The sequence below is a fragment of the Stigmatopora argus genome, chromosome 15 (assembly GCF_051989625.1).
Source record: "Stigmatopora argus isolate UIUO_Sarg chromosome 15, RoL_Sarg_1.0, whole genome shotgun sequence".
Lineage (NCBI taxonomy): Eukaryota > Metazoa > Chordata > Actinopteri > Syngnathiformes > Syngnathidae > Stigmatopora > Stigmatopora argus.
In genome coordinates this window covers 10,567,246-10,621,881 of record NC_135401.1, presented here as the reverse complement: position 1 = coordinate 10,621,881, position 54,636 = coordinate 10,567,246, and the positions used below count along the sequence as shown (strand labels likewise).

The 54,636-nt window shown below is 38.8% G+C and overlaps 1 protein-coding gene and 1 long non-coding RNA gene across 10 annotated transcripts; both read left to right on the top strand.

Moving 5' to 3' along the window:
- The first annotated feature begins 2,200 nt into the window (after window positions 1-2,200).
- LOC144089899 (uncharacterized) lies at window positions 2,201-44,002 on the top strand. Of its 9 annotated transcripts, none has more exons than XR_013305224.1 (7): window positions 2,201-2,376; window positions 22,902-23,002; window positions 30,035-30,113; window positions 38,971-39,124; window positions 39,275-39,329; window positions 43,579-43,642; window positions 43,921-44,002. XR_013305224.1 is itself a non-coding variant. In XM_077621140.1 (4 exons), exons 1-4 carry the CDS (start codon window positions 2,357-2,359, stop codon window positions 39,092-39,094), a joined length of 345 nt encoding a protein of 114 aa, XP_077477266.1. In that variant the 5' UTR covers window positions 2,202-2,356; the 3' UTR covers window positions 39,095-39,250. The 9 variants fall into 9 exon arrangements, 2 of the variants coding, with proteins under 2 accessions (XP_077477266.1, XP_077477267.1); XR_013305223.1 differs by having other exon boundaries at window positions 2,202-2,376; window positions 22,902-23,023; XR_013305227.1 differs by lacking the exon at window positions 38,971-39,124 and having other exon boundaries at window positions 2,202-2,376; window positions 22,902-23,023.
- LOC144089901 (uncharacterized) lies at window positions 44,000-49,349 on the top strand. Its single transcript, XR_013305230.1, has 3 exons — window positions 44,000-44,069; window positions 47,404-47,444; window positions 49,010-49,349. It is a non-coding gene; the product is annotated as an uncharacterized LOC144089901 (long non-coding RNA).
- The last annotated feature ends 5,287 nt before the right edge of the window (window positions 49,350-54,636 follow it).

The window sequence follows — 54,636 nt, the reverse complement described above, 5'->3', positions numbered from 1 at the left end:
AAGTCATGAGGGATGTGACAGCGTGACAATGGCAAGCAAGAGAATGTCAAAAGACCAATGTCTCTGGATTGAGGGTTGGACTCATGGCCTCGGGCTAGGTGCCACAGATTAAAACATTTTGCCCACCGGCTCTGGAAAACTCACAGTCAAACCCAGGACCCAGAGACTTGCATTAGAATAATAGCAAAAGGTTGTCATGCATATAATTCATTGGTATTCCAGTTCGATGTCTTTCAATTTTCCAACTGTTCTAATGTCAGTGCTGGAAATGTAAGGAAAAAACAAATGTGGACTGACTTGTCAGACAAATATCCCTGGTGTATTTTTTTTATACATTTCAATCAATAAAAAGGGGGGTCAATAAAAAGAATTCTGATTCCGACACACAGCACATGATACTTCTTTTTTCTTTCAATCGCACAATCATGGAAGGGATTGACTGCTGTGGTTAACACACAGAGAAAGGAAAGAAAAGAGGAAAAAAAGTCCTTTGATGAAAGAACTGCAGCCAGACCCCCACCCACACTCTCCTACTCTCTTTGCGTCCTTGCCCTCTGGAGTTAATCTGGCAAAGAGGAGGCAGCCTCAACCAATTTACACAATACTATTCCCCCTTCTTTTTGTACCGTACCTCTCCCTGTTGCTTCCCTTGCTTTTATCGACACTCTCGGTCACCATACTGTTTTTTCCGCACACCTATATTTGTGTTTTTTGTTGTGCATTGGATTTTGGGAATAAAGCGATTGTACATAAAGGTGGAAACACCTGGCATGTATACCTTAAATGTCATGACTTCCTATCTGTGTATTGTGTGCATTGTCTATCCTGCTTCAAATCCACGCCATCTTTATTTCATTCATTCATTTTCTGAACTGGTTATCCTCAGAAGGGTCGTGGGCAGTGCTGGAGCCTATCCCAGCTAACTATGGGCACCAGGAGGGGGACACCCTGAATTAGTGGCCAGCCAATCGCAGAGTACAAGGAGATGGAAAACCATTCATGCTCACACTCAATTTAAAGTGTTCAACCAGGCTATCCTGCATGTTTTATGGATGTGGGAGGAAACCGGAGTACCCGGAGAAAGCCCATGCAAGCCCAGGGAGAACATGCAAACTCTACACAGTGGTGGACCAACCTGGACTCGAACCCTCGACCCCAGATCCCTGAAACTCACACGCTAACCACTCTTCCACCAGGCTGCCACGCCATGTTTTAAACAAAAAAAAAATCCTGGGCGAGAGTCATTGAGTGTAACATATTTTCCAAGCATTCCTTTTTGACCTGCAATCTGTGGTCACACCTTAAAAAGAACCAGATAGAACATGTTTTATTTGCTTATGGGGCTTGGATGGCAGTGGAAGGACTTGCTTGAATTGGTGGCGTGTGTGCTCCCCACATGATGGAGAATGAGCAGTGTTTACCCTGTTCATCACTGTGTCTGAGCAGTAATTGGCCAAACACAAACAGGGTTTTTTGTTTTGTGATGGTATTAGTCATGCTGGTGGAAGACGATTGGTAATGCCTGCTGCTGTAATGTGTTCGATAAATCCTTAGCATGCACTGATTCTCTTGAATGTCTTGAAGCAAATCCAAACATTGTGCACCATCAGTTTTCTCTCCTTCTGGCTTGCCGGGATCAATTAAATCAAAGTTCAGCTCAGCCGGACTTTAATTATTAAATGAACATCATCTTCATCTAAAGACTAATTTTACATGTTATGCAGGCAAATAATTGTGTTGGATTATTAAATGTCAGAATGTCAGATTATTAAATGTTGTTGAATTGTGAAGCTTCCTGACTTGTAAAGGGAAAAAAAGTGTTGCTTGATAAGCTCTCTGTCGTGATATTATATTTTATCTGCTATTGGCACCTAAACGTATTGTCATAATATTTATTTTAGATGTATGCCAGAAGTCTTTTTTTTAAACTTTATTAACCTTTTAAATTTAGCAAAAGGGAACCCTCAGTCTCAGACTAAGCACCTACTGATAAGTTAAAGATGTGTTTGGACTTCTAACAGCATTTGTGAAGCTACTCATCAGCCTCGCCGAACAGTGCCATTTATTTTTGACTCAAGGTAGTGTTTTCAGGGCCTCTGCACCTTCCTCCTTCTGCCAGTTTCAAGTGAGGCAGGTGGATGTAGTTTTGTTTGATTGCAAGTCATAGGGGGTGGAGCAGCCACAGCTTGAAAGAATGATCATCAACCACCTTTATAGACACAGTCGACGTACCACCTTATCAACTTGGATTTGTACGCTCTCCATTGTTTTGGACATTTGAAAGCAATCAGCTTGGCGTTGACACCCGTCTTTGTCACAATCTGAGCATTCGTGACTGATTCAAATCCAGTGTGCCATGTGGCAGGCAGCTATGAGGTATGTTTCTTGTTAAGTCATTAATATGAGACATCATTACTCTGATCAGTGCATGAACATGGTTGAATATCATAAAATATTAATAGCAACACATAAAAGCAATTTGAACAAGTTATCATTAGGCTGTTTTTAAACAGTCCATATCCAAACTATTGCCTTTTACATTAATCAGCACCTAAAAGCAGTGTTCACTTTAAAACTCATACAATAGATGATGATGATGATAAACAATGATCCCATATACTTTGCTTTGCTTTGTACTTCCTGCTTTTTGCTTTGTTGTTCTGCGGCCTTTGCGACTTGGCCACACCCGTTGCTTGGTTTCTTTCTATCTATTTATGTCTAAAATGCCTTTCCTGTATCTGCATTCTCACCCTCTTGCTACTGTGACAATGAAATTTCCCAAATATGGGATGAATTAAGTTATCCAATCCAATAGGCAAACATTGCTGCACATGCACTTGTTGCAGTGCACATTGTCTGAACAGTCTCAAATATTTAAAACCAGACAAACAACGGTGAGAGCACAAAAATATTCTTACATTTTATTTTATTGTCAGATGTCGTACGTCTTTGAGGTGTATGGTGTCTTAAATCAGGGTTATTGTGTCGTGGTGGCTTCACAGGCCCTAAGACCTTTTTCATGCCAATTTACACAATGATGCATCAGCACTTTGGGCGCCCTCGGTCAATGTAGGTCTGCCAGCCCCTCCTGCAGCCCGTCACACTCAATAGACTGGCTGACATGACATGTCCTGCACCAGTGATTGAATTACTAGCCATTTGTCTGCCATGATTGTCTTCCAATCTTATCAGCATTAATCACATTGTGGGTGTTGTCATCGTCCATTACAAAAGAATCAAGAAATTTTCTACTGCTATCATGTTTGCTTTTGCTGTCCCATCCCCCTAAACAGAATGTTATGTCTTATTTAGTTTCAAGATGATAAATATTTGGTTTCAAACTAAACCTCCAAAACAAACGCCAAATCAAAATTGTTTTTTATTTATTTATTGTACATAGAGTAGAATCATGCTCATTATAAAAAGCTCACTCAGTTTATGTAAACAATTTACAGTATGTGATGAGCTCTGCATGTTCATATGTTCTCTGCTGCTCAACCACATTTGCAGTGAATTAATTAGCAGCAGTGTGCACTGTGCTGCGTGGAATAATCATGCTGGTGCAGGCGCTGTCTGAATTACGATTAGTATGTGAATAAATCTTTGCTGGGGATGTTTAGTTGGGGAAAATGCTTGTAGTAAACTGGGATGTATCCTACTGATAAACAAGGGTTTTCTTGTATTGAAAATATGTTCTCTCCTCTTGGAATAAATGTTCTGCAAAGTGCAGCTTCAACACTTCAGTTTACTGCAGGGGTCCTCAATTCAGAACAGCATAACATATTAGAATGAATTTGTCTCACAAATTGGTTTTAAAAAGATAATTTGTGGAATTTCAAGAGATATTTGTTAAATTTTGCATGGACTGTGAAGGTCAACTAAAACGGTTTTCTAGTAGGCTGTTAAACATGATAAGCTATTTATATGTTAGACTTCAAATAAGCTTATATAAGACATGGTCCATGGATAGCTAGCTGATTGGCACATCTACCTCACAGTTCTGAGGTGGAGGGTTAAATGGATGCACTGATTGTCCTGTGTCCTCTATTATGAGTCTGTAGTTTCCAAGTATTCCAGTTCCATGTAACTGTTTTATGCATGCTACCAAAAAAAATAGCAGATAGTAAGAAAGAATACTACATAGAAATCCTTCCATGAATCGTTAGCTAAAATAAACTAACAATTGATGTGGGACTATATAAAAAAAGTAGCTAAATTTTATCAATATATTTTGACTTTTTTTCAACAATTTTAACTTTTGCCCTTTGTTATTTATAAGGAAAAATCTAAAACAGTGAATTATTCAAATGATACCAGAATATTTGTACTTTTCTCATGAACTGTTAAAATGCAGGAATGAAAATTAGTTGGACAAACTTTTTTTAATTCAGCATTTATAATTGTGTTGAAAGAAAAGAGCATCACATTTAGAATAATGTGATATATTGGCAGTGGAAATTATATTTTTGGGGGGTTAGGCATTGTTTGGTAATTTACATAGTGGTATATTTTGTTGCTTCCTGTAATATACAAACACATAAATTCACTTAGCAGGAATGTCAAGCATCACACTAATCTATCTACACAAATGGCCTTGCACGTGTAAATTTTTTTTTACAGCCTGTCAGGCTTTTGCGATGCACCCAGTGACACAACTTCAGTGACTCACTGATGGCCATAATTCATTGGTTCCAGTGTTCAAAACCTCATAGTTCACCTTGCTGCTGTGATATGGACTTGGACCACCACATATATATTTAACAGGAAGATAAATGGGAGGTCAGGCGCTGCTCATGTGTCATGGCATGAGCCACAATAAATAACAAGTGCCGATTGACGGGACATGGGACAGTAAAGAGTTGAGATATCAACATCAACACAGCCTCAGCCGACTGGAGTGTAAATTTCCAAGTCATTAAATCACCAACAAAGAAATATGAGCCCAAGGTTCTTGAATACATCAAGATTGATAGCGGCTCAGAGAGTGGTCTGCAAGGCTCCTGTTTATACGGAAATTTGATTTAACACTGTCATTCCCATTAGGCAAGGGGATTGTTAGTAACTTTAAAAACACTACATCTGTTGATCATGTGCAGTTCATTTTTCAAGGCAGGGCAACATTTCCACGCCCTCTACTTTACAATGAATAGTGATTGAAGGTTTGGATTGATTAGAATGGAATATGTGATATAAAAGGAGGTGGGAGTATGCAGTGTACACCATCCCAATTGGTGATAGACCAGATGCTGTCCCCTCAAGCAAAGAATTTTGCCCCAAACGACACCTGTAAAAATCTCCATCTGTTGCAGTGGGCCATGGAATATGTCAGCACTGGCTGAAGGCTCTCTTACTGAGCCGAGTCTGGCTGTCTGGCACTGAGGCGCTCGACTCGTTAGCCGCACCTCGTCGGTTGGTTGAGGGAGAGAGATGCTGCTGTGGCAGTCTGACAGCAGCATTGTGCCAGCACCGACTGTGTCACCTCTCTGGGTGGAGTGGAGTAGAGTGAGAAACAGATTCTGTCGTAACACTGGAGCTTGTGTTGAATGTCATTGCAGTGGCAATATTGAAACTAGCCTCATCTACGAAATGTCACAATAGGTGCTCTTTGCTTAAACCTGCTGTATTTGTTCCCTTGGTTAAAAAATATAAATATTGATAATCGTGCTGAGGAACAGATGTTAGCTAAAAGTCTGGTTGTTGTTTTTGAGTGTTGTGATGTAAAAGGAAAAATAACCAATTAAGGTGCTCACGAACCAACACTAATATCCTTTGTAAAATGGCTGGTAGACTGTTTTCTGCCCAGATAAGATGGCACTGAATATTCAACAGGCTCTAGTATGTATTTGACATAATTAAACTCCAGTGCACTTGTCTCTGAGCTTTAGTTGCTCAACTGAAGAAGTGTTTACTGTTGTAAAGGAACAAGAAAACAGTGTTTGCGCATACTGTAAGTAGTCTACATTGTAAGTAAACAGCACTTTATATGCAAATACAACAGGATGCAAAAAAAACCCTCCAGAAACAATTAGGAGTGATATGTTTAAACCAAATGGATTTTAACAAATCCCAAACAATGAGGAACATAAGGGATGTACAGTATATCCTCCCTCATTTGACTTTGATGGCCAACCAAAGCAAGCAAGCAAGCAAGCTAAAGCATATGGTGGACGTTTTCAAGTCCCTAATACCGACCATCATCATGCTTCATTTAAACCCAAGTGGATGTTGCTGAACATAAATACAACATAAAATTGGAGTGTGGAGTGGCCTATAATTCCCCACAGAAAAACAGTAGCTAATCGCCATTCATGTGCACTTGCCGTGTAAATCCAACTCGAGACCAGTAATTTGCACATCTGAGCATTTATAATGCAAATAACACTTAAATTTTTTCTGACTCACACGTGCATAAAATGATGCCCGATGCAAAAGATTGGAATTCAGTCGGAGTACTATTGAACCACGGTGTCCATGGCGTTATAAATTAGAACAGTGCATCTGATATAGCCGTATCTCGTGCTTCTGGTGAAATTCGGATGTTCTTCCTTAATGAGACACTCGGAAAGCTGGAGGGCATGACAGTGACACTATAGAAGTCACTTTCGCGGCTATGGAAATGTTTAAAACATGATGGGAAGACTCCATTTCCCAAGTGTGGACTGACAGGCTACCAGCACCAATGAACTATTGAGGAAATTAAAGTGCATACGTACACGTTTTTTATTGAATTGCACATTTAAAAGTTCAAATTTAGTGTCCTGCATTTCAAGTTGAAACAATTTATTTTCCAGTTTTCCAAGGTAAAGAAGAAAGTCTAAAAGGTTGTACAAACTGGAAAAAGAATAGCAATCGTTTAGATTTAAACAATATTTGAGTAAGGTCAATTTTCCAGCGGTCTGTTGCTCATTTAATTCTGGCATACACAGAAAAACTGGACAAAAACTTTCTTAATCAGATGATACAGTAGTATAAATGTTAACAATCAAGTTAGATCGCAGAAAGACACATTTTTGGACAGTTTCTTCAGAATATGAAAATGTGCCACAGAGAATTAAATATGAGCCTTTAAGTGTATCAGCTGTAATAAAATGTGTGTTTTGATTGATGGTGATTGATTGTCAAGCACCAAGTCTACTCTATTTAATGTGGCCATGGCTCATGAATACATTACTTTATTCCTGACTACTGTATATTCAGCATAATGGTGACATTTTTTTCTAAATAATGTGCGTTCATCTTTTTTTATGCCGATGTGTCAAAATATGGCTCTAATGGCAACCAGTTGATGATGCAGAAAAGGCTGAGGAACCTTATTTAGAATATAAACTAGGCAAGAGTTGTCATTGTTTCAGCTGGTTGGAACTCAGCACAGCATTTTGCCTCAATTTCTTTGTTTTAAAATGAAAAAAAAAACTTTTTACTAATTTTCCGCAGTTTTTTTATTGGTATTCAAACAAACCTGACATTGTCTAAATTTTAGAGTTGTAATCAATTGTGATCTGCCAAGAGCTTGAATCCAGTAGTTTCTTCTTAAAAAGTTATGATGAGATATTGATGGCTGCATATTTTGATTTATATGAGAAAAAAGGAACAGTGGATATCTGTGCATGCTTAGTGCAAATTTCTCTATCTTTTGGCATCAAGTAATCAACAGCTAGACAATATCTGTCCCTCTCGATGTCCATTGCACTTCCTTTCAGTCCCGCCAGGTTAATTGCTTCACATGGGCCTAACCTGATCTTTTAATGAAAGTGGCACACACGATACAGTCCTGGAATGTTTAATTAAACAACCATCTTAAGCCTTGTGAGGGATGAAGATGGGAAGTATTTTCCCCTACCAGCACAAAGCCAGAAGGAAGTCTATATGGGGTCTTTTAGTGCCAATTACTATGAAGAGCACAATGTGGCATTGGTGACCTCATATGATAGATAATACTGATGTACTTAATGGAATGTTTGAGACTGTCCTTCACTATTTTAGACACCATCCATTCTTAAGCCTTGCTCAGATGATGAAATGCTGAGGTTTAATGCTCTACCAAAATGCTCAGGAAAAGAGACATTAATGTACCGTATTTTCCGCACCATAAGGTGCACCTTCAATGACTGGCCTGCCTTAGAATTTGTTTCATATATGAGGTGCAACTCATTATAAAATGCAGTAGTAGTGGTGGCTGTGGTAGTAGTAGTAGTAGTAGTATTACTAGGGTATTGTGTTATGTATCCACTAGATGGAGCTGTAGTAGTAGTAGTAGTAGTAGTAGTAATTGTGGTAGTGGTTAGGAGTATTAGATTGAAATATATGTTGTGGGCACATTCCCTGTTCAATCAACATTTTGATCAAGTTGGGTCTCCCATGCAAAAATCTTCATTTGAGTTGACAGGTTTTCTATTCCCTTTTTTTAAATGAAATTAAATATTAATATGACCTTTTTGTGAATTTAATGTTGTCCATACAGTGTAAAATTTGTGATTATAGTCGTTTTCTTGCCACCGTTTTAAAACCTATAGAGTGGGATGATCTCATTGTTTATTCATGAGATTTTTAAATGAATAATAGATTATGTCCTTTGAGCCTTGTGCCCTTGCGCTTATTCTTGTTATTAAGAGAATTCCAGATCATATCAAGCTGCCCCGTTTCCTTTGGTGTCCTTTTGGAAAAAGTCTTTTTGCACCCCAGCCACCAATCCATCATGCGACCTAGCTTTTGCACATCTCGTACATCATCATGTGCGAGATACAATATTGTGTGTGGTCTACTGCTCTGTGACACATAATGTATTTCTATAACACCGCCTTCATGAAAAATATCAAACCCTGTTCTCTTCCTTCCTATGTAGCCCAACCTTGAGAAACATTCCACTACTGTTCCATTCATTAAAACTAAAATTATTACCTGCACTGCAAGAATGAATGTGCAATAATCATTCAACTTAATGTTGGACAGATAGACTCTTCATTATTGTTAGCTGTGTTTTGAAATTGCAATAATTAAACATCTGGCAGATTTCAATTATTTCTTCTTGTGAGGAAGAACAGCCCCGAGCAAATGCGATGTTGTGCCCTGTGCATCTTTGGTATGAGACTAATGAATAATTGAGATAATTATCTCCCTCAGCAACAGGATTTTTCCAAAGGAATTACCATAAAACATTGCTAATTTTAATAGGAGAACTAATTTAACTCAAATAATTTGAGCGCGGCAGGAGGCGTGAATTTTTCACCTCCACTCAAGGGAAGAAAAGATCATTGTTGTATTTTCCACATCAAAATGTTGCATGTAATTGATTTGCTGCACTGCAGTTATTCCAGGTCAGCAAGCTTGATCTGATAATCGTTAATGATTCTATTTGGAATCTCAAATGGCTATATTATTGCTTTCTTGTATTTGTCTTTTTCCCCACTGCTTGCGCGTGCCCATAAAGGTCATTCAATTAATCCAAACATAAACCACAATAAATTGAAATGCCCTGTTTTACAGAATAATCCATAACAATATCATTGCATTGTTTTGCACGCTGCAAAGCTGTAAAATCGGAGGCGCAAGACTTGAGGCTCCAAAATCAAATGTGAAGGAATGGAATTCTCAGTTCTCTCTGTTGGTTTCTTATCGTCAGTTAGCCTTACATTGACTGACATGTATTGCTAGCTAAGTCCCTTTTGTTTTTCCTTTGTCTGCTTTGAGTGAATTGTTCTGGAGGCGATGATGAAGAGTGTCAGCGTTACTGCAATTGGGATCTTCTCACCCCAAACAAAACTTGCACCATAACTTGTAAGTTTCTGTCAGCCTTCTAAGGATAGTTATTTTTGAGTCATCCACTCCCGATGCGCTTTGACGCATCATCTCGTGCTTTCACAATAGCAGGCGTTCATTGTATTCGATCAAAAGTCTTCAGAGAGGTGTATTAACACAGCCGCTCAACGCTGACAGAGCTGATCTTCAGTGAATGGGAGTCTCCCCCCCCGAAGCCGCCAGCTCTCGAGTTTCGACGCGCAATATCAGCTTATCCTCTTAATGAAGGAGCTGTAATCACACTGGCACAGGATGGTTGTCTCTCATTAGGACGCCAGTTGGGGAAGCGCTCTGCCACGCTTTGATGCCGTCAATGATTCCACCGGCGCTCAGAACAAAGAATTTCTTCCTGCAGAAAAAAGGGGAGGATGCATCCGTCAGTCGGGAAACTTTTGGAATTTCTGGGAAATCCTTTGTTTGGCTTTCACAACAAACGGACTGCTTTAATTAACTTTTTTTATTTTTTATTTATTGTTTGAAGGAACAATTTAGTACAGAGGGATGCAGAGAAAGGGAATCAAGTTTTAAAAAGCCCGAGGTTAGTTGGTGACTTGTGCAGTGTTTTCTTTCTGCTACTTTTACTCAGTGTTTGCTTGTTTTATGGTCAAGTGGACTCCACTATGAAGAATTAATGGAGTTCACGATGAAAGAACCCCTCCTCCCACATGTCCAAAGGCAAACCCATTAAAACCCATTTTAAGCAGCCTTCAACCAGTACCAATATGAAATTGTGCATTTGCCACATCGTGCATGGCTCACTCTCAGCCAGTATGAACCTGATGAGAGAAAACCACAAAAACCAGTAAGCGTAGCTATTGTGAGAGACTAATACCTATTTTTCTTGACTCATTTGAGTTTGTCTGGGAGGGGTTTGGTCACACAAGGGAGCATCCAACATTCAAGCTGATTAAAAAGAAGAAAAAAATCACTCTCTCCTGCTCAGCAGTTTACCCCCAGGCTATAATAGCAAACACTGAGGCTCTCCTAATTGTCTGCATACCTATAGGGCAGTGGAAGTTAGTCTGCTAACTACATACTCTTCAGCCACCATGTCAGACGAGAAAAAAAAATGTCACTTGTGCTGAAATTCAAACGTTTTGCTCAATTTGGAAACATTTTGCCTTCATTTAATTGAATCTGCATATTGATTACTTAATTAAATCACTGTTGATCTAGCAGTAGACTCATGATTTTTAGATATGCAATATACATTTGGTTCAGTTCCAGTGACATGGCAAGTGTGCCATACACACACAATTTTCTTAGAATGTGTCCTGTGATTGCTTGTCACTCACTCTGGGATAGAGTGTTGCATTTTCCCGCTGGGATAGGCTAATTTCTTTCCACAATCCTGAACAAGATAAGCGATATAGAAAACGGACGCTGGGACAGCCTTAGTAAAATTCTCTTCTGGTAGCCAGAAATGCAATTTTTAAAGGCTATTTCACTCTTGCATGATAAATAATCGTGATTTCTTCGGAAAAGAAAAGAAAGAAGAAATTCACAAATGCCAATGGTGAATGTTTATAGTAAGATTGGACATATTTGTTAAGGGGTTAGGGACATGATTGTGTGGTAGCAAGAAAGTTGGCGTAAGTGTGGCCGAGCAGGGAACCAAATCAACAGGCACACAATTGCAGATGAAAAAAATAAAATAAAATAAATTAAATGTCAACATTACAAACTAAATGTGAGGGGAAAAATACAAAGCAAGTAAAAAAGATGCAACTGTAACAATGAATACTACAAAAAGCAACAAATGAAACATTTCATTAAGTAAAAAACTGAGAATTTCACCGCTCCATTAGAATATGACCTATTTTGACAATTAAATTCTCCCATGATAAGGATTAACATCTATAAGTCCAATTTCAATTAAATTCGAATACGCTGACGTTTTTAGCCCCTTGCGGCGGGTGTATAAGACATATAATGCTGTAATTTGACAAAGTGAATGAATGTGCTTGGCTGTGACGGTCAAGGATCAATGCGTCCAGATAGATCATCTGCCAGTGACCAACACACCGGTGTAATTGTACCAGAAGGAAATCAACTCTCAGCTGAGGGAAATCAGGGTTTTAATTTAATTAAAGATAAGACTGCACACAAAGGACGACAATGAGCAGCTTTCTGGCTCTACAAGCTGGTGACCCTGGATCGTGAGCTCTCTGGAGAACCATTTAATAGCTCAGTGCTCGATTGTTAACATGGAAATCTATGACGGAACAGGATGATCACGCGCGAAGGCACTCTAACTATGTCCTCGCATTATCTGAAGAAATGGACTTCGCATAAACTCAGTTCCATGCACATTCTTTTTATTTGCACCAGTATTAAACCTAGTCGTCTACATTTATATCAGAGCCCTCAAAATTTCAAATCTATTCAAATGCCACTACGACAATCGAAAGGAAACCATCTTGGAGATGTCAGCAGCTCGATGCACGATTTTATTTTTTATTTTTTGCCGCTCAAGCACACCATAAGAAGCCGAATGGCGCGGTGGATTTTACGACTCAGTAGATAAGCACGTTATCGACAGAGGGAGACACACCTCTGAATCCTGATTACAGCCACTTTGTGACACCTGGGGGACTGAGAAAGATGTCTTTAAACCTGCCATAAATATTCACTGGAACTTAATTGTGCATGAGGAAGCGGTATTAAGATCCCGCAGCAGCGGATTTTGCAGCAATTTATGCAGCAGATCTGCATACTTTGGCACTTGGCCCCGTCTACACTAAACTCAGGAACATTTGCTAGCGAATATTTCATATAAAAAAAGCACATTGTACCTCTGTGCAATCAAAACTTCCACTGCTCACCTTCTGCCATAGTTCCTCCTTTATGGATCCCAGCCCCTGGTTTTTATTGACCATCCCACTAATTGCAACCTGCATAAACAAAGCATGTATGGGCCTGGGCAGTATAAAATGCTCAGATAATTAGTTTTGCAGGGGGAGGACTATGTCTGTGAACATTGATCTGATGCTTTTCTCTATTGAATGGTGAAGGGAGGGACGCATGTGACGGTGACAGGTAGCTTGTGTCATGGATCACAGCCTCCTGTCAATATCTCTCCCGCTGACTGGCCGACTGGTTGTGGAGCATTGCTTGAATGACACAAGTGCCAATTGATTTGGGATAAAGCCAGGGAGGAATAATTTAAAACATTATGAATCTGTATTTTAATTGCACTTACATGTTGCTCTTCTTTTTTCCCCTACTTTGCATTGCTACCTTTTAAGTAAGCGTACATTTCGGTTGGCTTTAGCTTTCAAAACTGATGTCAAAACAGCAGTTTCTGCAATTTCCGTCTGGAATGCTGTTTTATTGACGGTTATTCAACAATAAACTGTCAAAACACAGCTAGGCCTTGAATATTTCTGATTATATATTTATCTTCTGTGGTGTACTTTGTTCAGACAGGATAGCTTGCATTCATTGAATTGCCTTGTTACACCAGTAGAATTTTAAAATGGTATGTTTTGTCCTTCTGCTTGTGTTGGGGGAGGTTTAACGCTGTTGAATGTGCTAGGTACTGTATAGGAATAAAGATTATAGTGGGGCATTGGGGTGCAGGTGCACAGAGCCGTTTGGGGGAAGCGAGGTGACCTTGGCCATGGTGGCGGAGAGGCAGCCATCTGTCTTGGGCCACGAAGAAGTGACCCTACATCATTGTTTAGTCTGACGGGGTACACTGGGGTCACTGGGAGGGACAGGCCTCCTGGGTAGAGAACAGAAAAGGGTGTATGAGTCTTATGTTCACTGGTGATAAAAAACTATCAACATGTGTACCAGGGACAAAATGTGAAGTCTACCTACATTTTTTGTGGATAATATTAGAAGAACTTCTGACAACATTGAAAGACATCTCAAGGATGTCTTTCAACGCCCGAAATAGGCAATATAATAATCATTGTCTTTTTGATATCACCATCTCGTATAGCCTCCTACCAATTTGTGAGACATTCTATCAAAAACATGAAAAAGAAAAGCGATTCAGAGTTAATGTGATCCATGACTCAATTTAAAATGGGCTTTTAATGTCGCTCTTTAGGAACATTTTAGCAGGAAGTGCCCTTTTGTGTGTGTGTGTGCCCTCTATTCTGCCTACAATTTTTAATTCACCCAACCCTATATGAGAATAAAGTCAGAAATGTTCCTATTTAACTCTTTGGCTACCATTGACAGTCCTAGAAATCCAATCCATTTTGACTGGGGAGGGTGAATGAATGATTGAACTCATTTTTACTGCCAGTGTACTGAATTAAGGGGAGACAGAATTAAGTTATACTGCTACATGTAGTACAATCTTTACAACAACAATCAAACAGACAACAACATTGTCTTAACTCTTAGGGATCAATTATTGTGTATCTTTTTTTCCCCAGTACTTCTAAGAAGTTATATGAACACCAAATCACACAACACATTAGTGAATTGAGTCTTTTTTATGGCAAAAGTCTGAAAGGCTTCAACAGTCATCAACTGTGATGTTCTTTCTTTTCTCCTGTGGTCTCTAGAGTAGAGTGCCCGAGCAAAAATGAGCTCCTCTCAGGAGACAAAGACCTCTGAAGTAGCAATCAGACATCTGGGGGCCATGGTAGACAAGGTGTTAAATGATAGAGGGCCCACGTCTGTCCCTTTAGCGTTAATCACAACCTCATAGCTCAAATTTCCCTTGGCAGTTTCAAACACTGTTCTTTCTTTTCACCCTGGACTTGACCTGCTCAACTTGCACCCAGCGACTACTTTGATCTAATAGTTCGTTTCACTTCTCACCTCATGCTCATTAGTCACATTTGTGAGCAATAACATCTTTTTTTGCAAGGTCTATAAATTCACAGGACAGCAGCCACATTAATGAGTTGCCTTTTTTTCAGTCAAGTGAAACCATCTCGATGTGTGCTGTAGTTCAGTTACTTTACCCAGTTGGGTTGAGGTGCGTTTTTTTTTCCTTTCAAAGGAGAGGACAAATGTGATATTATGTGTTAATCACAGCCGACATCAAAGCCATTCTAAGCTTCCTGAACTTCCTGCCTTCCATCTGGACATCCATGCGAGAGCGAGTGAGATCAGAGGTCGTGCAGGAGCTGTTCTCTGTCTGCTACTGAGTGGATAAAGAGTGCTAGAGAGACAGACAGCTCATGAAAGTCTCTATAAAATTGGGTTTATAGCTATGCATAGTAAAAGTGACCTCTTCACATCTCAGTCTAACGTCTAATAGAGTACCGCTAATGCAACATGTGTTAGGAATGGTGCATGGTTGGCTAAAGGGGGATTGCTGTTCATGTGAATCATTATTAACTAATTCATTATCTCAACGCAAGTCATTTTGTGGACAACATCTGGATTTTGGACTACACCGTTATCAGAATGAGAGGACACATTGCAACTCGCGTACACAATAGTAGTTGTACAAGACTGCCACTTTATTACACCACCAAGACTAAACTGCTGTATCGCAGTGTAAAACACCAGCTGTGCTATGAACCGTTCTGAAGGTTACAATGTTTTTAGTTGAGGGAAACATCAATCCAATGAAATCAAGCGTACATAAACTTTAAAACATGCTGCTCGTGAGCTTGTGGAGTGTTTACTGCCTCCAACATGACCATTGGAGAAAGTCAATATCGCCCTTAGATTGAATAAACCATTTTTCCTGCTGAGTTCTATATTGCCGTAATTCTAAAAGTGTATATAGTTTCTTGTATCAGTGTGTTTTGCAGGTTAAAAAAAGTTAATGTGGATTTATCAGTATTGAGTACAATACAAAGGAGCTGGATAACAATTTATACAGCATATCAATGTATTGGTATACATTCTAATGATTCAAGCAGGATAGCGTTCTGGTCTAAAATGTATTTAAAATTATTCCCAAAAATGAATCTATTGTTAGTATGAAATAACTGATGAATTAAAACACTTTGGTCATTCTGGTCAGATGACAACAAGCTGAATTTTTGGAATGTCAGCATGTGGGTGGTATAGACATCTTCTTTGCCATGTTGCATATGCTCACATTGAGGTTAACTGAAATTGTAACCCCAGGTGTGTGTAGCACTATTGGTTCCTTTGAGCAAACATGTCTTTGAAATGGTTCATTTCATGGATGGGTCGCAACACTATCCCCCTCCCCATTGAGTGAAGGTTGAGCCTGTATAAAAGCATGGCTTTGCGAGTGCACATACAACCTTTTTGACATTTCCCCACTGCTTCGAGCCACTGTATGTGTGTGGGAAATGATGTGTGGTGAATCTCACTTTATTATTTTTGCACTGCTAGCACCTTTCCCATGCGCCAGGCTCCATTACTCTTCAATCTAGACCCGGTTTTATGGCAAAAAAGTGGTGGATAGCTGCCACAAATTTACAAATGTGACTTCGCAAAGATCGTGATGGTATTATGCCTAAGGAAAAGAAAATGTTTTGGACACTACTGAATTAACAGAGGGCAAAAGGAGAGTTATTAATGGTATTTACATGTACTTCAATGGACAGTTTTATGTTTAAGATCGAATTTATGTGTTGAAACAGTTCATTGTGAGTCGTTGCTTGAGGGAAAACAGTCTTGTTCATGACCCTTATGGCCAATTTACAGATGGCGTGCTATCTAAAGCACATGCTGCCCTGTTAGTGGAATCATGACTTTTGACCATGGTCATTTACAGAGACAAGTTCATGACCTTGTTGAAGATGAACTATAGAGAGCATAAGGCTTCTCTGGCCTAGGCTTTTAGAGCAAGTGAATTTGATATGCCCACTGCCAGATGCTGACAAGTGCTTCCTTTTGTTTTGGAACACACAAAGAGTAACCCATAACCGGATAAAAATATTTCCATTGGTGATAGTGTAGACAGACAGGCATTTGAAACATGCTAGCATAGGAGGTCCAATGTTTATGATGATATCAACGTTGTGAAGCTATGACCAGTGCAATTTTATTTTATCCTTCATTATGTAACTTTATTTATACAGCTAATGCAGTGTTGAACACATTCTTATTTTGGAAGACTAGATCAAAGCAAAAATAAAACCTAATACAATATATACATTTACGTATAATACACATCATTTCATTAAAGCGCCAAAACAGCTGCAGAAATCATATTTGGAGGAATGAGCTGAGCTTTATTATTTGATGTATAGTGTTCTAATCATTTAGTACAGAAAATTTTAAAGAAAAAAATAGTAGATTTAAGGAGTAGGAGCCTTGGCTGCAGTAGATAAATCAGACTCTTTCCTTTACCTTCACGATCAAGCCCACTTTTTGTGCCTGTTGGAAGGCTATGTAAATAGCTGGATGTGCGAATAACACATTTGATAAAGGGCTGTCAAAATGTCTATCGCACAATCTTGACAATCCCAGAACGCTACATAAATGAAGGCCAGAATGCAGGAATAAAACACGCGCTGACAAGATGGGAGAATGAAGGAGAGGCCGAGGGAAAGAAATCACTTTCATCTAGGACATTCCGAATTCACATCTAGTACATTCCAAAAACGGAAAGTGGAGGTGGTTCTATACAGTTATACTATGCTTATATAGACATCACTCTCTGTATGCGTAATCTCTGAGGATTAATGGAGGACAATTATGGCATAGATACTAATTAGTAGCCGTAGTAATCAATAAATCAACATGTTTTAATTCATTCATTTTCCGTACCGCTCATCCTTGTGAGGGTTGCAGGGGTTTACTGGAGTTTATCGCAGCTGACTTCATGCGAAAGGCAGACTACACCCTAGACTGGTCGCCAGTCAGTCATAGAGAACGCAGAGAGACAGACGACCCTCTGCACCTACAATCATACTGCCACCAGTGGGAATCGCCACCTCGAGCACACTGGTTTTGTTCAATTTCATGTCTTACAAATGTGTGAATCTGGACACCAGATTTATTCTTTGTTTCCCTATAAAATTGTACATTTTTCCCCATCATTACATCTTGTGTTAGCTTGGGTCAGGTGTCAGTCTCTGATCTAAAAACCATGGAGGGGTGTGTGTATGGTGGAGGGGCTAGTGACATTTATAAACAGGATTGCAGGTGTTAAATTATGTCTCGCAGTCGAGGTGTGCATTGACAAATTCACGTGCTTCATGGCATTTTGATAATATGCTTTTCTGATGCATTTGAACCGAAAAGGCATTTACAGGAGCAATCCCTTAAGGCTTCACTCGTAGTGTCTTCTCTTTGATTATTGTTATTTCTATTTGGGGCCAACTAGTAAGTAGCCCAGTTTGAAGTGGGAACCGAAAAATTAGTTATAAGCAACAGTAAAAATAAATACAACTCCTTTGTCTGTGAATATGGTATTACATTGTATAATAGGGTGTCTCCACCTGGCATTCTGTTTAGTATGCTATATCTAAACCACTTCAACATTATACTAAGATTGACATGCGGTCTATGCGTTTCTAGAATGTGGAAGGGCAAACAATCGTTCAGCTCCTGAACATCTGTACATATAGGAGCACATGGGTTGAAATGCCACCTGTTTGTCTGAAGGAATGTTAGAGGAATATTGCTGGATTCACAGTGAAGACAGCACTCTACCTGCATGCCAATTATATTGTCACACTAATCTCTTCCAACAACATGCACACTCACACTCCATCCCTTTCAATGGGTGGGCTTCCATTTGAGTAAGGGCATAACATCAGTAAATGAACTGACAGCTCTTTAAAAGCAACCATTAATTGCCTTTGCTGTATTTTGCAGTTGTTATTATTGGAGATTTGGGTATTCTGATGAACAAATAATCTTCCATGGGTGCACATTTTTTCATTACGGACACATTTTAGGTGGTTATCCACCACTAGGAAATTGCATCCAATCCTAGTGAATTGAAGTTGTACTGTTTCTACTTGCATTTTGGGCTTTAACAATGCATTAATTTTGGGTAAATTTTCCTCAGGCCTGAATTTGTCCGTAAAAGTTGGAAGTGCTTGAAAGGTGAATCAGTGTTTTGGATATTTTTTTCCCCGAACAGTGTAAACTTTACTTATTTTCTCTGATGACTATGTCCTTTTCACAAACTGACTTTTGTCAGTAGTTTCAAAAATACCACAAAGGTACGTACAAGTAAGCAAAAATAGATTACCCTAAAACAAGCTGATTTTTTTTTCAGTTGGAAAACTAGGAACTGAGCAATAGAATGCCTAGCAATATTGATTCCACCCCACAGCAGTTGATGCTTTAAAACACACATACTTGTTTTTGAACAGCTTCAAAACGTAGTTTTAAAGCAATCGATTCTCACAATAACAGAAATATAAAGATAACTTTGCCTAAGGCTTGGAATCATTCGTCGTGTGACTACAGAGATCTCTCAATGTGTAAGCAATACTGCACATGTTACTGTTTGTAAGACAGGAAAATACTATCTTCTTTTCCCATCCACTTGTCCTGTTATTAGTCGATTTCAGCATGTCACCATTGACGAACTCAAGTATTAGGTTTGGAAAAGCATTGATACTACTGTATAATTATAGTCAGTCCACGCACATTTGATTCTCTGAATTTCCTCTTGTCATATTGAAGAACTAACAAGCATTATAGCTGAGTGGAAAAACATCCCAATGTTGTCTTCTGCTTATCTTGAAATATTTATCTACCGTTAAGCACTCGTAGTAGAATGTCAGGATATTTGGCACCCAGAAAAAAGCTCTATCATGCCCCTACACAGAGCCAAGTTGTCTAGCTCGGAAACATTGCCAACATCGTACCCATACTGAGTGGCTTGGAAGAGCAGAAGGTCAAGATATCCCATAACACTACATAATACTCGTAGCAGTAACAGTTCAGTCATATCAGAGTATGTCATGTTTTTTTTTCGCCTCGATTTGACATTTCATGTCACAGTTTTGGCTTCACAGTTTTTATTGAAACTCCTTATACCTAATTGGATTCTACATCCAAAATGAGATTCAAGGTCAAACAGCGGACACAAATCACACTTTCCCACCTGTATTAACACTTGTTTTTATGAGGTTTTGAAAATAAGTTCACTAGATTTAATTCAAATTGTGCGCAGCATAAATAATTAAGCCTTAACTCTTTCCTTTTTCAAAGGCTGTAAAGCAGCAGTGTACCTGCTGGTTAAATACAATGGGATTAATTTGCTCTTTTGGGCCATTTAACACATGAAGGGTCTTCTTTATATGATGTGTCTGACCCCACGAGCTACATGTAATCACAGTGTTAATTAATTGAACTGTTTAGTTGGCACAGTTAATAAAAAACGTATCTCTGGTCAAGTCACATACATGAAATGTAAACCAGATGCTAATGTTATTATGTTGTAGACCAGGGGTGTCAGACTCTGGTTGGTTCGCGGGCTGCGTTAACGTCAACTCGATTTCATGTGGGCTGGACCATTTTAGATATAATATTTAGATTTTTTTAAATAAATGGATTAAAAGAACTGTATTAAAATCCCTGAATATTCCGTTTTTTTATAGATCTAAAACAATGTTTATTTTAGCTTTTTTATAAATTTTTTAGATTTTACAAAATGATTTTTGAACTAAAAACACAGAACAAATTGATTAAAAAAATTACAATTATTGATTTAAAAGGGGGAAAATCAGGAAATTTAATATACATCTATACTCTTCATTTTAACTTGATCCTAAACAGAAAGTCGACACCCATGATTTACTTTCTCGGGCCACACAAAATGATGCGGCGGGCCAGATTTGGCCCCCGGGCCGTCACTTTGACACATGTTGTAGACTAATAAAATACTGAAAGCAAATTCTACCGGGCTAATATCACCATCGAGTACAATGAATGAGAGGAGGCTCTAAAATGGCATTGAAGGATTAAAAATCCATTATGCCAAGATTCATGGAATCCATCCTGGACAAAACGAACACATACCTTTTTTTGAGAGTGTGTTGATTTTACAAAAGGACTCCAAGTTTCTAACTAATTTTGAGAAGAAAAAAATCTGGATAAGATGTGCTTTTTCTTCTCTCCTGCATTCCTTGTTGTGGTGATCAATAAACAATCTGCATATCTTCCCTGCATCAATATTAAATGTGGCAGCTAAAGGTCTCTTCACCTGCAGGTTGCATCCAATCTGCTTTTGATGTTTACTACTTTGAAATTCACCACACGTCCAAACTGTCCCGGGAGAGTGTGTTTGTGTGGGAAAGAGTGTGTTTGCATTCAAGGCATGTATCAGGGTTAGTATATTTTACAAGTCTGCATGCAAGTGGCTTGTGACCAGCCGAAGTGGCGATTCTCACCTATGAGTGCAAGCACAATAGAACTTGGATTGACAGAAGTCTGCCTTTGTTTGCGGGTGTTTCTGTCGCAGAGGCACTCACAATTGCTCCCAACCAATCTGTCAGCAGGGTGGGGAGAATTATAGTGATTTTACCCCCCCTTTATTCCTTTTTAATGAGGAAAACAAATGAGCCGACATGAGCGCACAATTAGCTGGAAGTCGTGGCTAGTGTCGTCTCTAGATGAGCGACATGATGGCCTCTTTAGCCCTGGCGGGAGGAAAGCCCTGCCCTAGGAGATGGCTCATTAGGGCAGAGAAGGGGAGGGTGATGCGGATAGTCAACACGGAGGGCGTGGTACAAGGCTTGGGTGGAGAGCTGCTGCCAGTCAGGCACAAGAGAGGTTTTAGCCTTTGACAATATAAGTACCATTTTGGCCTTTTACAGTAGATATTAGCTCATGGTGACTTACTGAGTACTATTTCACACCTTGTTATCACAAACCACATGTTGCCTCATCACATTGTATTTTTCCCTCCACAAAAAAGAAATGACAATTATGAAAGAGCAATCATTCATCTTAGATGAATGGGCATGAAAATGCAAATTCTAAAAGTACCCCAGTGTAAACTAGGAACCTTGCATAGATTAATCACCTGACGATTAGGATGAGATCACTGAGTTTGCTCGCCTTTGTTCAATGGGCATGGCAGAGCTTGGTCCCATTGGGGGAAACGTCCACCGTGCAGGAAAAAACTGGAAGAGTGCCACCACATGGTTCAGAGTGGAACTGGGTTTTCCAATTTCTTTGCCCATTGCACCACTTTGCCCTCAGGTTGCAGAAGAAAACAATATTTTTTTAAAAATGATTTCAATGGCCGTGTAGTATATTTCTTTTATGTTGATACAGATAATGTTTCAATCTCCCTGTTTTAGTTATTCTCCCTCCCGCACACCATGCCAGAATCCTAGTAATGATGCTAGATCACAGTCGGTGCTCAATTAATTGACCTGTCTTTTTGAAAATGGATGCGGCATGCATCGATGACAGACACTGTGAATCAAATCTTTATGCCCTTTTTCTCTGCTCCTAATGAAATGCAAACATAAAACCCTTAATGGCTTTTTTTATTTTAACATCATGGCTGTTTTAATACAAGATATGACTAAAAGAGGCTGCTACTAGAGAATGCTGACATATTAGTGGTCCTTTTATGTACTGTGTTCTTGACCGTTGCCAAACACTGTCTCAACTAAGGTATAATTTATTAATAGCAATCATCTTATTGATTTTATTTAATTGCTTCGTCTTGTAAGTCATGTGAGTCTGCTATAGTTGGACAGCACAGTAATATTTAGCTGAAATTAGGAATGTTTTCATTGCTTGTCATGTTTAATGTTTATTTACACCACTGATGCACAATTAGTACTAGTTGGAGAATTAATTGGCAATTTGTTAAAATAAAATGATGATTTATTCAACAAATTGGATATGCATGTATAGTGATTCTAATTAGCCATATCAGAATCATAAATTCACCAGGATCTTTCATTCATTAGGGGCTTTTTAACGTGTTCAACTTTTGTTACCACCAATAAAACTACTCTGATAGTTTAAATTGATTTTATAAATTACTCCTCCCTTGAAAATTATTATTTTTATATTAGTAGGCAAAGTTTGATTCATCCAAATGTTTGTTTAGATCCACTATAAACTTTTGCTGTATAAACAGATTTATGTACTTGTCTGTATTTGAAGTAAGAAACTTCACTAAAGTATCTAAAATTTTCAGTGCTTCATATTTAAAAAATGTTTCAGTCCTACAATAAAAGAATTAAACCCAATCCATTTCTACCTTTTGATTTTAGATTCACTAGACCAGGGCCAAGTCCGGTCTTCGAGAGCCCCTATCCAGTCTGTTTTCCATGTCTCCCTCCACCAACACACCTGAATCAAATCATCGGGATCGGTATGAAGCTTCTGGACATACGTATGTAACAACGTCTTTCTATTTTGTAACATTACAACACTCATTACATATCCCGATGTGTAAACTAATAATAGTTTCGTTCAAATTGCTATCATGCTTCAAAACCATTTTTTATATTTAACACTAGAAAAAAAAAATTAAAACGCGTAGTTTCTTGTCTTTGTCACTCCTGCCAAGACAGATTCAACAATTAACATGTCAGAAAACACCACGTTTTAATTAACTATTGATCACCGTACAAGCCCTCTATACATTGGCCATCTCTGTTTTACCACGTGTTTGTCTGGCCGAGCACGACCCACCCGTGTCCCCACGGGACCACCATGTCACACAATTTATCATACGCTAGCGAGAATCGCTCCACCATGCTTTCACCTCTTAGTGTCCCCACACGGCTTTCCTGCCCTCCCGTCACCCTACGAACTCTTTTAGGGGACATTTCAATTAAAGAGGCAAATATTTGGTAAGTTTTTAATCTGCCTTTCACCTTGTTTATCTTTGTAGCCAAACCACCAGCACCCAATTAGTGCAGCCATGAATAACACCATCTGACTGTTCTCCTTTATGCGGATATTAGAAATGCCATGTGTATGGGATTAGTCTCCTTGAGCCTATTCCGAGGCCATGAAGTGAGTCTCACGAGACCGCAACGTGACTGCATATCATCAAGCTGCAACAGAGTGAAACAAGTGGATTAAATTAAAAAGGAGTAAACTTTGTCAAAAGGACGAACTCTAATAAGGAGTGGATTATCCGCATAACTATCTATCTCCTACGAATAATTCACCTGGCACACATGCTTTGTTGCACATGACTTTTGGGGGGGGATGTTAGCATGTAATAACAGCCAAGATTTGTGCATTGGTTGAGCATTTTCCGACTGTTTGCATCTCGCACATAACCGACTTCACGTTTTCATCACTTCTCAGTGACTATCTTTGGCCAGCAATTTGCTTAGAAACAGCTTGTTAATGGTCAATTGATTAGGGCTTAATGGGAGTATCGATCTGGGGGTTCCAGAATGTGATTTCTTTATTTATTTTTGGTCCAGTGTTGTGTGCTTAATTTGAAATGCAGCCGTGTTTCTCTGCTGGTTTAGCGCAAAGTGCGTATCATTAGTGTTCTTCCATTTCTTCACCTAATGCACCTGAGCAGATAAGGGAAATTAACTTGAGGGATTGTCTAGGTGTTCATTTATTTCCACTGTGCTTCACTTTTGAAGGCTGGTAACCAGATCTGTCTTTAACATGAAGCTTTAATGAAACATGTTTCATTGTTTTTGATGGAAGTTTAAAAGTACCCTTGCTCCCTTCAAATCAGGGTGAAAGTCCCCCACCGCTCCTAAATCAATACAGAGATGCTTATTTGCACTCTTCTAGTCACAGTCTGGTGCACTCTCTGTAAATAAGAGCTACAGTACCAGGCTCAACGTGTTTAGATCAGTAGCTAATCCCAAAATGATTTAGCCTGATCACTGGTAATATGCATTTAGAACCTTGAGAACGTGTATCATTAGGTGTATTTCAAAATGAATGTACAATACTGTCCATTAGTCTTTTCCAGGGGAAAAAGTGGCCACAGGCAATAAAGATGTCGAGGTAAAAGATGAGTGTTCCGTTTCCAGAGCTTCATTATTCATCAAATACTGTTAGGGAAATTTAGGATCTTAATTCTTTCTTTGCAGTCCGATGACAGAGCTGTGATTCCAACAATGTTGAAGTGGAGGTTGACGTGTCTTTCATAACTAATGTGCACATGGGAAATAATCCTTCATGGAGAAGGATGTTCTCTCCTGCTAGACTTTGGGAAGCCATGCCAGTGGGAGATTTCACCTCATCCTTTCTTTCTTTCACTACACGTGGGAGTGCCAAATGTTTCAAATTGATTGCTAAGAAATCTATAGATTTATTTTTTGCTTGCCTCTGCAAACAGGCAGATTGTCATTTAACTCGTTCACTACCATTGATGATTTCAGTCGTCCATTCAGGCTCTTTCTATCAATCTTCTGTGAATTCATTTGAATTAACATTACATATTAGACAAATACATTTGAAGTCAGAGTGGCAGGGAATAAACAGCTCTCACAGCGCAAATGGATTACATGTTTGTCTGTAAAGTAGGTCTCCATTTTTGTACCTTTTAATGAAGTCTTTTTTAATCTCCTCTTGCTTCTATAGTTTAAATAATGCCACCACATTGTTTAGTGGGTTATGGGATCCTGGAAATTTGCATCTGAAAGTTATTGTGGTATTGGTCCTTGTTTAATAGGAAATCAACTGACATACATATAGTGGTAGGGGTGGACTATAAAGCAATGACGACGCTGGGCTTTGGCTCATGGCGATATTAGTTTGCGTTTTAATCCCTTAAAACAAACATTTCAAAAATCAAACCAAACGAGTTTCAACTCAAGACACGGGGTCTTATTTATAAACAGATTTCATGTATTTATAAGAAAATCATCAAAATGACCTTACAGCACCTGTAATGTTTACATTTATGTAAATTATTCGTTCCCATTGGCCCTTGGCGAGTGGGTGTGTTGGTGGGTAAGAGCTTAAATTTCGAACTCGAGGCTATTAGGGAATGGGCTGTCTAGGAAGCACAAAGTCAGCAGGCACTTGCATAACGAAGCGCGCTGTGATGTCAGTCCTTCACTGATTTGAAATATGCTCGTTTGCAAAGTGATTTGACTAAAAAAGAGATTTAAATCAAAGCACGAATCACTTTGATGACAAACTTTCCACAGGTCAGACATTCCTGTTGCAAGAAACAGTGGAAAGCATTGGATTTTGAAACAAATGCAACACAATTTTACTCCCCTTCCTATAATTTCTATACATTTGTTTTCATTTGTGTAAATCTGTCTTGTATTTTCCAGAGGCGCAAATGATCATTTAACGATATCAACTTTGTAGCCAACATCTAATGAATAAATGAATAGTTGCTCAAGGCATGATATGATATGACCATGGTTTATATTTTTATATAGCTGCTCTCGTGTACCTAGTTCTCCATTTTAAAGGGGTAATTAATGGGCAGCATGCCCAGCTGCCTGTGTGTATCTCACCAAGAGGTCTGCTGGTAAGCATGCGACATCCTCAGCCAACAGACCTGAGACAGCCGGCTGCTTTGCAGGCTTTGCAAGGATGTCATCGAGATCTTTTTCTAATCCTAAACTCCCCCGCTGCGAGCCTGTTGTTGTTGTAGCATTACGCAGAACATATGACAGCGCTGATAAGAAGGACTTGGTGAGATTGAGTCAAATTAAAAAAGGATCACTGCGTTATTAGCTAAACTTTGGCAGAACGCTCTCACACTCGTAATGATCCTTTTGTCAACAGTCGTTTTTTGGACACTAAATGCGTCTGGCTGTCATCAAGGTTTGCTTCTGTGGACAGTGCTGCCTCGTGTGAGGAGGGGAGGATTGACAGTGCTTAGACTTTTACTTATTGGCCTCATTTCTTCATCTTGGTGAAGTATGTGTGTGTGCATCCGACGTGGACTTGTGAATAAAGTCAACTCTTGAGGGGATTTTAGCTGCTCGACCCCCAAACAGTCAAAGCTTTGCATGTGATTTGCCATGGGAGAAGGAGCCTTTTTTTCCTCACTATAAACTCAATGAACTGATGTTTCTTACTTAACTAAATAGAATGTAATATGGAAAGTCAAATGTATGTTTATTGCAAACAATTATCACATACATACACATTAATGTCCAAATGATGAGAATAATCATTGAATGAGTTTTGTAGCTCAAGCCCGTACATTTTAGTACTAAATGTATGTGTAGTTTTCCATTTTTAAACACATTTAAAAATGTACCAGAACCAGGAATGGGCATAGATAGAAGCTAATCCAAGAGGAGTCGATGAGTCTCAGTTTTCATATAGAATATAGAATACAGCTATGGGACGACATTCAGCTACACCCACACGTCAACGAATTGTGTGGATGTAGAACAGATATTAAAAAGGTGTTTAAAAAATAATAATAAAAATGTTCAGAGAGATTCTTCAAGTCATTGAACTACAACAAATACAATTGTCAATTGAATGCCCTTGTTATTATAAAGCGGTTCAGAAAATGAATAAATGTCAATCGAATGTTTCCATTTACTTTCCTCCCGGAATCAAAACCATACATAAACCTTTTAGTTACCCTTCCATGTTTTTACAGTCCTATCCGTTTTCTTTAACTAATTGTACTGTAGTAGTATGATAACATACTATTACTGTGATTCTGCCCAGTCACATTAGAGAAATGACCCTGAATGGTGTACATATCACCATAGAGACCATTATGTCGGTCTTACAGTAGAATAAGCCTTTTTTTTTCCTGGCAAAAGAACAATGAGAGTCATAAATGTTGAGTGATGACTTTAATTCACCATCAGAACGATTTACCATGATAACGTGTTCTGTTCCATAGCTCACAGCTGGTTTGCTATTCGTAAGAAAAGGCATAAATGTCTTCATGCATTCACTTGAAGGGTAAATTAAAATGATAGCTTTAAAAGTGCATGGCTGTGCTTCTAATGCATCCCATGTGTTAAAAAAGACAGAAATGTGTTTTGTTGCTAGTGTGTCTGGTGCAGATAGGACACCCCCCCCCATACATATCAAGAGAATAAAAATGGCCCGCATGTTGCGAAAAGCCTCAGCGCCTTCTGATTGATTTGTCTGTAACAGTGACAACAGGCTTCCCTTGTGTTTCACTCCCCCATAATTCTTTGATTAATGCTGAGCATCCCAAAATCGCTCCGCGGCAACACAAAAATCGAATTAAATCACCTGGATAAAATCTGTAATTGATTGAAAGTGTCAAAAAAGGCGGACAATATCATTAATAATGTGAAGCACTTTAAAAAAGAAGTGTATTAAGAGGTTTTGTTCCAATGTTTTGTTTATTTGTCCCATGATACGTTCCATCACGTCTGTTTGGCGCTAGCACCGTGTCACAGGTGACATATAGCTGTCCCACATAATCTTTCTTTCCATCCTAACGTATTCCTGTTTCATGGGAGTTCCCCATAGGACCCGTACATTCACACGTAAGGATCTTTATGTACAAATTCATAAGCCACAGATCACTACACCAATAAATGGAGGCGGTGTGCGCTTCACAGTGTATGAATTTGTTTCAAATCAATACTGTAAATTATTGAAGACGTGGGGTGGGGATAAGCCAAATGATATTCATTGAAGGGAGCAATGTTACCCTGGGCTGCCAATAAAACAACAAGTTTTCTTTTACTCCCCACTGCAGCTAGGAAGTGTCTACATTGTCACTTAGTAATATTCATGAATAACAATTACCGGATTTTTCTAACTATAAGTTGCACAAGACAAATAATGCACAATTAAGAGGTAAAAAGTGTATATAAGTCACACTAGAGTATAAGTTATATCTTAGGCAGGTCAATTTTTTATTTGATCAGAAACCAAGAACAAACATACTTTAAAGCAAATAAAATTAAATGGAGAACAACAGGCAAAATAGAAAACAACATTAACATATATAAGTCGCACTTGAGTATAAGTTGCAGGCCAAATGATGAAAAAAAAAAAGTGTGACTTATAGTCCAGCAAATATGGTACACATTTTCCCAATTCACGCAAAACACAATTCCTCAGGAATTAGATATGCGTAATTTGAATTGGGATAAAATAGAACCAGCAAGTCATATTGGAAGCTGTTACTAATTAGCTAAATAGATGGAAGCAAAATTATTGACAAATACATTCATTTACATAGTCAGATCACTTCAACCTTACAAACGGCGAGATTAATTTTTCTACATTTAGTAAAATAATACCTTTTGGAGTGAAAAACCAAACTGTTTCGTTTTTTCCTTAGCTCTTGTATTGGATACCGAAAATTGAATTGTGACGTAATATGAATGTACTTATGTATTGAATACCGAACATTGAATTGTGACGTAATGAGTTGTAAATTCAATTAAAATGAGAAAGATCCTTGACATTTTTAATACACATGTCTCATAACCAACAGCACAGAGCAAAATGCATATGAGCCCTACTTCCCATCAGGCATGAAGTAAAGCACTTTCTTTGACATCATAGTGAGTTGAGAGTGCAAACCCATTGACGCGTGTGCATCATTAGCAACCGTCATGTCAGAAGGACTGGATTTCACCTTCCTCTGAGAAGATTTGGATTTGATAAGTACGATCCAAGCTCTGCTGACCTTCCATTTTTTAGGGAAATATGCAAGGCAAACAAGCGCAATATATTATGGGCTGTCACGCTCTAACAGTTTCTGATGTGAGATACACACCTATGGCTGACAGCCATTATTATTCTAGCTGCCAGTATTACACACGCAAGTGAGCAGATGATGCCGTATGTGTTGTAGGCTGATGGAGATGTCAATAACCCCATCCAGCACCTTGTCAGTGTCCACTTGTTTGTGCTAGACCTTGCATCTAAAGAGCTCATAGCTAACAAAAAAGAGATTAGCACATTGTAAAATATGCAAGAAATTTTGCAGCAGTGGTGCTGTGATTGTCAGTGCAAATTGTTGTCTGTCCCTGTGTGTGCCCTATGTATGACTGGCGACCAATTTAGGGTGTAGTCCACCTTTCACTCAGCTTTGATAGGTTCCAGCATCCACTCGCCAGGATAAGTGGTGTTCAAATTGAATGAATAAATATTTTAAAAAATTAAATTAAAAAAATCTTTAGTTCCTTGAATAGATGTGGCATCTATTGAAGGAACTAAATCACAAAAGAATAACCTGCTTTTTGTCGGTGATACATTTAGCTCCAAGTGATTACTTTTTAAATCAAAAAATCTAGCTCAAGCTTTTTTTTCCTTTAGTCTGCTTAAGTGCAAAATCAAAACGTGTCTCAATTAAGTGCAAACTCAAGTGGATAACGTGGTGTGCACCATTGCCTGAAGAAATGAAAGGCCTGGAGTTTTGAGCACTAATGGCCAGAGCAATAGCAAGCACTCATCTCTCTTCATTTTCTCTTCATTTTCCTTGTAGCTGAATTCCATTCTGCAATCATCATTTCCAGCTGTGAGCCGGGCCATCAAGAGAAAGCTGCTGCATGCATCTCAGCACGGTATTTACTCTGAAGCATTTATCTTCACTCTCTCCTACTTTTTCTCAGCGTATGTCAGCTTACATGTGCAGCCTGAGATGCATATTAGTTAAATTCTGTGCTGGATTGGTCGGAGAAAAAAAAGAAGCTGCACACATAGCAGCCCTTGAGGACAGTTTTGCCCACCCCTGTTGTAACCAAAAGTTCGATTCGGATAAGTTTCTAACTACCGGTGGCCCTATTGAGGTTATGAGCACTTCAGATTGATGAATGGTTGACCTGACATGTGTAGTTTGTCAAAATGGGTACAGGGATTTCAGAAAACATCAATACAAATACAGGCACAACAGTTTGAAAGAATCAACTTAAACACACCACACATATTCAAATTTTTCTTATATGATGACCTCTCACAAAGACAATCATTGCAGGACTCACAATTGGTAGGGAGAAATCAGCTAACAAGATCATCAACGTTTTCACTTCACTCAGAATACACAATCACCCACAATCAGATTTTGCACATGTACATTTGTTTCCCACTCATTGTGCCGTATTATATAATCTTGTATCATAATGTATACCTATTTTTTAGTTTGTTTTGTGATAACTTGCTTCCCCCAAACTTTTAATGGCTTAAGTTTTTTCTTCAGATTTTCAAATTGTATATTATGTTCACATCCAAATGGATGGCTAAATATGAATCCTGTTTAATTTTAATTTAATCAAATCAAATAATTATTGAATATAATTACAACTATCATACTTTCATCAAGCGGTACAGTCGGCGAGTGGTCAGCACGTCCACCGCACAATTCTGAGATCAAGGGTTCAAAGGTTAGTAGCTTCCTGTGCTGAGTTTGCAAGTTCAACCCATGCATCCATGGGTTTTCTCTGGGTGCCCCATTTTTTTCCGACATGCCAAAAATTGTGCACAGTAGGCTGGTGACCACTCTAAATTGTCTCAAAAGATGAGTGTGAGCATGAGTGGTTTTTCGTCTCATTGTGCCCTTCAATTGACTGCCAACCAATCCCCTGCCTACTGCCCACAGTTGGCTTGGGTAGGCTCGAGCAGCGTCGCAGCCCTTGTGAGGACAAGCATTACAGAAAATGAATGAAAGAATACTTCCATCATCATAGACCTGGTTGGCAGCACTAATGACATAATAGAAGCCCTTTATCATGAAAAACGTCTCATTTTAATCCACCATGGTTGCAGAAAACAGTTAATTGTGAAAAATACCACTGTTGACCTTTCTTCTGCTAAACTGGACTGGATTCAGGTTATTTTGGATGTAATAAAATCCAACAAGAGAGCTAAGTATACAATTTTCCATCATGACTATAAGCCCGTCAGTTGTGACAAAGTCAACAATATACTACAACTGAGCTGAAGTGTAGGACTATAAAAGACAACAATCCCTTTAGGATGACTTATTGTCAATGTCAAATCATAAACCAAATGTCTAAAGGTTTAATACATCTCCCTTTGTCACGGGTATAGTATGGAATCGAGACCTCCAGGGAAACTCTAAAATGTAATTTTACTCTCACTGGAATCACAACTACAGAACATTCAAAACCACTCAACCAATCTACCATGACGCTACCATAATATTTAAGAAATTATTATTGAGAATTTTCCCACTGTTCACACTATCTCAGACCTCCTGCTGATTTGACACAGTAAAACCATTAGATTCAATTACATTCTGTGAATAATACACTGGTACCACAGCAGTCATTCATGGCCGGCTGGGTTTTAATTACTGCTAATTACAATTTGCATAAAGCTTTTTGGCAAATGGCTCCTGAAGTGGCTGTAATAATCAGACATGGGCGCTTATGTGTGGATGCTGCTGAAAAGCCATCCAATAAATCGAAAAGGAAAAGAGCGAAATGAATGGCTACAGTGTCACAACACCGATAGGCTCTGTCTACACATCACTCACCACTGGTAGGCAGTCCCCCTCAAATAGCAGTAATAATGTTGCTCTTCGTGTTGTAAACTAAAAATAAACTCTAGACCAATCAGCAGTACTAATAGGCGATCACCTTAACTTGTGTTAGCATTGGCCGATGTGTCTTAGCCAAACGTTATAGTTATTAGTTGACACTTACTGAATAGGGCTCCACTGAGATAACCACATCCTAAAACTGAAATTACATTTGATGGCAGTCATTAGTTTGGATCGTTGGCTCAATACATCACTCTGTCAGAGTTTTAGCCGATGAAACCTATTAAATGCCATTAGCGGTGTTGTGTTGGAAAGCTGAAAATTGGCCTTGATTGTGCAACAGTGGTGTCTTGTAAAACTGTGTCCTTTGTAGTCACAGACAACAGACTGGCTCACCAGTGACAATACTCAAAAAAGCGAAACACTCCCTAGGGACCATGGCCGTGCTTACATGCAGCCAACGTTCAGGTTACGGTCATTAGTGTACAGTACAGTTCACTGTAAATGTAATAACGCACCTCGATGCAAAGGACAGAGTGAGGATCTGGAAAAAAATCTACATGAATATGGCTTTGGCTTCAGGAGAATGTTTGATGTTATTTCTAGAAACTGAAACTGAATGGAGACAACCTACACACTATAGACATTATTGTCCCATAAATGATCAAACGAAGTGTTTGCATAAAATTTCGGACATGTACTCCCTTTTTTGAGATACCTCCTGAGGCAGGCACCTGTTGAGTGACTTCCTTATCTTGACCCAGTAGGTGCGCGTTTCAGAGTAGCTAGCCCTGGCGATGGACACGGCTGATATACCTGACAGCTGTGACAGAAAGGAACTTGTGTCGAACCGATGTCGCCTACTGACCCTCTTTGTCCCCCTCTTGTCATCGGTTGCGATGCCAGGGTGACAGTCGCTCTCAAGGGAGGAGCCTGCAACCTTTTCTTAACTAATGGATCTTTCATCATTCTCCTGTGCCACCAGTGTGAGCCCTGTGTTTATTGCTCTTTATTTTAAATTAAATCCACAGCCACGGCCATCTATCATGGTCGCCCGTGACCTTTACTAGGGTTGATGACTTGGCCTGTACAAGCTAGTCTGTGTGTGTGTGTGTGTGTTTCGAATCAAAGTGTAGGGCATCAGAGAAGACAGTGCAGGCTCTCCCACATGTCTAGGTAGGAAAATGTGTATTTTCTTTGTCAGAAAACGCACAAATGTGATGTTTATTCGATTGTTGTTCTCCCTGTGATTTGAATGAGAACTCACGTAAACAGAGTTTTCATAGCTGTTTTATCAGCTATATAGGTTTTGCTTTTATTGCAGCTTACAGAAACATGCCATAAAGAAGTAGTAGCCATACAAGCATGCTACTATCTCAAAAACATAACAAGTAAGGCAGTGGCGGTCTGTGCATTTCCTAGTGACGCCTTCAGCAAAAACTATTTTATGGCTATAAAACCTCTACTGCAGCTATAGCTGCGACACATAAAAATAATCAATAATAACCTCATACAATTGAAATATTATTTAGGAATATAGCCACATTTTACTCACCAAAAATCATTTTTAACTGTACATAATTTCCATCCTCCTTTCGTTCTTCCTTATTTTCTATCGCCATCGAATCTAATGCTGAAAGTCGAGCCTGTCCTGTCGTATTTCTGGCATACGTTTTTATTTGATTTAGTGATGAAAATGTTCGTTCCCGGTTATGACAGGCTTGCTTCCAAGTTGTCCGACCTTTCTTAATGATGTCCAGTTTTTTTTCTTCTTGAAAAGTCCGTCTTGAAAATGGCTTTAAATCAACACAACAATATATTTGCTTGTGCAGCTCGCTCCAGATACAGTTTGGTAGCTCTGGCTAGTCCACTATCACTAGCCAATCATAGTTGGTGAAAGCGATGACGTATCCCTATGCCTGCAAAAAGGCATTGCAGCATTTATATTGTTAAATTTTTATAGTAAAATGAAAGCATCAGTGCATCACTCCAGGAAGTAGCAAGCACAATGCCCCGCACCCAGCCCGCCGACCACCTAAATTCCCTCTAACCAACCTTCGGGAATAGGATGAGGGAGAACCGGTTCAGGGTGTCCCCTACCTCTGGCCTGAAGTCAGCTGGGATAGGCTGCAGCACCCCCTGCAATCCTGGTGAGGATAAACGATTCAGAAAATTAGATGAGATGAAGTTGTATCTGAGAGAATTATGAAATTAGCTGAAATGGTGAGAAGTATTGTGTTCCAGAATGAGTCTCCAACTGAGGTTCTTGGAAAATGTATCACATTTTCCATTTTATCATACGTAATTATCTGTCCTTTTACAAATGGTTCTGAAGTACGTTGTTTTCTCAGAATAAATGGTTTGAAAGCTCAGCATTATATCAAATTACTCTCGTTTAAGTAGCGGAACCACACTAAGTGGTTGAATGTAATTTTTCTCTGTGTGCAGAATTCATTCAAAAAGCCCACTTTTCAATGCTTTGGGGTTGTGAAATACATTTTTTTGTCTGTAAGTGATTGCTGTGTATGGCATACCTGAAACTCGAGATAATGACTGCAAAAATTAGGTACATTTAACAATGTGGATGCAGCAAGGACGTTTTTTGAGTGATGTTTTGTTGATGCAAAATTGCTGCAGAGGTGCAAAAATGCCATCCAAACAAAATTCACCTTTTAGCTGCCTGCCTGTACATTTAGGGGAGAGTGGGCCTTATAGACATTCATTTGGCAATGACTCTCTGCCAAAGCCACTATCAGGAGCTGGGTTACATTGCGGTCAAAGTGAAATCAAAACCAAGTGCCTGAAGCTTCTCACTCTGCCATAATACAGTATTCTGCAGTTTCGTCTGAACGGGGACACTCCAGCACTGCACAAGAATAATTTCAATCTCTGGCCAAGGATCATTTAGCACTGGGCAGCAAAGAAAGAATAACTAACCTTCAGCGTAATGACCTGGAGTCTGCAGAATTTTTATTATGAAAAATGACAAAGGCATCATTTCTGTTAGTGGCATTATTTTATATTTCTGTAACAGTTAGGATATTTTCTTGGAGTTAACAAGTTCTGATTTGAGGACCATCACTAAAAACTCAATGAGTATTTGAGTACTAGTGAAATATAGAGCATACGTACTAAATATAAAGGTATATATGTATTCTTCTAAGTCAAGGGTGTCCAAACTATTCTACAAAGGGCGACAGTGGGGGCAGGTTTTTTTTCCAACTGATGCAGCACAGACAGTTGAACTAACAATGTTTCTGCTGAAACTTGCAGCATCTGACGGAAATCAAGTGATTACACTTTTAAGTCACCAGTCTGGTGAAAATGAATCCTCTTCTTTGGTTGGAATGAAAACCTGAACCGACTGCGACCCTTGAGGACTGGTTTTGGGCACCTATATTCTAAGTAACCATTTGTGTTGATGGGATACCAGAAAAAATATTCACCACTTTCACAAGAAAAACTGAGTAATCATGTTTTGGGTTTGGCCTTGCAAAAATCGTGAAATGGATTTTATGCTTGGTGTCAAATGTCGCGGCATCCGTTATCGAGGTCACCACGCCCGTAGAATAAATAATTGAAACTACTGCCTTCCTCAAGGCCCAACGGTGTGCCCAGTGGGAGAATGAATTTCATTGAAAATCAATTATCTGGTTGAATATTAAAATGAAAAAATACAAATTTACTACAGTGCCCTAAACACGGGATCAATTATTTTTTTTCTTGAATTTTTAAAACGATATAAAAAAAATCTTATATTACAGATATAATTCATTCATTCATTCATTTTCTGTTCTGCTTATCCTAACTTGGATACCATGGGGTGCTGGAGGCTATCGCAGAAATCAAGAGAATGATCTTGTGTAAGATGATGTGCATAAGAAATAACAGCCCAACCTTGTGTGCCAAGTGGTTTTGCTGTGGACCCCAGTAGACATCGGTTACATACACAAAACTAGAACTATGTCGTGATACAGTTTTCAGAATCTCATCAATATACTAGTTTTACTTTTCTTTTAACATTAGTACATAAGCTCTGATCTCAGAAAGGCGCTTGCGACCACCTTACAACTCATTTCAAATTTGACTCCCCTGATCAAATTTTTGAGCATCAATATAAGAAAGACACAAGTATATAAATGGTTGTAGGAGAGACCAGTAAATGCACATGATTTAAAATGGGCTTGCAATTGACTTGTGCTCACAGTTTGGAATTTAACTCAATTCTCCTTTGATCAATCAGCAATGGAAAATGCACAATAGACAAATTGAAACTGAGTGACTACCGCTTCACACTCACTCTAAAATGCAAATTTATTTTCAGCCCACTCACAAATTCACGGTACAACTGAGTCTGTTTACTCCCTGAAGACATTCAACCCCCTTTTGTATTCCTTCCGCTGGTCTGATATTTATTCAACAACTTCTGGTCAAGTATGCATGAGACAAGCTAGGGCTTGCATTCACATGACTATAACACCTGTAAACACCTAATATTTTGCAGCACAGTAGTTTCCTCCATGGGTTTATGTGTCACCTGTTCTTTCAGTCAATAGCGGAATATCTAAAGCAACACCAGGCAACAAATAAATGTACATCCGCTTCCATTAGTGTTTTCAAACAGCCAACCTAAACGCTGAATATTTAATAGACATTTTTCATTATGGTGTGAGCCTTTTACTACTAATTTCCTGTTCAGCGTAAGAGCATGTTCGAAGTTGCTTTATGTTTACAAGCACATAGGTCACTGGCTTCAAGGTCAGATTTATTGTTGATGATTGCAGCCAATGAATATGCAAAACAGAATAAAGAAGCCTCAGCGGTACACTGGATGTCATTATCATAGCTTCTACAGCAGCACACTTAATGAAGGTGAGGTCTTAATTAATTGATTGCTCCCATATGTGCTTTATCTAGATCTTGGATCCTGGCTTGAATTTCTTTCTTGGAGTTTTGTGTCTTTTTTTATACTATGGTCAGTCATTGTAATGTTTAATGCATGGGTAAAGAGATATCTGAGCTGTTTTGATAAGCCAGACACCGCCAGGAAGATCTCCAAAGCCAACAGACAGGACTTTGACCCTCTCCCGTGGAGTAATCTCATCCTCGTAGAAGCCTGCGTGTCCGTGCGGATGAAATGGAGTGATGGCTGTCTGCTCTTATCTTCCAGGATTTAGTCCATAGGGAGAGATTCAGCTGGGAATTGGAACAGCCCTGTGGATCTGCCCATAACTCACGTTGGATATTTTCGGGTGACCCCAACAGAATACAGAGCACACTACAATCACATCAACATACACACAGTAGGGATGTAGTGACACATAAGATAACAAAGACTTGTTATTGACTGTAAAACTAGATTGCCAGGAATTTTCTTTTGTCACGGTTACTGCATGGTTTCTCCTTCATCTTTACTTTGTCCTGTCTAACCGTAATGGACTTGCCAGGGATTTAAACGACAGGTCAACACCCTGTTCTCAGACTCATCAGGATACAGGATATTGAAACAGATAAATGGTAAAGAGGAACGAAAAGAGCTGCCAGGGCTCGTACACACCAACCTGATCTCCCTGTAAGATACATGGAGATATATTGCCTTTTGACTTGATTGGGTTGAAGGTGCAGAATGCTCTGTCTTATCAGCTATATAGGTTCTGCTTTTATTGCAAAAAAAAACTAAGTGCTTATAGGAAAGCTATTTCACATTAAAACAGAAGAAAACTAGTTGTGGATATTCCTTTTATATTTCAACTTTGAACTGCTCAAATCACTATACTTTGCGGTTTTTTGGCAAAGACATTTCTCATTAGTGTTGCACTGATTGTGATAAGGGATCACATTTCATAAAACATCACAAGCCACTTGGTAGCTACAGCATTTACTGTCTGCATCCACTTGTACTGCAACGAAACCTTCAGTTTTATGTAATTGGGGTTTTTCCTAAGCACGTTATATTAGGATGTCAAATATGCGCTGAAAAAGGACCTGAAAGGGCAGTTGTTAACGAGCCAAGTCTGTCCTTTTGTCCTTTGCTCAGATGGGTTCAAACAATGTCCTTGTGCTCAGCTAGCTTTATCATTATTACCCATACCCTGCAGAGCAATGATCCCCCAGACAAAGGGCTCCAGTTTGGCTTGTTGGATGGTGGCCTAAGTCGTATCATTTATACATTGTGTGCTCAGAAGAAACATAAGACACGTTCCCTAATACTATATCACCCGATCTGGCACAGTGCTTGAGCTTTTTGCCACTTAAAGGTCTAACTCTTTTACTTTTATATTGTCCTCTGCCATTCTCGTAGACTTATGACAGGTTGCTCTTACTTACAAGCTGAGTTAGCTTACATCTATTTAACATATATCATCTCAACAAGCTATTGTTTATTGATAGAGATATGCTGCTGAATGAGGACGTTAATTGGCAAAAAATAAATAAATGTAGTTGTGGAATATACAGTTTTTCGACTCATCCTCATTAGGGTCGTGGGAGGCGCTGGAGCCTATCCCAGCTGAATCCGGGCCAGAGGCGGGGGACACCCTAAATCGGTGGCCAGCTGATCGCAGAGTTTTTAGACTGTCTTTATTTAAAAATATATATACGTATATAAAAAAAAAAACTGTTGCTCAACTGTTATCATAGCAAACATGCTTATACAAATACATGTTGACTTTGTGGTAGTAGATGCCCTAAATGTAGGGATTTCATATGTCTAGTTAGGGGATAAAAGTTTCTACCTATGCTAATAACCTGACAATTAGCCCATGGAGTTGGACCTAATCTGCATTAGGAAATGTTCCCTCTGGTTATGAAGTCAAAACACTTCCAAATGAAGCCCTACTTCTTCAAAGTGCATTTTTTTCTTCAAGGCCTGGTGTGTGTACGTGTCCATGTCTGTCATAAATTTCTCATTTCTATCCCAGAAAGGAGGGTCCCTATTGGAAACGACTGCTCCTTATGGCCCGGTATGACTGGTTGTCACTTTGTCCTGCGGGTGTAATTAGGAAAAGGGCAGATGAGGTCCAGGAATTGCTGTTGTGCCCGTGAAGCACAAATGGACCATCATTTGGTGGGACGGTAATGACATGAACGCTGCTGGAACACTGATGACATGGCAGCCAGTAATCATCATCAGCATCATCAGCACCACACATGAGATGATAGAGACAATATGGAGGTAGTTGACCTCTGCTTACTGCTGTCATACAGAGAGCTTTTGTTTTTCAGGGTCACTTCCCAAAACATTCATTAAACATTTGGACCCAACAAAGACTAGTCCTGAGTAAGTAGATCCTTGCTTGATTCATTTATTGATTTGATTTGAGCTGTAACTTGCATGGCCAAACTTGGTTTCAATTTTGTTATATACTGTGGCATCGATGAATTCTTAAAGGGTCCGCCTGACTCCCAAGACCCCATCCCGTCAGTATTAAGATACTCGTACACAACTGCTTCTGGCATGGGGAATAATTAAATGTTTATGCACAGTTGACATTTAGATATTTGAGCACGCTTTTCACATTATCCAAAAGGCCACGTGGCAAGTGGTTATGACATTTATGTATAAAACACCACAGTCAATGCTATTTGTTTGTTTGGTTATAATTTAGGACTATTATAGGCTAATTGATTTTTTAAAAGAAAGTTATGGCTTCCACAATACATATTGATTTAGTTTGCATTATGATTGATTTTTTTTATTTGTAGTTGTGGCACATTGAAACAGTTTACTTAAGCTTGCAGTAAGTTATTTCAAATACATTTTTTTTGTTATCAGATATACTCCGATCCAAATGAAGCTTTGATTGTTGGTGGATTACAAAAATCTTTGAATCTTTCAATGTGACTGCAGTGTAGCATTGTAAACAAACTGAGAATTCAAAGTTTTCCCAAAACTGACTATGAAAATACATTTAATATTTTTTTCCATAGCGTGTGACGTTCTGCGTCTTAATCTAAAAATACAGTACTGACACTCTTATCCCAGTTGAAATATGCAAGAGAATATCATATGTCGTTTTTGTTTCCAGTGATGAGTTATTTATTGTTCAGTTGTGCGTATTAAAAAACGAGAGATAAACAGTTGGAGGCGCTTTTGGAAACGATAGTTGCCAAGCTGTAGATTACAGTGAAGCTACACAAAAGCCGTCTCTGTCTTATGAGTGTATGTCCTCTCGTAAATCTGTCAGTGTGAAGATGTGCCATGTGCACCCGCTGCTCCCGATTGAGGTGGTTCTTTGTTCTCTCCAAAGCGTAACCTAAATCCACCTCTGTCCCATCTAACTTAATGGTCTGTTTTATTCATTGCATCTTTCTCAGTTATTTCCTTTGATTTCAGAGGTACCCTTTTCCTCAGTTGTTATTCAGGGATGAAACATAGCATCAACAACTCATTTGTGGCTCTGATTTCACAACTTGCTTGCCTTAAAATTCACCCCTCTTCTGATCATCCAGTGCTTTGATATACAATGAACATGCACTGATTTTCTTCTGACTTTTCCTTCACCTGGCAGTGAGCTGGTCCTGCACCAATAGAACGTTCATCCCCCACCATCCAGCACGGCATGGTAGCCAAGTCGTAGCACATAACAAAGAGTGATGATTGCATAGCAATCCATAGTTATTACCCAAGAGGTGGAAAACATGAGCCGTTCTAAATAACAATCCTTCAGATTGCTACCAACGCATACTTTTGCTGCCCGGGTTGTTCTTCCCAGAAACACTGACCACTAATGATAGTGGAGAAAGACCTGAACATGCTGAATGATTGTTTACAGCAAGCAGCAATGAGAGGCATTCTCCGATAATGGTGTTTTAGATGAATGGGTTGGCAGAACTGCTTCCCTGAATTCAGAAGCACAATGATTGTCATCTCAATTTTTGCTTGCTTCCAAACAATGACAAACTTATGATTTATTAATGCTTTGGAATGCTGTGGAATATAGGTGTCCAAACTTATTCTTAAAGGGGCACTTCGATAGTTTGTGGCTTTCATTTACTCAATACTATTGTTATATTCAGTATAGTATGGGTAACCATGTTCTGTCACAAGGTGTCTCATTATATGAGAATTTCTATCATGCCTACATGCTTTTTTTGTTTTAAACATATTCATATCTGCATAGTACTTATATGTGTGCATTTTCTTTGGACTCCAGCACCACCATTTTTCTCCTGTTTATTTCAGCATATGAACGATCAAATGAATTGGCTGTAAATGAACCCAAGGGTATGTAGTTTGGGTGACATATTTTTTAAGGTATTTTAGAAATAAATTTAAATGTTTCAATAAAGTAAAGATCAGATAATACTGTTGTTAATGACTTGAACACTAAGAGCCAGCCACTGATACAATCACAGTTACTAAATGTGAGCTCCAATTATAAGGGACACTGCTACACGTAAAGACATATGCACCCACATCAACGCTTTGAACTATTAATTTTTATTGTCAGATGATTTCCTATCTATGGTCTGATTTCCCTTGAGATTGAAGTACGTCACATATTACGGTAAAACTATTTCAGTATCAATTAATGTGTTCTGGTGAGCAGTGAGGGGTGCAATGAAATGATTTGCACTTGGTGAATGAATGCAAATCAAGGCCAATAAAACCTCACTGCCATGTTATACCACTGTGAAGTATCATGCCCATAAAATGTGATTGAAAACCAAATGGTGGCTGTTAGCACGTTATTGTTGCGATAGTCTATGAGCAGATGGCGATTTCCAGTGGATTTTCTTTTTCGATTAATTTTATTTTTAAAAAGCCAGTTTTGTTATTGGGTTGTTCTTTTATTTATTTTTTCCATTTCATGTTTTTATCAACTTGAAGCTTTAAAAAAAGACCATAACTGTCCAACATCTTATTTAATTGACAGTCTCTCAGCCTAGTATGAATTAACCTAGTGTCATTAAAGATGCAGATGGCATTGCTCTCAAAACTTGTCATCAATGAGCACCTTGAGTTTCCAATAGCTCTAGCCAATTGTTGGTTATTATGACCTCATGCAGATTCCTTGGTCAGGAAGCTCTGTTTTCTAGAAATTCAATTGTGATACAATGACAGAGTTGCAGATGCTGCCGGGGTCAAGGCAAAAGGAAATAGCTACCGAGTAATCTCAGGTGGGTGATTGCCTCTGAGTAGGTGGATGAGGCTGTGTGCCTGTCACTCATCCATGCTGGGGAAAATTACTGGTGTCTAAAATGTTAAGAGTTGGGCCCTATAATTAAGTGTGATCCAAGAGTATGAGAGAAGCAAAATGACAATTATCACTGATTTTTTTTTTGTAATGCACTACCTCTGTTTGTAGCCAGTGGTTTTCAAAGACCACTTATATCCTAGTTCTAAATCTCTTCATATCCTTTCAATGAACAAAATGTGTCAGTGTTTGTTTTTGTTCTATTAGTATTTTATGTTTCCTACGGTGTTACACACTTCTGGGAATCAAAATAATCTTTTGAGAGCAGAAGTGATTATGCAGTGCTGAATTGCTATTACATGGCTTGGAGCGAGTGTAAACATTGCCATACTGTCGCTCAGCAAGCATTGCTCTGCGTCGTCTTCCGTGTTTATCAGATTCCTTGAGTTGCTGTGCTCAGTCTCCAGGAGATTCCTGCTACTTTGGCTCACTGGGATCAGCCAAGTGGCAGATTAATCTAGGTAAAACGGTAGGGATCTCTCTGCGCGTCATTGCTCCATTGCAAACATGATAAGAAATTCCAAATTAAAATCACAGAGGAATACAACAGTAATTAGTTTTTTCCCCAAATGTGTTTTGACTGTCTTTTTCCAGGTGCAAGATGGATATGCCATGGATATCGTTCCCAAGGCTAAAGTCGCCCTACTCCTTGATTTTTAAAATTGCTGTTAACTAAAAGTAAAATGAATAAATTGCTGGCAAAAGTAAAGACTGTTGTAAACAACCCTGACACATTTGAATGAATAAAAAGCGCATAATAAGGCTATAAAAAGGGAGAAAAAAGCTTGCCCTGTCAGTGCTAGGATGCTGTAGGCGTGTCCGTGCCGATTGTCATAGCTAATAATGGCATAAGGAATGATGCTATTGCGGTTAGCATGTTTCCTCTGTCAACACAAACAAGACTGTTTGAACCATCCGTGCCAGTATACAATTCTGATAGAGAAGAACAGCATGTTTCGAAGTGTTTCTCTCATTCTGAAACAGAATGGTCCAGTACAGCATTATTATATCTTCACATCTTGCATCGGCCATTTTAAACTGCAAATAATCCATCTTTAGTATAATATATAACATAGCAAATTAATAAAAAAGATAACCTAACAATGAAATGATGTACCTAAATATTTTTATAAAGCTACAAATGCCACCTTATACCTATTGTAGTTGAGGTAAACTGAAGTTAATGGGAATAGAAATAGAAATGAATCCCACTGAGAAAGTGCTTTAAGTTCAACATAACACTCAGAATGAGCATTGACTAGTCTACTATAGTGAAAAGTGTCAACATAAAACTGCTAACATGTGCCATGTGGGATGCTCTCATGACAGGTGGCAGAAATATCTGTGATGCTTGAAGAAACTGCAGCTGCTCTCCCAGCAAAATGTCAACACAGTAAGTCTTTTTTTACCTACTCCGTGAGTCCATCAGTGGTTTGTTCCGTCAAACCATAAGGAAAGAGGTGGTGGAACTTTCATTACTGTTACATATTCAAATGTATACTTTCACTACTTAGTCTATAACCCTTTTTACTTTACTCACACTGATCATGTATCTTGTTTGTATTATAACTAATCATGTATGGATCCACACTTCTATTTAAATGCCTAATCTTTGTAGATGCCTCTCAACACAGTGCTACTTTGTTCTGAAATTTTTATCTTGTATTTTAGGATTCATAATTCTTCTAATGGAGCTCTAGTTGTCTCAAGCTTGAGAAGGGTGGAGTGTGGGACCTCTGGTCTTGGTGCCTGTGGGACCTCTGGTCTTGGTGCCAGTTACCATGAGAAGGATCGCACCATTATTCTCAAGCACCTGAGCGGTAAGACAGTTTACTAATTACCAATACGTACTTGCTAGTCGCTGAAAACAACTCCATATTTGGAAGTTCCTTCTAAACTGAAACATGCCCAGTAAAATTCAAATTAATGCCCACTTTTGCCTGCTGCCAATAACACTTTCTGTGGCACTATATGTCATTCTGGCCTACATTCAACTCTGACAGAAGACATTAGGATCGGTAAAGTTTCAATGTTAGGTTTGATCGATCACCTAAGTTTGCCTCAGTTGTCAGTATCAGAGAGTTTCGTTTGTTCGATATAACAGCATTCTGTGAAGAGGAACTTAAAGGATCATTGGCAAACCCTTCTATGCTCCTGATTTACTGGGTCATAAAAAGGTGGGGAATTTGTGATTACAGGTCGTGACTTTGAGCTATTTAGGTTTAGAGAGAATGAGCATGCTGGGAATGACTCCTCTTTATGAAGACAGATGCATGGGGCTGACGATTTCAGTCATTTAACGAGATGACATGTTTGTAATTATGCTTCATGGGTATCATTATCTATTGCCTGAGTTGTGCTTTTTATCCAACACAATTGACTCCTTTTTTTTCTGAAATTGGGCAGGTATTTTTATGACCTATTTCTCAAGAAGCCTAAGGGCATATAAAGTGAGCCCTCTGACTTTCCATTATACTAAAGGCCTCTTCAAAAAGTCATTTTTGTTCATGCTGGTCAATGTTTGTTCATGCTGGATTATTTGTTTGTTTGGTTATTACTAACCAAAAGGCAGGACTTTTAAAATGTGAGTGTCACAAAAGAGACACAGCTATGATGATAAATCAAACTACACTTGATTAAAATTGTTTGGATATTCATAACCATCTGGCACTGCACTAAAGTATGTTGCTTTCACAAATTATGCAAATGCATCACACAGAAAGCACATGTAATTAACAAGAGCTCCACCAATTGGGCTAAATGAAAGTGCTTTTGTTTTCCCCATCACTTTTAAACCTGCTGACCAAAAGCATTGACGTTAAGTGGAGACTAAGTTCCCAATACTCTATTTAATGAATGACTATTTAGTCTTTCATGTTTTACCCTACTGACAGGAGAGACTTGATTTCCCTACTCAAAATAAGGACTACTGCAAACAGATTGAAAGCTTTAATAAGGTCACAAATGAGAATTAAAACAGACTTCACAAAACTAATCTATAAATAAAATACCTTAAATAGCTCTTGTAGTATTTAAATTCTTCCAGGATTAGGAGATGTTTCAGGCTTTTATTTCATAAAGTAGCCTACAACATGGGTGGTAACTGGAAAATTTGCCAAATGCTCACAGGTTATACAATACTTATACTAATCAGGCTTTAGTCACATAATAGGTTCCTTATTTTATAAGTCAAATTTGTGTGGTCCAAGAAGTAAATATGTCAGACTAACAGTTTAAAATTTGACAAGCATGCTGTGGTGGTAAATGAAACAACACACCAGCCTTGACATTATCAATCATCTTGGTTGGCTTATGATTTGCTAGCAATCCATACAGGGTGTTAAACCACCCTTGCCCGGAGTCAAGTTTCAGGCATTTGCTTTTATAATATTTTTCACACCTTAAATTTTCTTATTTTATGTAATAGCATTGTAGAATATCAGATATTTTAATTCATGTTAGCGATATATATCACACGTTTTTCACTAATTCTCAATACATGTAATTATGGACACAGACAAATGAGAAAAGGCTAAATGAAAATGGCAGACAACAACGGCATCATATATTGTGGTAGGGATACAAAGTGAAAATCAATTCAAGGTTTATGGCCATTGAGCCAGAAAATTCATTGTCTTCAGGGGTCAGTACATTGTTCAGATTATGTTATACCTTCTATACTGAGCCATCTATTCCTGACTACACTACCACATAGTTTTTGTAGTTTTGAAACTAGCTACTACCCAAAATTTTTATGACTGGCTCTCCATCGTCAAGTCTCCTTGAGAATCGTGCTGTGATGTTAGTGGTTCAATTAAATAATAAAGGACTACATATACACATGAAAACCTAGTATACTCATGAAGAACTTTCAATCATGAACACTTGATATTATACCACAATTGTGCAGATTTGTCAACTTTTCAGAAAGCATACAGTACTTTTTAAAGTATACATAGTCTACCACCAAGCCATTGAGGATTCCCTGGCAGCAACAACATAGAGCTCATAAAAGCTGAGCCTGATGTCCTTTAGTAGAGTGTGTACTTATCTAAAACCATGGCTGTAATTCCATTTGAGAAAAACAATGTTGGCCCCCAATTTACAAATATATGACAGCTAATTGCTATTCCGTATCCATTTGCTTCTCTCAGCAAAAGAAATTACGAATCAGAATAGTATTCGTGCCAGAATCCAATAGAGCGGCAGTGTGCTTGCAATTCTAAAGGTTGCCATTTGGTCTGGTGTGGTTTAGAAACCCATAGTAGTGGCATTTCAGTAGCTTTCAGGTTTCGAGCTGTGCATTTGTCCTTGATAGATTGAGAGAGAGCAGCTTCAAACACTGGAGTGCTAACCATGTCAGTCAAGTGGGTCAAGCCAAACAAGATGACAGGCCCAAACTGATGCAGTGGGGAATAAAGAGATTCTTCTATAATTGCCTGTCAACGCACCATTTTCCAGGTGACAACACATTTCCAAGGTGGCAAGGGATCAGTTGTTAGTCTTCAGGTTGGGTGTTTATACTATTGTAGAACAGTCTTGTATTTTTCATTTGTTCATTTTCTGAATTTCTCACTATCTTTATTTCAATTCTGAAGTGTTCTAACTTTCCTATGTGGAGTTTTCTCCCTGTACTAGTGTGGGTTTCCTCCAGGTATTCCCTCGCTTTGCTCCCAGAGACCTTGAATGAATGAATCAACATTCATGTTGTATTCCCATATCATTTCCTGTCATTTATGTATTGATTTTTTTTTTTTTGCCCAACAGAACTGCTAGGCGTTGTCCTTTGCAGGGGCAACTTTAACCAGATTTAGACAAAATTTCTGCACCATTAGATTGCTTGTCTGCAAAGTAGATTGTGTAAATAATACACCATTTTACCATTACATTTTTGAGTCAAGAACTTGTACAGCATCACTCCTCACATAACTTGTCAGTAAAGGTTAAGAGATTATTGGGAACCATCACGGAAAATGTCAAATTGCACAATGTCATTTTCTCCTTTTTGTTTTATGACCATAACCCAATTTTCTCCTTGTTACCATTCATCACATGGGATGAACAAATGTTGTCTTTTATTACAGTAAAGATATTGCTGTGCAATGTCTGAATACGTAGGATTTATCTTCTTTATGTTCCCATTTCTCTCTTTAGGATATCATTACTGTGGATGAAGCGCAAGGAGCCATCAATATGTGAGTGTAGGTGACCTCTCCTATCCTCTGCTCTGATTGTTTGTTGACAGATCTGGTTGAGGGGGGAGTGAATTCTGATAAGAGTGCAAAGCCACTGCGTAGACCAGACCACATTTGCAAAACCTTGGGTAGGATGGTCTGTTTATTCACGTTTACAGAAGAGAGCATAAAAGAGAACACATTTTTCCCTTAGAAAACACAACATTAACTTTTTAGTGACAGTCTTATCTTGAAGGAAAGGAGCGATCCGAAATAAGATGACTTGTTGATACACAGTATGTGATAACCAGGGCAGACAAAGAGCTATTGTGTGCTTTTCTTCTCAAGGATACACTCAACCAAGTTGAGTGCTTTGGCAGTCGGTAAAGTGAGAACATCATTTTAAGAGAGGAAGGGGCATGCTGGCAAAACACGTGTAAAAGAAGGAGACCATTGGACATCCATGTGAACATTAACACAAATGCTGCCAGTCAAAATGACTGATTACCTCATTGGGACATGCTGCGAAAGGCAGCGCTCCAACCGCCTGTCTCGCTATCCTGCAGCCACTACAACCACGGAAGCCTTCATTCACCTCTCCCTGGGGTGTTCAAAATGTTAATTCATTAAAATACAACCAGTGGTTGGTCTTCAAAGAAAATCTTCTGAACTACCTTATACTTCTGATGTTACCATTAGTCACCCTTGGAGTCACCTTGTAAGTCTGAATAGAATTGATATTGAAATTCAAAATCGTCTTGTGTATTTCTGTGAGGATAATTTGATTATGCATGGAGTATAAATAGAACCTTAGCAAACCTACCATGACAGTCTAGACTCTAGAATATCAAAGGTACATGATATGGCAACAGTCTGTGTACTTTCAGAGCATTTAGTTGAGCTCCTCAGTGTATCCGCTACCGTAAAAGCTCCTATGGAAGTTGAGACTGACTCCCACCGGAGCCAGCCCGGGTGTCTGTGGGCTCACTGTATTTATAGCCTGTTTTCTTCGGAGGACTTTCCGTCCTCCAACTGCCCTTCACATCTGCAGCAAACAACACTTACTCGGGCATTGCTGCATACAGTTGGTTCTCTATCTTTGTTTTAATCTTTGTTATTTAACTCAATGGTTGAGCAAAACAAGCTTTTTAGCCAATGTCCATTCTCTTTCTCTCATCAGTCACTTGCCTTGAGCCCTTTCTCTGTGACCGTGACAAATGGCCTTTCGCGGATCACAGACATTTGACAGGAGAATAGATTGTATATATTTATAATTTGGCACCCCCGCCCTGAAAAAATTCTTCAGAGGTCTGCCTAAGGGCTCAGTTGCTTCTTGATGTCCTTCATGACACTTGGTCAGGAAGTGTGTCACAGTTGTGTCTGTCAACAGGGGGAAAAAGAATGTTGTTTCATGTTTCAAAGGAAGGGTAGAAAAAGACAAAATCTGCAGGCACACACTACTTACTACACGTGTGGGGTAGTAGATAACATAATGTTGGTTGATTCTTCAGTACTGTATATTCCTGTTTAGATGAAATTTGTCCCAAAATTCACAAGGTCTCTTCCTCCATTCCCTCTCTCCACAGGACAGTGTAATCATGGACAGGACATAATTTTATGGGGTCTTCCTTTAAACGCAACAGAATCGTTTGACCTGTGGGGCAACCAAAATGGCCCCACCTCCTGCTAGACCCAATGCAAGTGGTAAGGTTGACTGTCACCTCCCTCACATCTTGACTCCCTCCTCCTGTGATGACATGGTCAGATGCTCCGGTAATGTCTTAAAGGTCTAAAGGTCATGACCGACCCGTCATGGGGGTTTGGATCTTAAACATAAGCATGATCTTTGGGCACCACCTCAACCTGTGTCCATCTCACTACATCATTTCACAAAGCAGATTAAATAATAACATTTATAGTATTTAATGATGTTGCATTTTTTTTACTGAATAATTCAATCATACATTTTCCAGAACTATTACGTTTATACCGTGCATCTATTTTACATGCTTGAGTTTTAACCAGACTAAAAAGATTGTCCCCATTTTTCTAAGCGTGAGAGCAAGTGTAGTTGTCCTTAGTGACGTATCAATCCAAAAGTTACATGATGAGTTGTCTTTGAGCAGCTTTGGTGTCGTTTTGTGTAACTTGGAGAAACATTCTTTATGAATGAAAGCTTATTTCCCATTTAAAGTGTTGCTGTCTTGATTAGAACAAAAATACATCGAAGTTCCACTACCTCGAAATATTTGAGAAGGCTGAGACGCCTATCTTTTAATACAATAATTGTAGACCTTGTAGCACCATGACTTAAGAAATCCAACAAGCCTAGCCACTCTCACCATTGATGTACAAATAATGCATGTCATAGGTTTGGATTTCCATTTGCTTTCAGCTTTCATTGTATGCACGTGTGTTTATAACATGTATCTAGTGATTGATGGAAATGTTTCTATTTCCTCTGGGAACTTCAGACAGATCATCTATCCTGTAACAATTTGACAGTGCTCTGAGAGCCTCTGTAAGCTTAGAGGCAGAAAATGGTCAGCAAGACTGACAGAGGCCTTAATGAAAAGACTCATCTTAGGCTCTGGGCAAGCAGGAAGTGAGTGGCTTTCATTGTATGGGATAGATGGACTCATTACATTTAGGCGGGTGGACATTTGCTGTGGGATTTTATAAGCAACAATTTATAGGGGTAGTGAACTTTGGAATCAGAGATGTCTCGGTACCCTTGCTCCCGGTTTAACAACATGAAAACTGAGATTTCTATTGTCAAGAAAGTAATCAACAGATGATATTGTTCTGTTCAATTTAGAGGCATATTAATAGGTTAACCAAATTAAATGGACATGGGTTCCAGTTTTAAGAAGTCACCTAAGATTATAATAGGACAAATGATACGTTTGTGTGGAGTACATCCCATCCACCATGCAAAAACAGCGAAAAAGAAAAGCCCTTTGAGAAGTGTAGAGTGCAGGTACAGTTGTCTTTGGTGTCCATCATACGCACAAACTACTTCGAGGTTCAAAATGGTCATGTACGATGAATAGATACTGGATGTTACAGTCAGGTTAAAAGTGCACTTCTTGCCAGCCAGCCGCTCAAATGGAGCAAAATTAAATGTTGAACCGGTAATTTTGCAATTCTGTTTCCAAGATGAAATAGTGAGGTGACTTCTCTTTTTTATAGACGATGATTGCAGTCTTCCTGGTCCGTCTCTAATATTTTTAGAATATATATATATATATATATATATATATATATATATATATATATATATATATATATATATATATATATATATATATATATATATATATATATATATATATAATACTACATGTACAGAAAATGAACAATGAAGTCACAGAAACAGACTTCCTGTATTTTCATCTTGCTACAGCACTTCTTCTTTCCTTATTCAATCTCCGTGTATTTCAACGTGGAAGATGTCCAGAGACAGAAGTAGGTAATAAAGGCAACATTAGTGAGGTAATTAGGCTGCAGTCCTGCATTGGCAGAACAAATTGTTTCATCATTCTCAACACACCCTCCCACAGCATTGGTTCATTACTGATTTTCTGTGTCGCAGTTTTCTCCGGACACATTATTTGTATGTGTATAAATCTCAGAAGGCCCGATTTGAGTCATGTCTTATACCTTCTTTAACTTTGCCTTTTGGCAAATCAATTAAAAAAAAAACATAGATATACATCGATGTTTATCAGTTGTAGTGATTCAAAATGAATGAGTCAGTTCAACATGATCTGCATAATGTCAATGTTCAGACAATAAATCAAGAGAACGATTCCTAATTACTAATTTTGATTGACCCTGACCCACACTAACAATATGCAAAATGTATTTTTCTTTTTCTTCAGTCTTGTTTATTGAAACTCTTTTCTTTTGTTTGATAAAATATTTTATTTAGACTGGGTATTGCTGTGTGTGTAGTATAAATTCAAGCAATTCAAGGTCTGATCGAAATTGGTCAGAATCCAATTCTAGTCTATCTTTGAAGCGATAACAGCTATAGCTCCGTGGTCCGACGACGCCACAGCATCCCCTTCCATTCTGCGGATTGCTACCACGCTTAAAAAAGATTGTGTCTTAGTTTTCCAGTCTTTTTCCTCCATTCCTTCCCCTTTTCTCCCACTTTCTGTCTCTGCATAAGGTCACCTAAAGGAGGTAATCCCTATTCCTCTCTGGTTTCACTCGCCTTTTATCTGAGCAGCTTTGTGGCCGGCTGCTGAGCCCATCCAGCGATCAGCCATGCAGGAGCCAGCACACAAACAGAGAAGCAGACGGGGGAGAACTCAGTGCAGGAGATTGCTGCCTTTTATCCCCTTGGTATGAATAGCAAAATGAGTACCTCACCATGAACTATAAGGGTTTGTTGCACGTAAAATATATATGAATCCCAGTTTCCTAATATATTGTGCAAACCTATGCACAAAAGGTAAACAGGACTGTCTCTCTGTGGGGAATAAGCATGAGTTGAATCTTGACAGTGTTCCGAGAGGATAGGGAAATATATTTGCATGATATTGACACTGCCGCAGTTTGTTTACATACAATTTCAACATTCCTCGTTTGTGATTGTGTGAGATCTACTCTAACTTTTAAGGGACACTTGGTGCAAACAATGAGCTATAACTGAGGTAATCATCACCTCTTGCTACGTTGTTTTCGCCCTGGTCCAACATTAGAGCCATTTGGACATGAGGATGTGTGCCTCATAGTGACTAATGGGACAGTAAAAGAATGATTCACATCTGCAGGGGAGGTGAGCGAAGCTGCCAGAGTTCTGCTTGCCAAGAACATTACCCTCCTCTGTATATAATGAGACATATTTAAAACAGCAATCATCCCCTCCTTTGAACCCGGGGTCACAGAGTGGAATCAATCCCTCAGGTGATTGAAAAGAAATGCCATATGTGTGTGAGACTGAGCATATTAACCAAGGTCACAGCCATGGCTTGCAAGCCCAATGGATCCTCTCTTGGAATTGCTGAGAGCGATTAAATCTCAGGCTTAGAATCACATTCTGCCTCTAAATCATGGGTTGGGTCATTACGCCAACGAGGGTCTTTTCCCAACGTATTCATTCAATTGAATTAGAGCATTATTCTGGACAATTTGGTTTGGAGATTAGCCCTTCACACTGGCCATGATGCCCATAATTGCTTTCGAGTGAGATGCTCGGGTGAAACATTTAAGAGGATATTTATAATGATTTTTTTTCCCACTTAAAACGGTATTTTTTCATTTTGTGTTCAGTATAATTGTTGTTAAGACACTTGTTGCCCATCTTAAAGCCTTAAGATCTTGTTCCAGTTAAAACTGTAAAGTGAACTCGTACCATACAATGCATACAATTTTTGTTGCCAAATAACAAGTTAAAAGCTTTGGCAATTGCCTGAATCTTACAACCAGTGGTTGGGGGGACACAATTGGAGTGTGCATTGTCTCAATATTATTGTTCATTCATTAGTTTTCCATACCACTTACTCTCACAAGGTTCGTTAGGGGGCTGGAGTCTATCCCAGCCATTTGTGGGCAGTCAGCAAGGGACATCCTGAATCAAGTTACCAGTTAATCATGGGGTATAAGGAAACGAAAAACAGCTAGGGACAAGTTAGAGTTTTTGGTATATGGGAAGAAACCGAAGTATCCCATGAAAATATGCAAACTCCACCCAGGAATGTTGGAACCCATCGGGCCGCCACTACCAATATTATCCTACATTTTTATTATTATGAATTATTAGAATTATTATATATTATTGTATGTTTTTGTTTGTTTTACAACATATCTTTAAAAATAACAAATCTTTCTACTTTCCTTGACAAAATTAGTTTAAATGGATAAATGTGTGAATGATCTAACGTTGCATTTTGAAATTGGCTATAATTCCTACTTCCTGTTAAAAAAAAGTAAAACCTTGTTTGCTAATTCGTATCTTGACTTTTTTTGTAAGGCTGAAGATGCATGCAGATGTCACTGAGTTAATTAGAATTATAGTCACCATTTAAAGTAAAGAGTCTTTCAAGGCTATCTTAGGAGTACATACATGCCTCTATTTGGCACTAATGGGAATTAAGAACGATATTAACCCCCTGCAATGTCTGATAAGATAATAATGGTGTGAGTATGTTTAGTGTTGTAAGGTCGTTGCCACATGGATAGTTAATTAAAGCAATGGAGATAAGAAAGGCCTTTTTCAAGACAGGTCATGAATGTAAACAGAAAGGATGAACGTGACAACAAAGACCCAATGAATCAACAGCATAACGTATCTCTATATCAATAAATAGCAAAGTGAGAATAATTCCATTAGTTGTGTGGAAACCATTTGACGCATCAGCTTCGTGTTGTAAAAGAAATGCCCAGTGACAAATAGATATCCATACTGGTGGAGATAAATTCTTGCAGAGCAGGCAGACATCATGAAAACGGAAAGCTATACAACTGTGATAATGAACTGACACGTCCTGCTCTGCTGCTGTGCTGCCGTAAAACCCCAGCGGCAATTTATGGGTGCAGCCATCTCCTCGCCCTTTTCCAGATAACTACCACGGTAGCAAAGATCACTGTCTAGGAGTCAGCGAAGACCTGGCGCCAAAGCTGTTTGGATTCATGATATTCGACGAGAGCGTCACAGTCTCTGGAAACACTGAAGAACATGTGTTGACAGTGCTGGCCAACACGTTTTGGCATTTGAGATGTCTCCCTTAGACATTTCCAGAATGATGGTGAGTAAAAAGAATTTATTCATTTCTACATAAATATGGTAATGTAATACTGAACGTTATGTTAGATGAACTTACAGCCAGAGGACAGTGATTCAATTATTCAGGGGAATGTAATTACAAATCTCTCCCACTGGTATATAATGCATACTGCAGAGAACTTTTGCCACTAGCGAAGATAGACCACTCTCTGTTTTTATTGACATTCTCATTTCTGCTTCGGTTAGACATTTCAGCAATTCCTCAACACCTATCTCAGAATGCAATTAGAGCAACATTTGCTGAGAAGACCGGTCCATGGAGAGGAGCTGGATAAGAACAAGGTACTGAATGTACCGAATGTATTGAATGTAATGTATTAACTCAGACCCCTACTTTAACAGCAGTTGGTGAGAAATCCTATATTGCCGGTCATTGAAACATCAATATGGTGCGATGTAACAAATATTCAACACACG

Coding starts and splice junctions, on each gene's coding strand:
- LOC144089899 (XM_077621140.1), top strand. CDS start 2,357: ATGTGGCAGGCAGCTATGAG. Junction 2,377..22,901: donor ATGTGGCAGGCAGCTATGAG/GTATGTTTCTTG, acceptor TTTTGATTTTAG/ATTCACTAGACCAGGGCCAA. Junction 30,114..38,970: donor GCTGCATGCATCTCAGCACG/GTATTTACTCTG, acceptor TTTCTATCCCAG/AAAGGAGGGTCCCTATTGGA.